Below are 72,089 nucleotides of genomic sequence, written 5' to 3'. Positions count from 1 at the left end.
AGTGGCTGTAACTGCTGATACATGGACCTGTATGTAGACAGACACTGGTCCCTGTGTTAAAGAATACTGATGTAGATGTAGGATAACATTGGGTTTGTCCTTTCAGCCTTGCCACAGGGAATTTAGTTTACCTTAAAGCAATGTCCTTCTGTATGGACAGAGGAAGACAGTATTATGCTTTGTAACTTGGAGTTGATTGACTCCAATAATATTTACTCCTGGGCATCTGCTTTCTCGACTCAGTTGCCCTTAGTTCCTAGCACCTCAAAAAGTAGGGTCCTGATTAATGGACCAAGGGGCAAGTTGTGAGCTACCCTAACATCGAAATGGGCCAGGCCAAAGCGCCACAATACTCAACTATAAGTTGAGAGCATGATCATAGACAAATGCTATCATGATCCAAAAGTAACGACGAGACTAGGACCTGCTGGGGTCAGGAAGACTAATCTGGCCTGAGGACTGTGGTCTGTAATATATAGTGAATGTCCTCAGGAAGAACCAAACTTTAAGTTTAATAAATATCTTACTGATGAAGTCATGAATTTTGCTTATAAATGGATAGACATGGAGAATATCATGCTAAGTGAAATGAGTCAGAAAGAGAGGGACAGACATAGAAGGACTGCACTCATTTGTGGAGTATAGAATAACATCACATGACACTGACACCCAAGAACAGTTTATACAAGGGCCAGGAGGATTGCCCCATACCTGGAAGACTGTTTCATGAGTGGAGGGGAGAAGGAAGATGGAATAAAGAAGGGATCACTAAGAAAATGATGGCTGGAGGAACCAGTTGGCATGGGAGATGCATGCCGAAAATAGATAATAGAACAAACATGATAACTTCTCAGTGTCTGTGTTGCAAGCCATAATGCCCAAAACTAGAGAGAGAGTGTGGGGAATATTGTCTGCCATGAAGGCAGGGGGAGGGTGAGAAAGGGGGTGTATACCTGGGATATCGGTGGTGGGGTATGTGCACTGGTGGAGGGATGGGTGTTTGATCATTGTGAGATTGTAACCCAAACATGAAAGCTTGTAACTATCTCACAGTGATTCAATAAAATAAAATAAAATAAATCTCTTACTGTGCTCATACAGAATGACATTGCTAGAAATATTAGAAGTAGATATACTACAACTATTTAAGTGGATTACTAGCTGAGGAGGGCTGGAGTGATAGCACAGCGGTTGGGTTTTCGCCTTTCACGAGGCCGAACCGTGTTCGATTCCTCCGCCCCTCTCGGAGAGCCTGGCAAGCTACTGAGAGTATGGAGCCCGCACGGCAGAGCCTGGCAAGCTACCCGGGCGTATTGGATATGCCAAAAAAGTAACAATAAGTCTCTCAATGAGAGACGTTATTGGTGCCCGATCGAACAAATCGATGAGCAACGGGATGACAGTGACAGTGACTAGCTGAGGAAAGAAGAAAGAGACACACCCTGAATGGGATCCCGCCCATAAGCAGATCTCCTAGACTAATCTGGAATCTCCTTAGATGAGATTTTGTTAATCTCTTGGAGGACTGGTCTTACCCCTCTTTGTTGATTTGTTAATGTTCAACCCACCTTTGTATCACCACCCTATGTGATTGCTATGTAATTCATGTAATGTAGATAGGTGGTCTTCAATCACTTGTGAAAAGGTTGAAAAGTAGAGGTCTACTGTGGTGGCTGTTACAGTATCATGTAACTGATACATGAACCTGTATGTAGACAGACACTGGTCTATAGGTTAAAGCATACTGATGTAGGTGAATGCAGAGAAAGCAAAAGTTGTGCATTTGGCTCTCATGAGCTAGTGGGAGCTGATTCAGTAAAACACTGCTTTTCTCTACCCTTCAGCTTTACTTTCTGATCAGGAGAAGAGACACAAACAAAAGCCGGGTGAAAACTCCTGCCATGATGACAAAGAGCCAGGAGCTGTTCCAATGACTTCGCATGAAATTTTTATTCCAGGCTGAACAAGAATAGAAAGGCAGAACAAGAACTTCATAGTTGGAAAGTGCCAATTCTCTCTGGAGAATTTGTTTTGTTTTGTTTTTTTCACCTTCGACATTTATTATCCATGGTTTCACTTAATGGCCACTTGAGGATGCAGAGGACATGGAGTAATATTTAAGTTCCTATACTCTACTCTGGATTCCCGACTAAGATTTCCAAGTCGGTGTTAGTGTTGTGGCTGAGCTTATGTGTTTCCTGTGCACACATTGCCCACACCTCACTTCTTGAGATGTGGCCTCTCTCCACCTTGGAGAAGGACATGTTCTCACCTGAGCTAGTTTCTCTTTCTCTCTCCTCTTCCTCAGAACTTCCAAATAAAACCTGTTTTTCACTTTAAAAAAGAAATATTCACAAGCAAGCATTGACTGGCATAATTGAAAGGCCTTTTCTCATAGAAATAGACAAGTTGATAGAATATTTATATGGAAGTTAGATACCAGAAGAATCCCAGAAGAGTAAAATGATTTAAGGAAAGAACAAAATTTGAATTTTGTTCTGTTTCAGTGTAAGTTGTTCAACTTGGAAAATACTTTTTGAGTGATAAAAAATTGCGAGGCCTAATATTAAAACCAGAGGACAATCACTGCAAAATATTTGCCTAATATTTATTATCACCTTATTCTTTATGACTGATTTCAAATTTGGGGAATGTAGCAAGGTGTGCAGTTAAAAAATCAGATGTAACCCTTCGAACTCTGCATTCAGAGTAGTCAGTTGACCAAGTTCCAACCAATGAGACATAATCCAAAGAATCTAGATAAGATTCTAAGACAGCTTTTCTTTTTCTTTTTTTTCCCTAAGGTGTTGGAACATTGTTATGAACATTCTAGGTTTAACATGGTATGTCCATTCTCCTCTGCCACAAAGAGTTTCGGTTTATCTGGCAATACCCATCACAGTGCTCCTGAAGCACCTGCATTCCTCTGTGTTTATTGGAATGTAGCTCTAAACAGTTTAGGTCGAAATTGCAAGAAAGCAGATTAGCAGTTTCGTAGGTCTAGGAAGGAACTATGAGGAAATAGTGAGTGACTGATAATAGAGGCAGCATTTCTCTTTTTTGAAAGGAGTGCGTATGAAACGTTTTGATATTATATTATGATGACAGTAGCACAGTTCTATATTATACAAAATATGCCACTGAAATATCTTAAATAGGTGCATTGTAAGGTGTGTGACTTATTTCTCAAAAAAGCAATTTTTAAAATGTTAACAGGGGCCAGGGAGATATGCTGGTGGTCATGTCAGAACCTGAATTTGACCCCTGGCAACATATGGCCTCACCAAACACTGCCAAGTGTAGCCCTGGAGACCCCAGGCGTCACCCAGTATAATCCTGATAGTCTCTGGCACTGCAGGACTCCAGTGGTTTCACACCTTGACCAACTATCATTTTCCAGGTGCCAAAGACAAACCAGGAGTAGCTCCCAGCACTCCTGAGCACTGCTTGAGAATCTCAGGGAAAAAATGTTAATGATCTAAATGTTAACAATATAATACAATTTAAAGGCATTTTTAAAAAAATTCTAAAAAGGTAAGATTTTTTTAAAGGTAAAATTCAACTGCATGAAGCCTGCATGATGAACTTAACATAGTAATCTATTAATTTTTAATAGTACAGACAAATACATGTCATGTTAACATTAGTCAAAAGAAAGTGATATTGACCATCAGACAAAATAGATTTCAGAGCTAAGACTATTATAAGTTTAAGTGGTCTTATTCCATGATTCAGTTCATGTAGAAAAGTTTACAAATCAGTATTTATTTAACCAATAGATGACATGATACAAAAAAATATATAGAACTGCAGGAAATATTGTTCAAGTGATAGCAAAGGATTTTAGTATCCTTTTCCTCACATCTGTTACTACAAATATAATAGCACAAGAGATAACGCATATTTGGGGAAAAACACATTTTACTATGAAGGGGCTAACCATTTATAAATCTGAAATATTATTTTTGAAATGGGTATGAGACATTTCTCAAATGAAGAGCTGGATCTCTGGGGTCACCACTGTCAGTCCTGCCAACATCCTTCACACTCAATTCAGTCAAGCTTCCTCCCCCCATCTCTCTCTTTTCCTCTACCCCACCCCCACTTCCTCTCTCCCATTATAGGACACTAGCACCTAAACGTGCAGGGCCATAGCTATAGAAAGAAGCTCACCAATGTTTGCTGAACAAGAACATTGCTAGACCAACCGGTTTTTAATTCTTTAGTTGCTCTAATCTCAGAAGTTAATGATTAAGCCTAGCTATAATGTTCTACCTTAGGGCCAACACTGGCAGAGGAGAGGCCCCTATGAATCAGCTCCCCACTAAGCAGATCCACCACACAGCTGCAGAACACTGTGGAGAGGGAACCTGGTCTCCATTATGAGCGCCTCCAATTCGAAGCACATGGAGAATAAATCTGTGAAGCACAGCAGTAAGTACTGGGTTGGACCAAAGGCTGGGGTCACTGCCCCAACAGGCTGGGGATGGCCAGGGTCTCTGTGTTAGATAGGAGAACAGGACAGGAGAGCAGCAAGACCACTGGTCACTCACTTCTGCTGTCACTTGCTTTTGCTCACTCATAGACAAGGCCACCCACAGGCAAATGGAAAGAGCAACAAGCTAAGGTCAGGCCTGAGGTGATTCCAGGGGGGCCCATGGCAATGAACCCCAGGTTCAAAGTGGCAGTTTTTAGAGAGAGAAAGATCACTTCTTAGTGGCTCAGGGGACCATATTGGTGCCGAGGATTGAACTTGGATCAGTTGTATGCAAGGCAAATGCCCTATCCATGTTCTACCACTCTGACCTCAAGTTGTAGATGTCTCCTCAATAGATATCTCCTGTGAGTTCACAAAATAAACTCCCAGGGCCACTGCTTCAACACGACATGCATGTGTCTTCAATGGCCCAGACCTGCCTCCCACCCTTCCCACCTCCCCAGAGCTCCCCAACAGACAGAGAAACCTGTGGGACCACAGTCTGATGGTGAAAATGGCCCATTTAATGCAGAGTTGCCAGCATACTTATAAGACATCTGAAGGGGGGTTGAGGTCAGGACAGGTGTGATTGTTCATTTGCATAGATAAACATTTGGCAGAAGAAATTCTCTTGGGGAGATCAACGCAAGAAGACACTCTGTCTCCAAGGGACATCTATATTGCTTTTATCTTTTCCTCTAGTTGTATAAGTTATTAATACTTGCAGTTGTTTGGATAAACACAGTAAGAGACAAAGATCCCAACACTTAGTTCTCTGGGCTAAGAGCAAAAAGGCTTTTAACACTTAGGTCTCTGGGGTCTGAGAGCAAGCAAGGCGTAAAAGTAAAATCCCAGACTAAGTCCTTGGGCCAGTTCAGCTTGTCCTTCCCCATGAGGGTACTGTCTCTTAAGCTGTAACAGTTTGCATCAAGACAATGCATTTATGCTTTCTAGAATGTCCCATTTTGATGCTGGGTAACTTTGCCACTTGTCCCGTGTCCATGCTAGTCCCACGGCGGAAACTCCCTTTTGGGGTGTTAGAAACTATAGCAACTGAAGCCTGAGGTGAGTAATTATGGCCTAATAATTAATGCCCAAGAACAGATATGTTTCAGAGTCAATCAACTCCCAAATATTAGGAGCATTGCATTAATGATTTTCTGTGTTTAACCAAAGAACATTGCTCTATAGTAAAATATAAAAAGACTATAGGGGAAGTAGAAAAGCAGGTACAAATACACAGCACTTCAAATACAAAGCAGTACAAATACAAGTTCAGAATTACCAGAACATTTTGGCTTACAAGTAATCAAGACTGACTTGGGGAACTGTGACAATGAGAGGTAAAATACAAGGGAAAGGTTAAAGATAACTTTAACTAAGTTAGGGATGCTAACAAGAGCATGTTAAACTCTGGAAGGAAGAAAGAGGACAATTCACTGATGAAGCCTAAAACACTTAGGGCTAATATCCAACACAAAGAAAAGGTTGAAGATAAACTTTAACCATTTTAGGGATGTTAGCAAGGGCATGGTAAGCTTCTCTGGGAGGAGGAAAGGGGCAATTCACTGGTGAAGCCTAAAACTTAGGGTTGCTATCCAACTGTCTCCAATGCTTAGACACAGGGTGCCATGCGCTGTGCTAAACCCTCGACATGAATCCTCACCCCAAGCCTCTGCGTTGGGGCCCATCATCTTCCCATTTGACAGCTGAGAGTGAGGCTAGAGAGGGAAAGCCACACTGACCACGGGCTGGAATAAAGCAGCAGAGCTGGGCTGGGCTGGGCTCCGTGCTCGCCCCGCTCCTCCTCTAGGGGGCACAGAGGGGCGTGCTCGGGGAGAGGCTGCCTGAGCAAGGGCCGGGGCGGGAGTGGGGGAGAGAGAGGCTGGGGACCCTTAGGCACAAGGGCTCAGAGTCTCAGCTGTGCAGCAGGACCCTCCGCTCCCGCTGTCCATGCTTGCGTGACCCTCGTTCACAGAGCACTGGAGTGATGCGCAGAGCTCTGTCCGCGGTAGGACTCCTGACACGTCTTCCTCAGGAGCCCCAGGCAGAGGGGCTGGGGTAATGGACACGGGGTGTCGCACTGCTGGCCACGTGTGGCTCTGGCCACATTCTTTTAAAAATGTTTTTTATTTTAATAAATCATCGTGAGATACATTTATAGACTCACAGACGTTCATGATGTGTTTCAGTCAAACAATGTTCAAGTACCCACCCCCCACAGTGCCCATCCCCCACCCCTAATGTTCTTAGTATCCCTCCCCCCACCCCCACCCCTTCTTCACACCTCCTGCCTCTGTGGCAGGCACTATCCCTCCTACTCTCTGTCCTTTTGGATGTTATGATTTGCAATACAGGTAACAAGCAGCCATCATGTTTGGTCTATAATCTACTTTCAACATTCATCTACTATCCGGAGCAATCCCTCCAACCATTATTTATTTAGTGCTCCTCTCTCCATCCCAGCCACCTTTTCCCCTAGTGCATGAGATCAGCTATCAAGCCGTGGGGCAGTCCTCCTGACCCTTATTTTAACTGTCCTTAGGTGCAAGTCTCCTATTATGTTACTTTATATTCCACAAATGAGTGCAGGCCTTTTATGTCTGTCCCTCTGTGACTCATTTCACTTAATATGATACTCTCCATGTTGATCCACTTGTATGCAAATTTCATGACCTCATTTTTTCTAACAGCTGCATAGTGTTCCATTGTGTAGCTATATTAAAGTTTCTTTAACCAGTCATCTGTTCTCAGGCACTCGTTTTTTTTCCCCCAGATTCTACCTATTACAAATCACTGTATCACTGTCATCCTGTTGTTGATCGATTTGCTTGAGTGGGCACCAGTAACATCTCCATTCGTCCTAGCCCTGGGATTTTAGCAGTCTCTCTTTACTTGTCCTTCCCAATGGTGCCATATTGGAGGCTCTTTCAGGGTCAGGGGAATGAGACCCATCATTGCTACTGTTTTTGGCATATTGAATATGCCATAGGGAGCTTGCCAGGCTCTGCCATGCGGGCAGGATACTCTCGGTAGCTTGCTGAATTCTCCAAGAAGGAGAATAGGACAATAAGAGGCCGTGCGGCAGTGAATGTGGCTGCACGCTTCTGGGAGCTTGTTTTATAGTCTCTGGATCTTGGCCATTGATGGGATTACATAGTGCTGGGGGCAGTTTGTGGGTGTGGCTTCCCAGCTACTGGAAAAAGGGGGATCTGAGTGGAAGAGGCCCAGTACCAATCTGAGCAGGCTTGGAGATCTCAGCCCTGGTTCCTGGGTTCCTCTGCTGGCTTCCTCTGCTGGTTCCTTCATGAGTGAGGCTCATTTGAGTGTGTGGAGAGTGGCCTTGGGCATGGCTGTGGCTGAGTTCCAGAGGTCTCTGGCTGCCAGGGTTCTGTTCAGGGCAGGTAGGGAAACTCAACCTGTCCCCCTCCAAGGGGCGCCTGTAAAGACAGCCAGGCATGGGGGCAAGAGATTCTGACAGCTATTGTAAATAGTGCTGCAATAAACATACAAGTCCATATGTCATTTCTACTGTACTTTTTCGCATCTCCTGGATATATTCCCAAAAGTGGTATTGCTGAGTCAAATGGCGGCTATTTCTGATTTTTTGAGAAACGTCCATATTGTTTTCCAAAAAGGCTGGACCAGTAGGCATTCCCACCAGCAGTGAAGGAGAGTCCCTTTCTCCCCACATCCACACCAACACTGGTTATTTCTGTTCTTCTGGGTGTATTCCAGTCTCTGTGGTGTGAGATGATATCTCGTACTTATTTTAATCTGCATCTCCCTGATGATTAGTGATGAAGAGAATATTTTCATGTGTCTTTTGGCCATTTGGATTTCTTCTTTGAGAAAGTTTCTGTTCATTGCACAACCCCATTTTCTGATAGGTTTGGGTGTTTTCTTCTTGTAAAGTTCAACCAGTGCCTTGTATATCCTTGATATCAACCCCTTATCCAAGGAGTACTAGGTGAATATCCTTTCCCATTCTGTAGATTGCCTCTGTATTCTAGTCACTGTTTCTTTCGAGGTACAGAAACTTCTTAGCTTAAGATAGTCCCATTAGTTTATCTCTGTTTCCACTTGTTTAGTCAATGGTGTTTTGTCTTTGAAGATACCTTTGACTTCAGTGTTGTAGAAGGCTTTGCCGACCTTTTCTTCAATGTACCTTGTGAATTCTGGTCTGATGTTAAGGTCTTTAATCCATTTTGATCTGACTTTCGTGCATGGTGTTAGGCAGAGGTCTGAGCCCATCTGGCCACATTCTTAATCAGCTCCCCTGGCACTGTCAAGATTGATAAAGCTTGTAGGCAATGCCTCATATAGAAGGTGCATTTCTTTTTTCATTTTGTTTTGGTTTTGACTGAGTTTTGGGGTGATACCAAGTTCTCAGGGCTTGCTTCATGTGCTGTGCTCAGGAATCACTCCTGGCAGACTCAGGGGACTGTATGGGGTGCCTGGGATTGAATTTGGGTCATCCGTGTGCAAGAAAATTGCCGTACTCACTGTACTATCTCTCTGGCCCCTAGATATATTTTCTGGAATGTTCTGGAGTGAATATTTTCAAATGAGAAGGGAGAAAGAAGAGCAAGTGGAAGCAGATTCTCACAGCAGGAAAGGTCAGTGTGGCCAGAGAAGCATCTTTTCGGTGAGAGAACGAGCCAGTGGGCCAGGCCAGGCCTCTTCCCTCCCTTCAGGAATCAAAGCCCAGCACCTCCCCACCAGACACAGGTGCTCTTATTTCACCTCTGTCATCTCTCACCCTCTGCTGCTTCCCACTAGACCCAGACCAATTCCAGAACAAGAATGAGAGCCACGGGGTATTGGAAGCTACGCAAGTGGAAGGGGAAAAGACAACCACTAACTGCTACGAGAAGAAAGAGACAAGAACTCAAGTATATTGGTGAGGAACGGGAGCCAGGATTGGTGATTGGGGGAAGGACTGTGTAGGAACCTCCAGCCACTCCCGGGCTTCCAGAATTTCTCCTGCTCCTTGGCTCTCTCCTTTCAAGCTTCACCCATAACCCCACCTTAAATATCTCACCCCTGCTCTGGGAGGAGGAGGAAAAGAAAAGACCAAGGGAAGGATCTGCTCTTCCGCCCCCCACCCCGCAACCCTGCCAGACTCCTGCAGTGTGCCCTGGCCCAGGAATTCAAGCTCTCCATCTGGAGAATTTTAGCAACTGAGGACAGAGAATGGCTGCAAGTCTCAGCAGTTTGCAGGCCCCATTTCTCATATTCTCTGAACAAGACCCAGCTGTGAATGGCAGGGCTCACTGACTATTGAGTCTCGACATTATACCTGAACTGAGATTAGCTGACCTTTGTGAACCCCAATACCAAGGCTACAGCCAGGCACTCCCAACACTGCTCTGAAGCCTCCAGGGTTACATCCAGTGATGCTCAGGAGACCACGTTCTGCAAAGAATAAAACATTATAACGGGCAGATGCAAGAAATAAGTTCTAACTCCTCCACTTTCTCCCCGGTGCTAAATAGCAGTTCTGATTTGGCTTCTACCTCCTTTATCTTTGAGAATCAAGATTTTATAATAGTCCTTATTACTAAATTACTGCATACCACTTAGATGTCACTTCCAAATCACAGATCATAAATCAAAGATTAACAAATGCTATTCTAGCATTTTTTCCTTGACTTTTCAATGTACCTCACTTCTGTTTAGAACCAGAGCACTGCATAGGCATATGGGTGAGTGTATAGCACAAAGGAGTGCAGTTGCTATGAGCAGACACCCAAGCAGGAGCCAACTCATTGGCCAGACCTTTTCCCTCCCTGAACCCTCTTCACCACTTATCTCCTTCTTGTATACTTTCACTCCTAGTTCCAGTGATAAGAGAAGTGTGATAACTTATAAAAAGAAATAAGTCTGTGACTCAATGGCAACATCACCACCCAAGTAAGTTGATGTTCTGAATTGTACCATGTATTGTGGGGAGCAGAGGTGAAGGGCAGGGATCAATCTCTGTGATCTCAGTCTCTGCCTCCTTAGCTGAGCATCCTGAAGCTGGCTGGGGCTTCATGCACAATATCTCTAACTATTCCTCAAACTCAAGTTCTGGAAGAGAGAGCGCTAAGACAACAGATGCTCGGTACCTGGCAGAACTAGGGTTTCTGTGCCTGGGTCTATGAGACACATGGAATAATGTGCAAACTCAGGGTGAGGCTCTTGTAACATTATGAACAGTGTAGGTTTGTGCACTTACAATCTAACAGCAATGCCAGTATGGCTTATTCAAACAAAACAATGCCATGTATTCTGATATTTGGTCCTACAGAGAAAAGTACAGAAATTTTTGTTAAGGATATAATTCAGTGGTGGAATACTGGCTTTACATGTATGAAGCCTTGAGTTCAATCCCAGCCATGAGACAAAGGGGAGGGAAGAGCAGTGAGTAGAGGGAAGTGGAGGGGAGAGGAGGAGAGGGGAGAGGATGGAGATGAGAGGAGAGAGGGGAGAAAATAAGACAGGTGGGGATTAGGAGAGGAAGGGAGGAGAGGGGAGTGAAGGGGAGAAGAAACTTCTCCCTGCAGCTTCAGAGGCTCCAAGAGAATTCCCTCCTCTTCACACTGCACCACACGCAAAGGACGATTCAGCCCAGAGTTTTCCTGTCTTGTGGCTGTTGCTTGCATTAAGTGTGACCATAACTCTCTCTTCTGCTCAGCTCTACCTAGTGAACCCTGGAGACCTCTATCAGACCTTAGTCTAGTGTACTCCAGATTGCCTTTGTCTTTCTGGCCTTTACAAGGAGAATCCAATTCACTGCAACTTTCTGGCACCCTCAGTCTGCCCCTTTTCTTCAGTAGTGTCAGCCTTGACACTACTCTACCCCCTGCAGCCTCACAGCAGAGCAGGGAGGCACCCTCAGGACAGCAGGAAATGAGCCTGTGCCCAGCTCGGTGCTGACCAGTGTCCATCAGGAATAGGGAGTCGGGATGTGGATTTCATAGGCATGTTGACCTGCTCCAGACTACCCAGCCTATGGGGAGTGGAACCTGGATTCAATTGAATCCAGGTTCCATTCCATTCCATTGCTCCAAAACTTAAGGGACACCTTCTAAAACCTGATGACAGTGCCTTGTGTCATTGTCACAATTAGCAGGAAGGGTGAGGAAGACAGAAGCACATCTCAAAACTCAAAAGTGGATCAATTAATAACCCCAGTGAATGCAATGTCCCCTGTGCTCCAGAGGTTTGGAAGAAGACCAGGTACTGCCTGCTAACTCCCAGGCAGGACAGCTTCCACTGTCCAGGAACCTGTGTCACTGTCCACCCACAGAAGGTGCTTGATAAGACTGACAGCTTGATTGGGTTGAACAGGTTTGGATTGTCTTCCTGTGATAACTGTGATTATCAAAAGCAAGAGAGAGGACAACTCTCTTCATATAAAGAAGTGGGGTAACAAAGGGATAGTATGGTGTAGCATTTTAGAAAACATTTTCAACCTTTCTTCTGAGTCTGTCAAAAATATCAGATTCCTTAAGTTGCCTATGTTAGTAATTCAGCATTATGTAATGAACATTGATGATTCTTTTAATGAAGAATGAATTATTTTGTAACTTTTTTCTAACTTTCAGACCAGGACTTGGGGCAACACTGTCTTCAAATGATGCATTAGAGAATCTAGACAACTCTCCACTTCGTATTTCTTTACTTTGAAATTAATGCAATAAAATAAGCTTGTTTTAATGTGTCTTTTCTTCTCAATGACTCTTTTTTTTGTTTTTCATATCTTCTAGTCATTATTCCCCCAGTCTGTTTCTTTATGTCCTGCATAGAATATAGATCATTCTGTCTGTCTCCTTCAGATTAACTTCACTCATGCCTGGCCACACCCAGAATTGCTCAGGACTTACTCCTGGTTCTGGACTTGGCGATCATTTCTGGTTGACTGTAGGAACGATGTAGGGTCCCAGGGATCAAACCCTGGTCAGCCACATGCAAGGCAAGCACCCTACCCACTATCACTAACTTTTAGCTGATGGTGCTATTGGAATGCCTGAACACTGATCACATATCTGTTCCTGAACTTAGATAACCACATTGCCTCTAACAAGTCCCCTCATATCAACCATGCAGGTGATGCCATGAAGAACAAAGACTTGTGACTATATCTGTGGAGCTGGTTGGAGTCATCTTTCTAAACAGCCACAGGGGGAAGCTGGAACTGTAGGGTTTATGGGCTGTACAGGCCCTAAGTGGGATTCCCTATGGTTACAGAACACTATGTGAGTGTGCTCAGGCTGCCCACCTACTGTGGACATGAACATAAAGAACAGACACTACCCACGAAGGGAGCAGTCAGCCTGTCTTTGAAGAGTGGAAAGAGGAAGCTCAGGTAGAAACTCCTTCCACACTATTCATAGAGGCAAAATATGGGAGAAAAGAAGGCATTTCTGAATAGCAATTTGCAGTAGGCCCTGGTAGGTTTTTGTTTGTTTTTAAATAAATATGGTTTTTGAATTTTTATTTTAGGCTCTGTGATTTAAAGACTGTAGGGTTTCATGCATAAAGTGACAAGCTTCCAAGTGACAAGCTTCCAACTGAAGACCAGTTCTCAATTTCTATTGGCTTTGGCATTTGCTGTTCTCTTAGTCGGTTTCTTAATATCATGCATAGGATGTAGTTAGTTCTGTCTGTCCCTGTCCATTAGACTAACCTGACTTAGCATGGTACTCTCCAGAGCCATCCACGTAGCAGCAAATTGCATTATTTCATCTTCTCTTATATCCAACAAGTATTTCATTGTGTATATGTACCAGTTTTTTTTTATCCAGTCATCTGTTCTTGGACATTTGGGTTGTTTACAGATTTTGGCTTGTGACTACTGCTATTAGGAGGATTGCAAATGTCTTTTTTGAATAGTTTTTGGGCCCTTGGGGGTAGATATCAAGAAGGGGGGTTGCTGGATCACATGAAAGATCAATTCCTTGTACAAGAAAAAAAATCCTCCAGCCCCATAAAAAATGGAAAGAGAAATGAACAGAAGCTTCCTCAAAAAAGAAATTTAAATGTCCAAAAGGCACGTGAAAAATGCTCCACATTGCTAATCATAAGGGAGATGCAAATCAAAACACCAATGAGATATCATCTCACACCAGAGACTGGCACACATTCAAAAGAGCAAAAGCAACTAGAGCTGGCGTGGATGTGGGGGAAAAGGGACACTCTTTCCCTACTGGTGGGAATGTGGACTGGTCCAGCCTTTCTGGAAAACAATATGGGTATTCCTTCAAAAACTAGAAATTGAGCTTCCATATGACCCCGCAATACCACTTATGGGAATATATCCCAAGACTGCAAAAAAAGCACAGTAGAAATGACATCTGTACCTATATATTCATTGCAGTACTGTTCACAATAGCCAAAATCTGGAAACAATCCAAGTGCCTGAGAACAGACTACTGGTTAAAGAAATTTTAGTACATCTACACAATGGAATACTATGCAGCTGTTAGGAGAGATGAAGGCATGGAATTTGCTTGTAAGTGGATAGACATGGAGAGTATCATGCTAAGTGAAATGAGTCAGAAAGAGAGGGACAGATATAGAAGGACTGCACTCATTTGTGGAGTATAAAATAACATAACCTGAGACTGACACCCAAGGACAGTAGACTCAAGGGTCAGGAAGATTGCTCCATAGTTGGAAGCCTGCCTCATGAGCTGGGGGGAGAAGGAAGGTGGAATAGAGAATGGATCACGATCAACGGGATGATAGTGATAGATAGTGAAACATAATAACCTAGAAGAAGATCATATTGGATTAAGGTGTCTCCAGTCTAAGATGGCTGGGACCCACATCAAAAGAGGACATTTGGACAAAGAAACACACAAGTAGAACCTAAAGAAACACATTTACAGAAACACAACAATGGTGGAAAACTTCTACTTGTACCCAGACAAAATATCAGTAAAGATACAAGAGCCCTAAATCAGGTGTTAGAAAAATTGCAGAGCCATCCATCCTCAAAAAGCCTAATAAAAATTCTCTTGTGCACATGGAACATTTTCCAGGATAGATTACATGCTATGGCACAAACCAAGCATGCGTAAATTTAAGATTATAGAAATCATATAGGGGCTGGAGCAATAGTACAGCGGATAGGACATTTGCCATGCATGCAGCCAACCTGGGTTTGATTCCCAGCATCCCATATGGTCCCCTGAGCACCGCCAGGAGTAATTCCTGAATACAAAGCCAGGAGTAACCCCGTGTATGTCCAGGTGTGACCCAAAGAGCAAAAAAAAAAAAAGAAGAAAGAAAGAAAAAGAAATCATATCAGGGCTGGAGCGATAGCACAGCGGGTAGGGCGTTTGCCTTGCACGCGGCCGACCCAGGTTCAATTCCCAGCATCCCATATGGTCCCCTGAGCACCGCCAGGGGTAATTCCTGAGTGCAGAGCCAGGAGTAACCCCTGTGCATTGCCGGGTGTGACCCAAAAAGAAAAAAAATCATATCAAACATCCTTTCAGATTACAGTGTCATAAATGTAGAAATCAACCATGAAAAAAAGATGGGAAAAACTGCAACAAGTTAAAGCTGAACAAAACACTGCTAAATAACAACTTTTTCAAAGAGAAAATCAAGGAGAAAATTAAAATATTCCTGGAAACTAATGAGAATGAAGAAATAAAAGCTATCAGAATCAATGGTAAACAGCAAAGGCTATATATATTAAGGGGGTAAATTAATAGGAGTACAGACCTACATTAGAAAAGAAGCAAAAGTTTAAATCAACAACCTAAACACACATGTTAAACATCAGGAGAAAGAGCAAAAAATTAATCCCAAAAGTAGTACAAGGAAGGAAATTTTTTAAAAATTAGACACTATTTGCAGATGACATAATACTATACCTAGAGAACCCTAATGCCTCTGCCAAGAAGCTCCTGGAAGATATGTATTGTAAAGTGGCAGGCTACAAAATCAATACCAAAAGCCGATGGCTTTTCTATATGTAAATAATAAAAGAGAAGAAACTGATATGAAAAAAACAACCCCGTTCACAATTATGCCTCAGAAAATCAAGTACCTCAGAATCAGCTTAACTAAGGAGGTAAAGGACCTGTATCAAGAAAACTACAAAAAGCTACATAAATAAATAAAAGAAGATGTAAGGAAATGGAGACACATCCCCTGCTCATGGATTGGGAGAATTAACATTGTCAAAATGGCAATACTCCCTGAAGCATTATATAGATTCAGTGCAGTTCCTGTAAGGATACCCATAACAGTTTTCAAAGAAATTGATCAAACACTTCTAAAATTCATATGGAACAATAAGCCCCCATGAATAGCTAAAGCAATTCTTGGAAAAAAAGATGGGAGACATCACCTTCCCCAACTTCAAACTGTACTACAAAGCAGTAGTAATTAAAACAGCATGGTATTTTGTATAAAGACAGACCTGCAGACCAATGGAATAGAGTTGAATATCTTGACACACACCCTTAAATATATGATCATTTAATCTTTGATAAGGGAGCAAGAAATATGAAGTGGAGCAAGAAATGCCTCTTTGACACGTTGTGCTGGCAAAACTGGACAGCTTGGTCAGTGGCATTTCATTTTTGAAGATACCTGTAGCTTCAACATTGTGGAGGGTTTTGCTGACCTTTTATTCCATGTACTTTATGGATTCTGGTCTGATGTTGAGGTCTTTAATCCATTTTGATCTGACTTGTGTGAATAGTATTGGATAACAGTCTGGACCCTTTTTTTTTATCATGTAGCTGTCCAAAAGAACAAGAGCAACCAGTGCTGGCACAGATGTGGGAAGAAATGGACTCTGCTTCATTGTTGGTGTGAATACCAGCTGGTCCAGCCCTTTTGGAAAACAATATGGATATTCCTCAAAAAACTAGAAATTGAGCTCCCATTTGATCAGCAATACCACTCCTGGGAATATACCCTGGGGGTCCAAAACACATAGCAGAAACACCATCTGCACTCCTATGTTCATTGCAACACTATTCACCATAGCCAGAATCTGGAAACAATCTGAGTCCCCCAAAACAGATGAATGTATAAAAAAAAACTATGGCACACTTACACAGTGGAACACTACATAGCTGTTAGGAAAAATGAAATCAGGAAATTTGCCTATAAATGGATGGATGTGGAGAATATGCTGAGTGAAATGAGTCAGAAGGAGAGGGATAGATATAGAAGATTGTATTCATTTGTGGTATATATAGACTAAAATAAAGACTTATATATAAATACTTTATTTATACATATATATAAAATAAGACTAATATCCATGGCCAGACCACAAATGTGTATGGGGCGGAGGGTAGGTAAGAAAGAGAAGGGAGCAGTAGACAATAATAGCTGGCTATGATCACGTTGGACAAGAACTTTTACCAACTGCTAAAAGTTGGTAAAGGGATATTTCTGATAACCTTTCAGTATCTGTACTGCAAAGCGCAGTGCCTAAAAGAAATAGAGAGATAGAGAGAGAGGGGAAAAAAGCACTTGTTATAGAGGTAGGCTGAGGGGTGAGGAGTGGAGGGGCTGGTGATGGGAGGGAAACTGAGGACACTGGTGCTGGGAAATGTACACTGGTGGAGGGGTGGGTGTTGGAACACTGTATGACTGAAACCTAGTCATGAACAGCTTTATAACAGTCTATTTCACAGTGGCTCAATAATATATATACATATATATATATTAAAAGTTAGAGAAGAATCAATAATATATAAAGCAATACAAAGAGTTAACGAAACCAGGAGCTGCTTCTTTGGCAGAACCTCCTGCCTTATAACTGCAGAATGTGCATGGAGTGTCCTTGAAATGGTGCTTACCCTGCTTTGCAGGTAATGTGCTCAGGAGTTTCTGCTTTTGTACTCTCCCTCCTGCTGCCTGCAAATGTCCCATGCCCCACCAGGTAGTCTATAAAACTGAGCTCTTACTGTTGTTCTGGGCCCAGTCTCTAGAGCAATAGCTCAATTTGGTCTGCAGTGTGAATAAATTCTGTTTCTAAGGCTTGGTGAGTAAGTTTTTGGTTCTTCCCAGTCAGATCCAACTGCTTCCCACAACAAATCAAGTCATTGCTTCCACTGGGATTCCTGGGAACTTTAGTTGGGTTGGACATTAACAATATTAGCAAAAGCCTGGTTTTACTCAAGAAATTAACCTTTGTGAGCAGGTATGGAGAGGAAAAGAGTTTGCTCAGAACCATCAGCTAATACTTGTGGGACTCAGGTCCTTTCTTTAACTCAACTTAACTGAGGAGAGCAGTGTAACAAGGTTCACAGTACAGTTCCCAGGATCTGACAGTTCCCACTCTCCTGATTGGGCTCTCTATATATCTGGGGTTTGGAGGGAATGTTTTTGATTTTGCCTGAAAAGGTGAATTAATTTCAAATGCTGATTTTGAATTTTGTGCAGATGCCCAGAGAACGTTGCGTCTGAGGTCTGCTTTAAATAAACGCACTGCCCAGCTGTTGATGGCATCAGCTATTTTTACTTTGATTCCTTTTCCCTTCTGACCATATCTGCCTTCTCCTGAGGCAGAGAAGAGAAGGGAAATCATTTTTCAGTCATGAATATCTTTTTCTCTAGTAAGGAGTTTAGACTTCATCCTGAGGAGACTGGGCAGTTATTGCAGGGTTTTCAGCTACCTGTGTTACATGATAGTAAATACATTCTAGTAGATCATTCTTCTGCTTTAATTTTTTATTTTTTACTGATTTTTATACATTTTATTTTCATAAAGTAGTTCTCAGTAGTTCATTACAGATAATATTCAAACACCCACCTAACCAGAGAGCATTTTCCCACCACAATAATAAGGAAGTGTGTGAAGGTTGTTGTATTTCATTCTGGGGCCATTTAAGCTGCTATATACAGGAATACAAGCAAGTATGTTAAAACCAAACACACGTGTACTACTTTAAATACATCAGTGGGCTAGACAATGAGAGGTGCAGTAGAGCGCTCCAAGAAATACTACATTGTGCTCTTCTGGGAGCTTTATTTTATAGTCTCTGGATCTTGGCTGTTGGTGAGATTACATGGGGGGAGGGGGTTTGTGTGACTGCTGAGCTATTGAAGAAATTGGGACTTGGATGGAGGAGGCCCAGTCCTGATCCAAGAAGGCTTGGAGGTCTCAGCCACGGGTCCCGCATACCTGGGTAGCCTGTTGGTTCCTTCATGGGTGAGGCTAGTCTGAGCGTGTGGATAGTGGCCTTGAACATGGCTGTGACTGGATTCTGGAGGTTTCCGGCTGCAGGGGCTCTGCTTGGGGAAGGGAGGGAAACTCAACCCGTCCCCACTCCGGGTGCTCTGGTGAAGACAGCCTAGTGCAAGGTTGGGAGATTCTGTCTGTAGTAGATTATTCTGGTCATGATGTTGAGAATGGATGATAAGGATAAAGACTTGAGCCCCCCCCTGCGCTCCGCGGCCAGGAGAAACTGCCCCCAAGTCGGCGTTCATCTGGCTTGGGCTCTTCTGGACCCTGCCCCCACTTTGCCGCCGCTGCCAGTCAACCCCAGCGCCGCCCCAACTCACACGTCCTGACCAGGCAACCACCGGGCAACGCCCCCCTGCGCTCGCGGACCTGCAAGAAACTGCGACCCTGCCAGGAAGATACTGGGGGCGTGGCCTGTATACCAGTGGGCGTGGTCTCAAAGTGGGCATGGCCTCCCGTCGGAGCTGCAGCCGTTAACGCGGCCGCAGTTATTATTATTTTTTTAAAATTTATTTTATTGAATCACCAAGTGGAAAGTTACAAAGTTCTCAGGCTTATATCTCAGTTACACAATGTTCAAACACCCATCCATTCACCAGTGCCCATATTCCACCACCAATAAAAACAAAAACAAAAGCAAAAACAAAATAAACAAACAAACAAAAAAAACAGTATACATCCCACCCCTCACTCCCCAACCCACCCCATACGTGAGTGATAATTTCACTTCCTTTTCTCTTTACCTTGATTACATTCCAGATTTCAACACATAACTCACTATTGTTGTTAGAGTTTCAAAACAGACTCACTATTTTTGTTGGAATTTATCCCCTAAGAATACAGCTCTATTAACAGGGAAATATTTGATAATAAGTTTTCCCCTGATGAGAATGAAGAGATAAAATGTCTTCATTCGCGGCCGCGCGGTTTACAATTTCTGTATTATAGTAATTAAGTCCGAGAAGATTTAAGTTTGAAAATGAATCATTTCCCTTCCTGGAACAGCATGTAGCCAAAGTTAGTTCACAGTCTCCATACATGGGTGCAAGCACTTGCTGGAACCCCAATTCCTAAAGCTATCTCTGGTTCCCGCTCGTTCCACATCCACCGGCTCTGCAGAGGCATGGGCACCCGGGCCGAAAACCCAGTTATTATTTTTGACCTTAGCACAATACATATTTTCTATTTCTTTGAAAATCACTTTGGTCATCTCAACCACTTATGCAAAATACCCATTACCTTAGTCTAACTTTATAAAACCTATCAGTGAATAAGGGAAGCTTAGCACAAACAGAGACCCTCCTTCCCACAACAAGAGGGAACGGAATAAACAACTACAAAGTTCCAACTCTACACTTCCGTAACAATATGAAGAAGCAGTGAAAATCCCCTCCACAAAGAGAGGGAGAAGAAAAGATTCCAGAAACATCAACAGGGGCTACTCACATCTATGACTTCTCAGATAAACAATTCAGAGAGGAAATCTGGAGGAGAGTTGACCTACTCCAAGCAACCATGGAACAGACATCCAATAAGTTAAGGGAGGAGATGAATGAAGCACTGTAACGGTCTACCAAGAAAATTCAGGAAGAAATGAGAGCAGAAATTTCAAACCTACGAACGGAAGTCACACAAATAAAGGAATCGGTAGATGAATTAAATATCTCAGTAGATGCCCTCAACAGTAGAATGACTACAGCCGAAGGCAGAATCAGCGACCTCGAAGATGAACTGCAGAAAGCTTATAGACAACAACAAATCATGGCCAAAGACCTCAAAATGGCTATAGAGCGAATCAGAGCCCTGGGGGATGACTTCAAGAGGAACAACATAAGAATCATTGGAGTACCAGAACCACAGGGAAGTAACCCCAATGAAAAAAACACAGTCAAAGACATCATTGCTAAGAAATTCCCAGAACTGGAGAAGGCAGGCATCCATATCCAAGGAGTCCGAAGAGTACCAGCAAAAAGAGACCCAAATAAAAAGACTCCAAGGCATATCATAGCCAAAATGACGGATGCTATGGATAGAGACACAATTCTGCAAGCAGCAAGGTCAAAGAGGGAAATCACATGTAAACCCCTTAGATTTACAGCAGACCTATCAGAGGAAACCCTCCGAGCCCGAAGACAATTGTGGGACATAGTGAAAAAACTCAATGAAATGAATGCCTCACCAAGAATACTTTATCCAGCTAAACTCTCACTCAAACTCAAAGGAACCATACACTCTTTCTCAGATAAACAACAGCTCAGGAACTTCATAGACTCAAAACCAAACTTGAAAGAAGGTCTAAAGGGGCTACTGTAAGACAAGGAGGAGCCCAATAAGAACAACAAATCCCACAGAAAGATGACACAAAACCCCATCACAATAATCTCTCTCAATGTCAACGGCCTAAATGCACCTATCAAGAGACACAGAGTGGCAAAATGGATCCGGAAATTAAACCCAACATTCTGCTGCCTGCAAGAAACACACCTGAACAAACAGAGTAAACATAGACTCAAAGTCAAAGGATGGAAAACAATCCTGCAAGCAAACAACTCCCTTAAAAAAGCTGGAGTGGCCATCCTGGTATCCGACAACATAGACTTCAGGTTGAAAAAGATTAAAAGGGACAGAGAAAGTCATTTTCTATTTATCAAGGGATATGTACAACAGAAAGAAATCACACTCTTAAACGTATACGTTCCTAATGAACGACCGGCTAAATATTTAAAACAACTCCTAACAGACTTCAAGGAGGACATCACTAACAGCACAATAGTAGTCGGAGACTTCAATACGGCCTTATCGCCTCTAGATAGATCGACAAGAACAAAACTCAACAAGGAAACACTGATTCTGAAAGAAGAAATTGAAGAGAGAGGCCTAATAGACCTATACAGGGCTTTACACCCCAAAAAGAAAGAATACACATTCTTTTCCAGTGCACACGGAACATTTTCTAAAATAGACCACGTACTGGGCCCCAGAACATACCTCAATAGAATCGGAAAAATAGAAATTGTATCAACCATCTTTTCAGATCACGATGCGCTGAAGATAGAAGCTAACCACTCACCAACACGGAGAATCAAATCAAACACCTGGAAATTAAACAATTCAATGTTGAACAATGAGTGGGTCAGGAAGGAAATCAAGGAAGAAATCAAAAGATACTTAGAAACAAATGAGAAAGGAGACACAAGCTACCAAAACCTATGGGACATAGCTAAAGCCGTGTTAAGGGGAAAATTTATACCTCTCCAAGCATTCCTCAGGAAGGAAGAAAGGGCCCACATAGATAGCTTGACTTCACGACTCAAGACCTTAGAAAAGGACCAGAAAAAGGAACCCAAACCAGACCGAAGGAAAGAAATAATAAAAATTAGAGCAGAAATTAATGACATCGAAACCAAAAAAAAATCCGAAAGATCAATGAAACAAAGAGCTGGTTCTTCGAGAAAATAAACAAGATTGATAAACCACTAGCAAAACTCACAAAGAAAGAAAGAGAGAGAACCCTAATAAATCGAATCAGAAATGAAAAGGGGGACATCATAACAGAAACCAGTGAGATTCAAAAGATCATTAGAGACTACTTTGAAGGTCTATACGCCACAAAACAGGAGAACCTAAAAGAAATGGATGAATTCTTTGATTCCTACAATCTCCCAAGACTGAACAAAGAAGACTTGGAATATCTGAATAGACCCATCAATGTTAAGGAAATTGAAACTGTAATCAAAAATCTCCCCAAAAACAAAAGCCCAGGCCCAGATGGTTTCACTGGTGAATTCTTCCAAACATTTAAAGAAGACCTGTTGCCAGTTCTCCTCAAACTTTTCCAGGAAATTGAAAAAATAGGAACTCTCCTAAATAGTTTCTATGAAGCACACATCTCCCTAATACCAAAAGCAAACAAAGACACCACTAAGAAAGAAAATTACAGACCAATATCCCTGATGAACACCAATGCGAAGATCCTCAACAAAATATTAGCAAATAGAATCCAACAACTCATCAAAAAGATCATACATCATGACCAAGTGGGATTCATCCCAGGGATGCAAGGATGGTTTAACATTCAGAAATCAATCAACATAATCCATCATATCAACAAAAGTAAAGATAAAAACCATATGATCATATCAATAGATGCAGAGAAAGCATTTGACAAGATCCAACATCCTTTCATGATGAAAACCCTCACCAAAATGGGGTTTGGAGGAACTTTCCTCAAGATAGTCGAAGCCATCTACCACAAGCCTACAGCAAGCATTATCCTCAATGGGGAAAAACTAAGGGCCTTTCCTCTAAGATCAGGCACAAGACAAGGATGCCCACTCTCACCACTCCTCTTCAATATAGTACTGGAAGTACTTGCAATAGCTATTAGACAAGAAAAAGAGATTAAGGGCATCCAGATAGGAAAGGAAGAAATCAAACTTTCACAATTTGCAGACAATATGATACTATATCGAGAGAAGCCTAAAGCCTCTACTAAGAAACTCCTAGAAACAATAGACTTATACAGTAAAGTTGCAGGCTACAAAATCAATACCCAAAAGTCCATGGCCTTCCCATACACAAACAATGAGGCAGAGGAAAGGGACATGAAAAAAGCAATCCCATTCACAATCGTGCCCCAGAAAATCAAGTACCTCGGAATCAGCTTAACCAAGGAAGTAAAAGACCTCTACAAAGAAAACAATAAAACGCTACTCCATGAAATAAAAGAGGACATGAGGAAATGGAAACATATACCCTGCTCGTGGATAGGGAGAATCAATGTTGTCAAAATGGCAATACTCCCCAAAGCATTATACAGATTCAACGCGAACCCTATAAGGATACCCATGACATTCTTCAAAGAAACGGATCAAGCAATTCTAAAATTCATATGGAACAACAAACGCCCACGGATAGCTAAAACAATTCTTGGGAAAAAGATGATGGGAGGCATCACCCTCCCCAACCTCAAACTTTACTACAAAGCAGTAACAATTAAAACAGCATGATACTGGAACAAAGGCAGAGCCGTAGACCAATGGAACAGGGTGGAATATCCCTACACACAACCCCAAATGTATAATCATCTAATCTTTGATAAAGGAGCAAGAGATGTGAAGTGGAGCAAGGAAAGCCTCTTTAACAAATGGTGCTGGCACAACTGGACAACCACGTGTAAAAGAGTGGGCTTAGACCTTGACCTGACACCATGCACCAAAGTCAGATCAAAATGGATTAAAGACCTCAACATCAGACCACAAACCATAAGGTACATTGAAGACAAGGTCGGCAAAACCCTCCATGATATTGAAGATAAATGTATCTTCAAAGATGACACGGAACTAAGCAATCTAGTAGAATCAGAGATCAACAAGTGGGACTACATTAAACTAGAAAGCTTCTGCACCGCAAAAGATACAGTGACCAGAATACAAAGACTATCTACAGAATGGGAAAGGATATTTATACAATACCCATCAGATAAGGGGTTGATATCAATGGTATATAAAGCACTGGTTGAACTCTACAAGAAGAAAACATCCAACCCCATCAGAAAATGGGGTGAAGAAATGAACAAAAACTTTCCCAAGGAAGAGATACAATGGCCAAAAGGCACATGCAAAAGTGCTCTACATCACTAATCATGAGGGAGATGCAGATCAAAACAACCATGAGATACACTTCACACCACAGAGACTAGCACACATCCAAAAGAAAAAAAGCAACCACTGTTGGAGAGGATGTGGGGAGAAAGGGACCCTTCTACACTGCTGGTGGGAATGCCAACTGGTTCAGCCCTTTTGGAAAACAATATGGATGATTCTCAAAAAAATTAGACATTGAGCTCCCATTTGACCCAGCAATACCACTGCTAGGAATATATCCCAGAGAAGCAAAAAAGTATAGTCGAAATGACATCTGCACTTATATGTTCATCGCAGCACTGTTTACAATAGCCAGAATCTGGAAAAAACCCGAGTGCCCTAGAACAGATGACTGGTTGAAGAAACTTTGGTACATCTATACAATGGAATACTATGCAGCCGTTAGAAAAAAGGAGATCATGAATTTTGCATATAAGTGGATCGGCATGGAAAGTATCATGCTGAGTGAAATGAGTCAGAAAGAGAGAGACAGACATAGAAAGATTGCACTCATCTGTGGAATATAGAGTAACAGAGTAGGAGACTAACACCCAAGAATAGTAGAAATAAGTATCAGGAGGTTGACTCACAAATAAGTACCAGGAGGCTGGCCTCACATTCTGGGGAGAGGGAAACTCAGAGAAGGGATCACCAAGTATAATGCAGTCGGAGGCCATGCGGGGGAAGGGTGATGCGGGCTGAACGTGGGCTAGAGACTGAACACAGTGGCCACTCAACACCTTTATTGCAAACCACAACAGCTAATTAGAGAGAGAGAACATAAGGAAATACCCTGCCACAGTGGCAGGGTGGGGTGGGGGGAGATGGGATTGGGGAGGGTAGGAGGGATGCTGGGTTTTCTGGTGGTGGAGAAAGGGCACGGTGAAGGGATGGGTTCTCGAACTTTGTATGAGGGAAACATGAGCACAAAATTGTATAAATCTGTAACTGTACCCTCACGGTGATTCACTAATTAAAAATAAATAAATTTTAAAAAAATCTAAGGCCATGTGCTCCCCCCCCAAAAAAAAAGGATAAAGACTTGATACAAAGAAACCATTGAGATATTATGACAATAATACAAGCCAGAGATTTTTTTTAATTTTTAAAATTTTTTTATTTTTTAATGAATCACCGTGGGGTACAGTTACAGACTTACAAATTTTCATGCTTACATTTCATTCATACAATAATCGAGTGTCTATCCCTTCACCAGTGCCCATTCTCCACCACCAATATTCCCAGTATCTCTCCCACCCTTCCCCATTGCCTCCACTTTCCCCCCCTCCACCTCTGTGACAGGCACATTGCCTTTTACTCTCTCTCTCTCCTTTAGGGTTTTGTGGTCTGCAATGCAAATATTGAATGGCCATCATGTTCGGTCTATAGTCTACTTTAGGCACACATCTCCCATTCCAAGCGGGCCCTCTAAACACCCTTTACTTGTTGATCCCTTCCTATCTGAGCTGTCTTTTAGGCACACATCTACTTTAGGCACACATCTCCCATCCCAAGCGGGCCCTCTAAACACCCTTTACCTGTTGATCCCTTCCTATCCGAGCTGTCTTTTCCCCCAGCATGTGAGGCCAGCTTTCAAGTCATGGAGCAAACCTCCTGGTACTCATCTCTACTATCCTTGGGTGTTAAGTCTCCCATTCTGTTACTTTATATTCCAGATGAGTGCAATCTTTCTATGTCTGTCCCTCTCTTTCTGACTCATTTCACTTAACATGATACTTTCCATATTGATCCACTCATGTGAAGATTTCATGACTTAATCTTTTCTAACAGATGCATAGTATTCCATTGTATAGATGTACCAAAGTTTCTTTAAACAGTCATCTGTTCTTGGGCACTCAGGTTTTTTCCAGATTCTACAAGCCAGAGATGTTGAGCGCCTGAACTCGGTAAGAGTGATCCCTGATCACATGCAAAGCTCTATTACTAAAACCACATCCTAGAGTTCAATCTAAGTTGTTTTAAGACACTGCCTTTATGGTGATTTGTTAGCAATAGGCAACAACAATAACAAAAACAACTACAAGTAACTGAGTAACCTGTGTTTTAAGCAAAATTCTCAGACTAAGACATGCAAACTGGGGGTGGAGGGTGGGGGACAAAGATGATATATGAGGTCTGAGTCTTTGTCAGGCTTTACTATAAGGGACTCCTACAGTGGCCTGTAGTTCTGCTGTGTATTGGATTCTGTGTCACTGCCTAGGTGCTGACCCAGGTGAGAGAGGGTGATGGATGTAGACTACTGGGCTTGGAAAAGCAAGGCAGCTTCCAGAAAAGCCACACATGGGGCTGATCAGCCACCTCGTTCCAAAATCTTGCACCTCCCACCACCTCAAAAATGTACATGGATTCTGCCTATACAGCAGCCATATTGATTCCCTCCTGCACTTTTTGTTCAACTAAATCCTGAGACGTTCACCTAGCTAGTGACTATTTCTGGCCCTTTATACATGTCTGTCGATACATTGAAGGTGCTTTGGATGGGTGGTTATGGAAGGATAGTAATGGGAGATTGGAGACTTGTTTGGAAAGATCCATTGGGGGTGCAGAGCTAATCTCCTTTTCACTGAGCCAAAACTTTAAAACGGTCTCCTTTTTTTGCCATTCATTGTACAATCTCATATAACAAACCCCGTTCTTCTAGGGTGATAGACCTACATATTAATGTGCTCTCCCAAATGTAAGCCAATGACTGAGTGAATGATCCTGCCCAGGCCCAAGTCAGTTGTCACTATGAAGTGATGCATGCAGCATTGGGAAGAGATCTCAGGATGTGGTAAGAGTTGTTTCAACAGACCACTGTTTATGTCTACCCTTTCTCTACTCTTTCCAAACAGGGGAAGAGACACCCAACAAACTCAGGATTGAAAACTTATGCAGCTCTGGCAATGGTCAGATATTCATCTAATGACTTTACATTAAAGTTGTTTCATTGTCATATGAATGAAATTTACATCTATGTGATGGAAAGAAATGAGGAGTTTGTGGCATCAGTGAAATGCTGTCTGGGCCATGTAGGAATGGGTGATGTTTGAGTTATAATAGGAATGTTGGGTCATATTATGAATGCTGGTTCATACATATTAGGAATACTGGGATATGAATTTAGTTTGCCTCAATGTCCATAATATTAAGAACTATACTAAAGTTTTTCTCCAAAATTGCACTGATATATATCCTCTATCAACATTGACAAAACTTAAATGATATTAAATAAAATTTAAATTTTGGTTCCTCAAGAATCCTTGTCACCTCTAAGTGCTCTATAGTCACTTGGCACTGGTGGTTGCTACTTACAAAATTCTGCTAGACAATGCAGTTCTTAAAAAAGATTATCGGCAAGAATGAGATTGCACACATATTCTTGAAACTGCGGAGGATTTAATGGCCTTTGCTAACTTCAGTAACAGAAAAACAAGTACACCATTTCATGTTATTTCCACTCTGAGATAAGGAACTTTATTCTCTTATTTATTCCACACACACAACTGAGCACCTACAATGTTCCAGGGCCTGTCTTAGATTTTGAGCATACAAAGATAAATAAGGGAACAGGAATCCTGCCCTCCCGGAGCTCACAGTCCAATAGAGGAGCAAAAGGCAATTATAACTCCATGAAGGGAGGGTTATGATATAGTCTTTAGAAATAATGTGAGTTTGATGGGCCAAAGAGATAGTACAGTGGACAGGGGTTAGCCTTGCCTGCGGTTGACTCAGGTTCAATCCCTAGCGTCCCTATTGTCCCCTGAGCCCCGCCAGAAATTATTTCTGAGTGCAGAGCCAGGAGTAACCCCTGAGAAACACTGAGTGTGACCCAAAAATCCAAAAAAAAAGTGAATTTGACAAACCACTGCTGAATCTTGGGCATTAGGGAAGGCTTCTGGGGTGGATGGTAATTCAAACTTGGTGTAAAAAGATGAACAGGAATTGGGCAACTTTCAAAGCTGAAAGGCAGCATGGAAGAATAAGTTTCTCAGGGACCTGTAGTGAGTGGGTCTGAGAGAAGAATAGGCTATAGTAGAGAGTAGGAATATGATTGTAATAGAATCCAGGTGTTCTGGGGTGCTATGCTGAGGAGTAGTCAATATAGAGGAGGGGAGAAAGGAAAGAGAACATGTCATTTGGGACTGGTATGGTATTCTGTAGACTGACCAAGTGTGAGTTCAAAGTGGATAAGAAGTAGAAGAGTCATCATTTAAACATGCCAACTGTTTCCCTGGAAGAATGCTGGTGATATTTCTAAGCCTGTGGTGTGGGAATATAGAAAAATCATCAGTATTTCTGTAAAACTTCTAGAGGAAGTAATATTCTCAAAGAAAACCCTGTGTTCATGGCACATTTGTAGAATTTTTTGAGCCATTTGATGAGATTTAGAAGTAGATAATGAGGGTCAGTCAGAGTGAAGTACAGTAGGTAGGATGTTTACCTTGTATGTGCCAATTTCAATCCCGAGCATCTCATATGGTCCCCTGAGCACTGCCAGGAGTAATTCCTGAATGCAGATCCAGGAGAAATTTCTGAGCATCACTGGGTATGGTCCAAAAAGAAAAAAAATGAGTTACTCTGAAGATGAAAGGGTGGGGATGAAGGAACTAACATTTTGGGGAGAGGAATAATATGATGGGACCACTTGACTTCCATGTATTACCTAGTGCTTTGGGATGAAGCATTGAACCAGAAGATAAGTACTTGGTGACACCCCAAAATGGAAAGCTCTTCTCTAGGATCTGCTGGAATATTGGAGAGGAGTTTGGAATTCCAGAAGACAGCAAGGCAACAAGATAACTAGCCTAATTGATCACACCAAGGTCCTTACTCTTGGGTGGAAACCTCAGTAATGTACATGGGGGCAAAATGGCCATATCGCCATAGCAGTCCCAACCTAGGGATGTAGTGCTCATCTTAGAGGTTATATTATTAAATTATAGTTGAGAGGAAGAGCAGAGATCCAAGAGCATGGGTAGGGCAAGAAATTAAGCAAAGCACTGGTGGAGGGATGGGTACTCGAGTATTGTATAACTGTAACACAGGCACGAAACTCTGTAACTGCACCCTCACGGTGACTCATTAATAAAAAAATAAAAATTAAAAAAAAAAGAAATTAAGCAAGGGAAGTCCTAGTTATCTATTACTAAGGATATATATATTCACTAATAAAATCCAACTCAGGAAAATAACCAGGCATGTAACATAGACTTTTAAAATCCCAGGTCAATTCAGTTGGACTGTGGCCATCAGATATATGCGTATTAAGTTTCTCTCTCAGCCACACCCCAAAAAGACTTCTTCAATACTACAGGACCAAAAGAATCTCAGATATTGCCTCACAAGCTTTATGAGGGCAGAATGTGAAAGAGAGATTCTCTGTGTGTTCTAGAAGTATTTTCAGAATTGTATTTGAAAGACCAAGCTGATCTGGAGAACTTGGAAATTAGATTTTAAATGAGGCCTCACTCAACACCTTTATTGCAAACCACAACACCTAATCAGAGAGAGAGAACAAAAGGGAATACCCTGCCATAGTGGCAGGGTGGGGTGGGGGGAGACGGGACTGAGGAGGGGGGGAGGGATGTTGGGTTTACTGGTGGTGGAGAATGGGCACTGGTGAAGGGATGGGTTATCGAACTTTGTATGGGGGAAACATGAGCACAAAGATGTATGGATCTGTAACTGTACCCTCACGATGACTCTCTAATTAAAAATAAACTAATAAAAAATAAAATTAAAAAAAATAAATAAAATGAGGCCTCAACTATTTGGGTAAAGCCCGACCTTTCTGGCAAATTAAACTTTGGAAGAATTTCATTATGAGTAGAATCTCCATGACCCAATCTGTAGCTAAACTAGGAGACTGTATAGCCTATTCTAACCAGCCACCCCCCTGAGTATTTCAGACCATTGGAGAGACCAAAACCCCAGTGACATCTGCATCTCACAGAAGGTGAGTGGCCACCTAAGCCTCCAAGCACCTTCCCCTAGCCCAGCTATCCTCTCCTCCATGACACCCCCACCCCTGCACACACACACACACACACACACACACACACACACACACCATGAACATATGCTCATCTCTGTACCCGGCTCTGCCTAGAGTTTAGCAGCACGTTTATTATTCCACTGGGCTTTATTTCTTCACAGTTTGCCATCCCACTTATGTCTGGAGCTTCTTTATCCCTAGGGCTTGTCATCCAATAGATAATTGAAGATATTCTGAGCTGGGCTGGCATAGAGTTCAGTTAAATTGAACGGAGTTGAAATGAAATAAAATGACACAGAGCTGTAGACTCTCAATGCAACAAGATTGAGAGTTCCCTCGAAGTCCTCCAAGAAACCCACCACCTCCACTATCTCTCCCCAGCTTCACAGCCATGCTGCCTCTCCCCCCATCAGGCAGGTCCTTATTGCTTCTTATGGAACAGAGCTGGAGCTGGCTCATTGTTGGGCTCAGCCAAAACCTGCATTGGCTGGTTATTCAGGGCAGCCTCACGCATCTTGTGGTACATGAACTCATTCTGGCGAAACATGCGTAGCTCCATCTCTGTCTGCACCCGCATGGCCTGTGGGATACAAAGGAAAGGTAATGAATGCCAAGCCTCCATGACATGTTGGTGAGATTCTGTCATCCTTTACAATAGGTCCATGGGGGCTAGAGTGATAGTGCAGAGGGTAGAGCACTTGACTTGCACATGGCCAACCAGGCTTGATCCTTGGCATCCTCTGCAGTCCCCTGAGCCCTTCCAAAAGTGATCCCTGAGTGCATAGCCAAAAGTAAGCCCTAAACACAATGGGGTGCGTCCCTCCCTCCAAAATAAAATAGGTCTAAAAGATGATAGTGTGGCAAATATGGGGTAGGGGGAAGTGGGGAGGGAAACCCTCCTCTTCCACAAGAAATATTTATCAAGGGACAGACACATTGAGGGCCTAAGGATACAGCAAACATTCTGTCTTTGATTCTAGCTTAGTCAAGTTCAGTTCTCATTCTCAGAGAGCTCAGATCAAGCAGGGCAGCCCCATCCCAAGATGCTACTTGCCTCTAAGTCCTTGGTGATTGGGTGGGAAGGTCCGTGTGTAACCAAGAGAATAGCATAGGCTTTGCAGATCATCCCGTGCCCTGCCTCAATATTCCCAGCATGCCAGTTGGTCAGTCCTGCCCGCATCACTGCCATGCCTAATTGGGCATTATTAGGGTGGTAGAGTTTCCTGTGGGGCAGAGTAAATAATCTCATTATAATTTGAACTTTCTTCTAACTGTGCAGTACTTGACAACATATAATGTGCCTCGGTGATAAAATTTACCCCTTGCTCCCCCAGACACAGTGACATAGGCAGCTGCATTGGAGGATTGAGGTGCAGGGAAAGTGGGTAGTGTGACTGTGAGGCCTGGGACTTTGACCTATTCAAGAAGTATTTTCAGAATTGTATTTGAAATACCAAGCTAGTTTGGTGAACTCAGAACTTAGACTTTAAACTAAGGCCTCAACTATTGAATGAGTCCTGTCCTCAGAGGACTAAGGTTTTGACTAAAATATGATTGACTAAAATCAGGAAGGTTTTTCTGAATTTGAAGACTGGAAGCTGGGAACTTGCAGGAACATCTTATCCTCTGCCTGGAAAAGAACATGATGTTCATGGAATAAAAATAACATGAATGTCCCAACTGGAATAGAACTGTATTTCACCAGCTATTCGTGTCCGAACAAGACTTCCTTCTAGCACTTTATACAGTTTTCTTCCATTTGGTTTGCAAGTGACATCCTCTCCAAAAACTTAACCTTCTTAAGCCAACTTGCTCCTTTTGTCAGAAGTACAAATTCACGTCTATTGTGAATTGTTTATCCACAGATAAACAAGGTAAGAAAGGATATAGGCAGGAGGAAGGCAAGGGAACTTCATTTTACAATTTTTAAGCAAGAATGACTAATACCGGCCCTGGAAAGATAGTACAGTGGGTAAAGAGTTTGCATTGCACCCAACCAACCTGGATTCAATCTCCAGCATCCCATATAGTCCCCCCAGGCACCACCAGGAGCAATATCTGAGTGCAGAGCCAGAATTAACCCCTGGGCATCATTGGGTGTGGCCCCAAAACCAAGAATGACTAACACCTTTTAAAAAACAAAATGAGAAAATATAGCTTGCAGAATTACCTGGGCCAATTGTTAAAAAGATAAACTTTTCTCAAGCACTTAAAATCAAGATGAAATTAGCCTTAAGGAAATCAAAAACAGAAGATGCTGCCAAGTAATAGATGAGTTCATAGATTTGGAAAAATACAGAAATGACAAATAGCTTTCATCTTGTGCAATTGGCCAAAGGTCATTAATCAACTGATTATTTGGTCAGCGCTCCTTGGAACACCATAGTAAAATGGCTCAGTCAGAGCACCACCAGGGGTGAGGGAGACTTCCTTTGGGTGCCCTAGCAGGGTAGCAGGGTAGCCACCTATTGGCCATCATTGCTAAACACACTTTTCCACTCAACTGAGACCCAGGGTCTCTACCTACATGTAACCATCCACCATCCTTCTGGCGTAGAATGAGGCCTCGTCAAAGGCTTGGAGGTAGGAGAGGACCTCAGAAACAATGCTCAGCATCCGTAGCATGTAGAGGTTGGTATCAGCAAACACTGGCTCCTGCTTCTCCAGGCACTCCCGGCACAGTTTCACAACCTAGAGGAGCCAAATCACCCATTACCATGGCAGCAAGTACCTACTTCACAATGTACACTGGGCACTCATGATCTGACAGGAGGGGAGCTTGCAGACAGAGGTGAGAAAGCAACTGTCATGGTTTGAGAAACAAAATGGTCCTCTCTAGCTAAGATGTGGGGATGGAAAAGGTAACCAACCATGGGAGTTAATAGCTGCCAGAGCAGGACAAGGAGTTTTCATATAGGTAAGTAGGTGGCAGGAAGTTATGAAAGCTATCTACACAAATATATGTGCCATACAAGGAGATATAGGTATGGATAGGGGTATAGGCATACCTACCTTAACCAGTATCCCATTTCTACCCCAGTTGTGTTTTGGAAGAGATACTGATGTCTGGGCCCTGTCCCAGACCAATTGAAATCAAGCAGAGGAAAGATCCTGGCACCTACAGTTTGCATATGCCCCTGGAAAGTCTTTATGCACAGTGAGATTGTAGAGTACAAGCTAGATAAGCAGAGGAGGAGTCTCCCAGGGGGTTGGACACTCTCTCCAACCCCCACTTCATGCATACACACACACACACACACACACACACACACACACACACACACACACACACTGGGATACCACATTGGCCCTGGGGAGGAATATGTGGGCCTGACCTCTATTAGCTTGGAAACAGTTTTTTTCTGACTGTCTCGTGTGTAGACATAGGCTTAGGTGTCTACACATTAGACAAAGTTCTAAGGTCTCTAGATTGTTCAACATTTCTCTCCTTATTGCTCTAATGGAAGAAATATCATGTAATTCTTTTCGTTTCAAATGAACGGAAACAAACAATAGAAATTTTCTCTGAGTCCCTCTCAGAGGCAACTGAATGTGGATGTGCAGAAGGAGTGTCAATAAAGCACCCTAAAGCTGATCCTCTTAAACCCACGGCACAGTGTCTAGTCTGACACCTGACACTGACAAGTTTTAATGTAGAAGAGGATAAATGCAGAAGTGAGAAATCAGAGGGATGATGACTTAAACACATCCTTAAGGGGCCGAAACAATCGTCATTGAGGAGGGCATTTACCTTGCATGCGACCAACCCAGGTTTGATCCCCCAGCATTGATCCCCAACATCCCATATGGTCTCCTGAGCACAGCCAGGAATAATTCCTGAGTGCAGAGCCAGGAGTAACCCATCGGCTTCACCAAGTGTGACTCAAAAAGAAAAATCATAGTTAAAAAAAATAAACACCCTTAGGAAATGCTAAATACTTAAGGGGAAAAAGAGTTATGGTCTTACTCAAAGGACATTTTCCAGAAAGAAAAAAAAGGTTGCTTAGAATCTCCTCACCCTTATCCTTTTATCTCCCTCTCGGTCCACCCTCCTACCCACCAACATACCCCACAACAAAATGAAATCTCACCTCATGGTACAAACCCTCAGAGCGAGCTTTGTCAATTTTTTCCAATGTGTCCTTGGAGAATTGTATCATCTCCTTCACCACATCCTGAGAGGGCTGGGGAAGACAACAGCACTGAGCAGATTTCTCCTGGGGGAGCTTGTTCCATCTTTGAACAACTACCATATTTGACATTCAAAGTTGTGCAAGATTAATGCTTTGCTCACAAATCCTAACTTTCCAGCTCTTTCATGATGCTTCTCACCCAAGTTGTATTTTCCATTGACCAAGCCCCAGAGCCACCTATTCCTTCCCACCCTGTGATTGATCTGACATCGATCCTTGCTGTCTTTTCTCTGTCATTTTGGAGTCCAAATTAGTTATTGTTCTCTCTTCTCACATAAAGTCAACTACATAGTCTACACATGTGTCTGCATTTTTCACTTCACCCAAGGCATTGATTAAAATACTGGCCCAATGGGGGCTGGAGTGATAGCACAGTGGGTAGGGAGTTTGCCTTGCAAGCAGCCGACCCAGGTTCAATTCCCAGCATCCCATATGGTCCCCCTGAGCACCACCAGGGGTAGTTCCTGAGTGCAGAGCCAGGAGTAATCCCTGTGCATTGCCAGGTGTGACCCAAAAAGAAAAAAAATACTGCCCCAAACAGGGCTGAAAACAGAAAACATGCTGAGAACTTGGGAAAAAAATTATACATCTAGATTAGCCAAGGGTTGAAGGCGGGAACAATAGTACAGAGAGTAGAGCACTTGCTTTGCATCACACATTTGATCCCTGGCATCATATATGGCCCCCTGACCCTTGCACAAGTGATTCCTGAGCTGAGGACCAAAAGTAAGACCTGAGCACAGCCAGATATGGCCAAAAAAACCAAAAGACTAGCCAATGGTTGAAAGAGAAAAATGGGTTCAGTGCGAAATCATGTAATCTGAATATTAGCCACTGACACTGAGTAATGAAGTGATTGACAGGGATCCATCACTTAGAAGTCAGTTTTGCTTATGGCATTTGTTCAAACAAGAAACATTTTGCCCACATGCAGGAAGTAGAAGTTAAGGTAATGTGTATATTTGTGTCTTAAATGCACTGGTAAGGAATATAGAGTGCTCAGTAAGTCTCCCCCAAAATGTTCAGGTTGAAAACTCACATGTGATTTTCTAGACTGGCCTTCAGCAATTATAAAGAACAACCTGGCAAGCTGTGTTTGTGCCAGCCAGGGCGTGGTTGTCCTGGGAAGGAGCTGCAGTCACGGATTCTGTGGCCCCTGGCTGGTCATGCACTTTGCAAGGTTTCATTTCTAGCTTACATTTCTTTGTTTCTAGATCTCTTTATTTAAGATTTTGAACTCAAGACTTCTTCAGGAACTTTTGCCAAGGTCATCTTAGTATGGAAGAAGGGAGAAACTGAAAATCTTTTTCTTCACTCTGATCAAGAATCTTTCCCCCATCAAAGTTACCCCTGTAACTTGTTTTAAGGCACCATACGATCAACTTATGTGTTGATGACCTGATCTCCCACCAGTGCACTATTCCATGCTAGGAAACAGAACAGGGAAGTCAACACTTGATACAGTTCTAGCCTCTTGCTTAGACAGTTTTAGACAAAATTAAATGCTTGACTAATTTAGGCTTATGCTTTGATCAGTTCCTTTGACATTGGCAGCTCAGCTTCCCGGCTCAGTGAAACTTCCACTGCTCAGTGGTCTCATCAACAAGGCAACAGCAACTCAGGAGTTGAGCATAGCAACCAGTGTAAATAATGCCCAATCACCACATTACCCATTTTCATGTGCCTTGAAATATATTTGTGATAGCCAGGCAATAAATTTCATTGCACATGTATTCTTGGTATATGCAATTTTAAGAATTACTTAATATGGAAAGAATCAAGTAAAGGACCTAAATTTTACCAAATGATTACCCTATACGCAGTTCCCTTTACTTATATACTCATCTTTAATTCCTAGCAACCCCCTTGTAGTGGATACTATCATATCTATTTTGCAGCTGAGAAATTGTACTAATTTCCTCAAACTCAAACAACTGTGCTCAGTCCACAAACCCCAAATCTTCCAAGGAATTACAGACTGATCCTTTGGGAACCAACTGACCATGGTATGTTGATTCATTGTGACATGACCCTTGATTGGCTCATTGAGAAAAGGAGCCACAAACAACCCCAATAGGATTTCAGGTACCTTGGGGTCATCCTTTACCCCCAGGAAAAGGTCATCCTTCAGTCCTTTCTGGCAGTGGTCACATGTGCAGTCAAAGTAGTATTGCTTCTTTAGCTGCTTCTTGCGTTCCTCGCTGACATTAAGGAAGTCGATATACGACACTGTCAGTTCCTCTCCTTCTGAGATCTTGCCTAAGGCCCGGAGCTCAATTCTGGGGCAGAATAAAAGCAAAAAAGTCAAAATTGCTACCATATTTGCTGTCGGGGGGCGGGGATTTATGCTCTTCAAGGTCTCAAAGAGAAGTTGAGTCTCAATGATAATGATTTCACTAGAACTCTGAAAAAAAGGTCCTATTCTGCTCCCTGAAAGGGGAGCTGTGACCCAAAGAACATCTTTCTGAATACTTTTGCTTTACTTATTATAGTAATCAAATCTGCTTTCTCAGAAAACTACCCTGTAATCAACTCTAATAGTCTCTGGGGGGCTAGTTTTATCAAATCATGCATAACTTCTATACCTACAATTATTCCTATACATTTAGCTGCTGATTTGGAACAAAGGAAGAGAGAAAATTACGCAAAAACTCTAAAGAAGATTCTCTAGCATTTATGGGAGTTCAGGTGTTGTTCAATAGGAAATATACATTCAGTTACCTGCAATCTCAGGTAAATTCTATGTCTAATTTTTAATCTGTCACCTTCACCTTTGGCTCAATAGTTGACATGTTATATGAGGAAATGTGGGCCTGGTGATAACTGAGGAGGAATAAACAAAGGCTGATTTTGTTAGCTCACTTCATTTTTTAAAAATGTATTAGGGTACATAGGTTTTAGATAGAACTTGGTTAGCAAGAACAGATGATATATCAATTTTCCCGTGCAGGTTAGAACCTGAGCCTGTACTAACTGCACCACACCTGTCATAAAATGTATTCAGATTGTGCTGAAGACAAAAATCCACTGCAGAACTGACATTTCACTTATTCAACAAGTGGAGACTAGCCTGTGGGGCTCTCAGCTATGTATCTATCAGCCATGGGGCCAGAAGTGACAGGGAAGTGGTAAGCCCTACAGGCTGGATTGTAAACTGTGCTGCATCGTCCCAGGATGAGTAGGAACCCATCACACGGAGAAGGAGTGGTAGAGGCAGGGGGCAAGCATCTGCAGGAAGCCCTGTAGCCATTTCTTTTACCTCTCAAGAACCTGAATCAGACACTGTGTGAAAGAAGGACACAATTCCAGCATTGCAAAATGGATCCAGTCAAAAGCAATTCCCTCCACTGTTTCAATAATTATGCTAATAGAGGTTGAAAATAACAACTTAAAGGGTATGGTGCCACCAGCAGGTCAACCTGTACATAGGGGGTGAATGCATTAGTAACCTGATGGTGCCTTCAGGCTTCCTGATACCCCAAAATTGTCGCTGTGCTTTTGACCAGATCCCAACAACTTGGAACCAAGTTTACCAAGAAATTAAACAGCCAAAAGTGAGGTATGTTGGAGTCATAACTAACCATCTCTGACTCAGCTATACAAGCTCATTTATTGGCCTTATTTCAGAGACCCATAAATAAATCTAGAAAGAGATCAAAAGCCACAACTTATCTCGGACCTGTGCATGGCTGAACAGACCAGGGTAAATTAGAGGTGGGGGGTCATCCTGGAACCCTCCCAATCAGAACCCCCAGCAGCCACTTGCTTCCACAATCCAAACTCGCCGTCATACCCCTGGCCAAACTCCACTGTCTCAGGATGGACCTCATCAAGATATAATCTGCTGAAAATTTTGGTATGCAGGTTTTGTGACTCAAATCTCCAGGCTTTCTCAGAGTTAGAATGGGCTACCTCCCCTCACTTCCCAATACTCCTGGAAGCACTGGCAGTCACCCCCATGAACCAACTCCAGTACCACCATGTAAGCTCTACTGCCAGCCTTGCTTCAGAGATGATAAATAAATCTCAAAAGAGATCAAAAGCCACAATAAGTCTCAGACCTGCATATGGCTGAACAGACCAGGGTAAACTGGAGGGGGATGGCTTGGCCTGTGCCCCCCCAAGCAAAGCCCCCAGCAGCCTCTTGCTCCCACAATCCAAAATCGCTGCCATACCCCAAGCCTGACTCCACCATCTTAAGATGGACCTCACCAAGATACAATCTGTTGAAAATTCTGGTATGCAGGCTTCATGACTAAAATCTCCAGGCTTTCTCAGGATCGGTATGGACTACCTCCCCACACCTCCGTGTACTTCTGGAAGCCTCGGAGTCACATCCACACCCCCAAGCTGCTACCCACCCAATTGAAAGGCTAATCCAACCTTAACTGTCCTGATAAAAATATCAAATAACCTGAACAAACAGCAGGACCTCTTAGCACATGTATTGCAAACCACAATGCACAAAAGGAAAGGAAAAGGAGAGAGAGAGAGAGAGAGAGAGAGAGAGAGAGAGAGAGCAAGAAGAAAAATGCCTCCCATAGAGGGAGGCTGTGGGTGGGGGTGGGGTGTTGGGGAGTGGTGGTAGAGAAACAGGGGTCATTGGTGGTGGTAAGTATACACTGGTGGAGGGATGGTGCTGGATCATTGTATGACTGAAACCAAATTATGAACAGCTTTGTAATGGTCTATCTCATGAATATTCAATTAAAATATTTTAATAGTAATGTGGAGTTTATGCCGACTTCAATCAGCTTAATAAATGGCTGAATAAATAGTAGTACTCCTACATTTAAAAATAAATAAAAATAAAAACTAAAAATAACTCATATGGAGTCTGGTAAAATTTAATTTCCATCCATGTGTCCATGAGATATCTTAGTCATCCCAATTTTTGAAAGCAGCTGTTTTTGAAGTAAAAAAACACAAGAGAGGGTAGAGGACCTGTGATTAACTCAGTTCTGCTTAGAATCCTAATATGTCCTACTTTCAGTGGATAAACCTCTTTGCTCCATAATGAGGATCCTGCCAACTAGAGAGACAGAGTACTTCCAAGATCCCACTTTGGAGACAAAGTTAAGATTAAGTCTTAACAAGGCATTCCTGCATCACCTATATACTAGTCTCCCCTAATTGTCTTCCAAATCCTCCAAGACTAACAATGTGTAAGAATATCAGTACATTGAAGTTCTTGATTTTAGAACTCAAACATAGTCCTAAATAGCTATGTGAGCAACTCTTGGGCTAGTATTAAATGTGCTCTCTTTTGCTTATTCCTGATGGGATAAGTAAGCAAATTTGACCTCATTAATTCCTTTTCCAAACAGACAACTAGAGTGACTATCATAACTATAGTGGCATATATCTCCTCATTCAATAATAGCCAATTGAGTTTGAATTCCCAGTAACTAAGCTTCCCAACATCAAGGTTTCAGAATGCCTTCAATTATTTAAGAGTGTTAGAAAACTTTTTCCTTATTTTACAATGTTTTCTTTTTTTTGTTTTATGGGCCACACACTGCAATGTGGCCCATGGCTTATTCGTGGCTCTGGGCTCAGGGATCACTCCTAGTGGAATGCGGAAGACCACACAAAATGTCTGGGGTGGAACCCGGGTTGGTGTATTGCAAGGCAAGTGTCCTACTCCCTATACTTTCACTCCAGTTCAGTGTTAAAAACTTTTTAAAACAAAATAATTTAATGTCTCTTTAATATATATATGCATATGTGAATGCCCCATTTTACCTAACTTGGAATGGGGAATCAGGATAAATAGTAACCACCACTCCATTCTGAACTTCGATCTCTTCCATCTCTAACACTGCAATTCTATATGTCAGGTGAGCCCAAATAGACAACTTGATTAAGTATTTCTGGATCAAAAATCAGAGCCACAGAAATCTAGAATGAAGAAGTCCCCTAAGGATATTCTCATCTAGGCCCCCACTCCCACAGGCTTGGAATTAAATGATCAGGCGATGATGTGAACAAAGGCACATGTAATGCACCCAAGATAAACTGTGCCAATGACTTCTACCATTCTGTTTTTAATCCAAAGAGCATTTTAAGGGTTTTCAAACAGCCCCCAAAAAATATTTTTCTTGGGCTGGGTTTGAAAACCCTAAAATTTGATTAATTTGATTGTTATTAATAAAAGCCTAAAGTATACCTAAACCACTAATTCGTAGTTAGTCAGAAGTAATAAATAGGATATTGCAAATTCATATTTATAAAAATAAAGGCAACAATTAAGGATGCTGTTTTCATAACTCGATCTGGATAGACGTCGGAGATAGAAACAGTTCTTTAGTGGGTTAATAATATTAGTGGGTCAGTCTTCATTCCATTCACCTTGACTTGAATGACAACCAAGAGGCATGTTTAAAATATGACTGCTCAAAATTAGTGGGTACAAAGTCAGGTTAAAGAGAGACAATGTAGGTTTTGCTAAAAAAAGAAAAAACTACAGTCAAGAATGTCATGCATGAAAATGGACAAGAGGAAGTAATAGTGAAAGAAAGAAAGCAAATACATGGCATATGGGATGTGGAAGAAACAAAATGATTAATTGAAAAGCATTAAAAACAGTATTCAGCAAAGATAAGTCTTAGAGGCATAGAAGAATTTTATGGACAGACAGCAGCCAAGGATTCTTGGAAAGGGATGACCCCAGCAAACCAGGCAAGTGAGATGGGCCAGAGAAATAGGGATAATTGAAAGGTCTGACCCACCTCATCTGGGTGTGAAACATGGTTTTCACTGCCTCATGACTGAAAGACAAAATAGACACTCAAATAAAAATCATCACCCAGCATCCAGATAACGTAAGCAAAACCTTGGTCATCATAACCACTTTGGCCCCAGCCCTTCTCCTCTGTGTTCAAAGCCAATACAGAAAGTGCACTGGATTTGGAATGAGAAGTTCTAGGTTCAAAAATACTCAAACTGGGAGAAGGTATTTCCCTTTCCTAGGCCTCAGGGTTCTCATCTGTAACTTGGTAATGAGGTGTCATGATATAGCACAGTAAAAAGTAGAATCCCAAAGTCAGAGATGTGGCTCAGTTTTACATGTATAAGACCTTGGGTTTGGCATGGAAAACATACACATACAAACCCCATAAAAGTAGAGCCTTAAAAACAATATGGGTGCCATTTTATCTCACTCACAAGCATCTTGGACGAACAGATATGGTCTGCTTTGATGACAGTTTTCGAGAGACTCTGAGTGGTGTCTGGAGGCTGGTTAGGTCACACAGGTAAGTATATAAATGTCAGGGTTAGAATTGAGCTCTCAACATCATATCCAGTGTTCTTTCCACTATGGGAGAGAGCTGAGTGGTGACTACAAAGTCACCTTGACTTGCATGACATCCAAGAAGCCTGGTTAAAACATGGCTGCTCCACTGTTCACAATAGCCAAAATATGGAAACAACCCGAGTGCCATAAAACAGATGACTGGTTAAAGAAACTTGGTACATCTACACAATGGAATACTATGCAGCTGTTAGGAGAGATGAAGTCATGAAATTTGCTTATAAATGGATAAACATGGAGAGTATCATGCTAAGTGAAATGAGTCAGAGAGGGAGAGACATAGAGGGACTGCACTCATTTGTGGAGTGTAGGGTAACCACATGAGGCTGACACCCAAGGATGGTAGATACGAGGGCCAGGGAGATTGCCCCATAGCTGGAAAACTGCTTCATGAGCAGAGGGGAGAAGGCAGATGGAATAGAGAAGGGATCACTAAGAAAATGATGGCTGGAGAAACCAGTTGGGATGGGAGATGCATGCCGAAAGTAGATAATGGACCAAGCATGATGACCTCTCAGTGTCTGTGTTGCAAGCTATAATGCCCAAAAGTAGAGAGAGAGAGAGAGAGAGAGTATGGGGAATACTGTCTGCCATGGAGGAAGGGGGAGGGTGGGAAAGGGGGGGTATACTCCGTATATTGGTGGTGGGGAATGTGCACTGGTGGAGGGATGGGTGTTTGATCATTGTGAGATTGTAACCCAAACATGAAAGCTTGTAACTATCTCACGGTGATTCAATAAAATTTTAGAAATTTAAAAAAAAAGCATGGCTGCTCAAAATTAGTGGGTACAAAGTAGCCAAAAGAGACACCAGAGATGAGCAGACATGATCTTCCCAGGTTGCTATTAAAAGAAGAGATAAGAGGATTACCACTGCTCAGGAGAGTGTTATCTAGAAAGACCAGCCCCCATACGTGACTGAATTTGATTTCCTCTGTCAACCAAGTTAACTCCATATTATCACCCCTCTGATAAGGGGACAAAAGGCTCAGAACAATGAGTCCCTAGAGGCTTAGGAAGAGAAACACAAATGGTGAGGGAAAACTATTTAAGGCCCCCCAAAATCTCCATCTTGATCGATTCTTTGGTTGTTTAAAAACTTAGTTTCATACAAGCCCTTTCTTCCAAAAATAGAGAGGAAATGTCCTCATTATATTATTCTTGGATGAAAATTATAAGGCAATATGGATAAACGTGGTCATTGTTTTAACTTTTTTAATGCTTGCCCCCTTCTGCTCCTCTCCCAATGATGTTGCAATGACTGGGATTTACACATATACTTGGTGCTCACTGGGGGTTACTGTATTGCCCACACACCTCATCATTGGACATGGGCTCACACTCCTGATTGACTCACCTTTTTGCTTTTAATTGTGATGTTCACTCAGGTCTATCCTTGAGCTGAGATGCTCTTACATACATCTTGTGATGCCAGTTGTCAGAGAGAACAGAGCTGTTTGGGCTTCACTGGGTATATACAGCAGCACCAGGCATAGAATTTGCAGCCTCATGCTTGCAAGCAGGTGCTGTAGCCACTAAGCCATCTCTCGGCTCACTAAACATGCAGACTGCTAATGACTCAGAATTAATTTGCATCTGTCATAAGAGCTCATCTCCAAGAGTAAAAGAAATGGTATTTATACGCCTCGTCTCCCTAAACCTCAGCCACTCAAGATAAGAAACTCAACTTGTTTGCTAACTTTTCTTGATCTATGTACCACCCCCAACATCCATCATTGACCTGATCTGGACCTAGCTAAGGGTAGGGAACTGACATCTCAGATCTTCATCATCCGGTTTCCTTTGCTGTATTACTTTGGGTTGGAGTTTGGTTAATGGGAAAAAATCAGAATTTAGAAGTAGAGAGCTGAGATATTTCATCTAATGGTTCTAGCAGAGGTTTATTTTTGCTCTAGATAGCCAATCTGTTGAATGTGGTGAAGGGAAGGGTCCCCAGCCATGGCACTAGCTCTCTAAGCCTCAAGAATAGTAACTTTTGGAGGCATGGGATGAGGGGGTAGGGATACTGGGGACATTGGTGGTGCAAGATGTACACTGGTGGAGGGACAGGTGTTCAATCATTGTATGACTGAAACTCAAACATGAAATTTTTGTATCTGTAGTTCACAGTGATTCAATTAAAAAAATAGTAACTTTCCACATGCTCCTCTAGGTCTAGAGGTGATTATGGTTTCGTTGCCACTGGAAGTTGTCTTTCTATTAAATTCTGATAAACCCTGAATTTGTCTTCTTATTTCTGCTGCAGTTTTGAATTAGATATACACCTGCCCAGTACCTTCTCAATTCATGATGTTTTATAATGACCTCTAGATTAATAACCCAAGATTTCAGTTGTATACAAGGGTAATTAAAGGTTTATCTACCATATTTGTCAGACTCAATATGCTCAGAAATTATTCATGTGGAATTATTTGCCATCCTCATCATTATGTTTCTCCCATCCATAAGTAATCTAGGATGATTTCTACTTGCCACTCATGAGAAATCCATGTCACTCATGTGAAATCCAGGCCAGTTCAGTTTTGGCAGACAGCCTTTAATTTAGGTCAAGGGTAAAAAGATTGTGTCTCCCCGACACATCACACCACCCCCGGTTAAAGACATACTTACTTGCCGTTGTTAAATATGACAGTGCAGTTGGGCCAACAGTCATGGTTCACCAGACCCAAGTTGGGGAAGATGCCCACACCCACTGCCTGCAGGCCTCTCTGGTCACTGAGTGTGAAACCATTGCAGTTAATCTGCTCACAGGGGGGGAAAGAAAAGAATCATCTAAGAGACTTTATCTAGGGACAAAATACAATACTAGTTATAGTAAGTTCAAAATAATAATATCAATTGAAGATTTACCTCATTCTAGCAATATTTAGAGTTAGGCAACAAAATAATTCATCCCTTATTTCTGACATGATTCCAAATGGCCCTCAACATACCAGGAGAGAGTCTCATATTTGCAAAAACTGCAATTTTACCTTGAAATTTTATATGCATACATTCAAAGGGCTATTTGTTGAGGTGGCAGGAGGGATACTGGGGACATTGGTGTTGGGAAATGTACACTGGTGGAGGGATGGGTGTTCAATCATTGTACGACTGAAATTCAATCATGAAATCTTTGTAACTGTATCTCACAGTTATTCAATAAAAAAAGGGGGGCGCTATTTGTTAAAGATTCTAGAGGGGGTAACATTCTCCATTCAATCTCATCAGCCATTCAGCAAGTTATGCCTTCCCCTATCACTAACATGCTGGGGTGCCTTGGGCAAGTTCTTTCTCTGAGACCTGGTTTTCCTATTTGTAAGTTGTTAACTTGACCTAGATGGTGTTGAAATGGTCCTTTCAACTCAAAGCTTTGCTGAATAAGCCACTGTGTAACTGCAATCCCCAGGTCTCATAAGGGATACCTAAGGATTGGTCTATGACACCCATTCATCCTACATCTGAAACATAACTGTATTTTTTGGGTTTTGTTTTGGGCCCATACTTGGCAATGCTAAAGAGTTACTCCTTGTTCTACACTCTGGAATTGCTCCTGGCGGGGATTGGTAAACCAAATGGGATGCCACGAGTCAATCACAGGTCGATCACATGCAAGGCAAGCACATTACCCACTGTAAAATCCCTCCAGCCCCTGAAACATAACTCTTTAAAAGAGCAGTGTAAGTACCAAACAGAACGCTTCTCATCCTTTCACAGACACCAGCTCACAGTATGTCCTTCAGAAATCACAGAACTTCTCTAACTCTAGACTGCCTTTTTATAAAAGAATGTTTTGATTCTGTCAGTAGAAATGTTAAATATTATAAGCTTCACCTTGTAAAGGAAGTGTCAAATATTCCATGGGAAGTTAATGATGGTCAATTTTATGTATCATTTTGGCAGAGCTGCAGTGCCCAAATATGTGGCAAGTATTATTCTTTATGTTTCTGTGACAGTATTGAGATTAACATTTAATGTTAGAGAGTATGAGATTAACATTTAAATGAGTGGTTTTTAAGTAAATTAGATTTGTTTTCATAATGTCGTGGACCTCTCTGATAGCTGAAGGTCTTAATAGAAACTGACCTCTTCTAAGCAACAAAGAATTTTGCAGATAACCTTTGAACTTAAACTAAAACTACATCAGTCTCTAGTTTCTGGCCTACTGGAAGATTTTGGAATTAACATATCTTCACAATTATAAAAACCAATTTGTTAAATCTGTCAAGTAATAAGACTATCTCCCTGTCTGTCTAGCTAGAGATAGAGATACATATACGTTCTGTTAATATTACAAAATCACTACTTTGTCATTTTTACACTATTACAAAAATCACTGACACATAGTGAGGATTTGAGAGCTGTTAAGCATATTAGTACCAAAATTATCATGACAAGAACCCTCCATACAGACCACCCACAACACCACATTATGTGGTTTAGACTTCTCAACCCAATGCCTGAGCCTGCAGTTCCACTGGGCTCCTACTTCCACCTCCTGAACTCTGCTGGTATTGAGAGGTCTGACTTTGTGGACCCATGGCAGCATCCACCAAAAAGTCTTTAACCTCCTCTCCCTGACCAGCAGGCTCTTTTATCCAGCCTACCAGATCTGGGGAAAGGGAGGGCCTTTTTTCTAAAATAACCAGTGGGGAGATGGGATAGTGATTTCGTTTTTGGTTTCAACATAGAGAAAAGTTTAGAAGTCACAGGTAAACAAGAAGGTATTTACTACTACTGAGGGATAAGAATAGGCTGTGAGGGGTGATAGCCCAGCAAGTAGCATTTTCCTTGTAGACGGCTGACCAGGGTTTGATCCCCGGCATCCCACATGGTCCCCTGAGCCACATAATTCCTGAGTGTGAAATCAGGACTTATCTCTAGAATTGCCACATGTGGGTCAAATACCAAAAAATATCAAAATACAATTTTTTGTTCGAGTGGGCACCAGTACGTCTCTCATTGTGAGAGCTTGAACAAATCGATGAGCAAAACGGGATGACAGTGAAATCTGGAGGGATTTCTGCCAAAAGCTGCTGGGTTCCAAGATTTGTTTCTGAGTCTCTGGGATCATGGCCATTAAGCAGCTTGATCATGGGTGGTGACTCAGGGTCTCATTGGGGTTATGGAGGAAAGGGCCAGCTCCATTCCCATCCCGTGAGGCACTGCATCTCTCACCACTGCTGGCCCATACCTGACTGTTCATTGGTCTCTGGAAAATGGTGACCACTTTATTAAAATTTCAAAAATCCAAAATCGCATGACCGCTACTGCAGTCACACAGCATCATATGCTATTTCTAATCAGCAATAGAAAACAAATTGTCTAATGTTGCCTTTTCAGCAGATCTGAGTGTTGGGGTAAAATCCCAAATAATAATGGTGGGTCTGGCATCAAAATATTGAATGTAATCAAAGTAGAGAAGGAGTAATGTGGAAATCATCTGCCACACAGGTAGGGGGAGGGTGTGGGATGGAGAGTATACTGGGGTTTTTGGTGGTGGGAAATGTGCATTGGTGAAGGGATGGGTGTTCCATCATTGTATGACTGAGACTTAAACCCAAAAGCTTTGTAACTGCTCTCATGGTGATTCAATAAATAAATGTATTTAAAAAAAAAAACAACCAAAAAGCGGTCTGTGGGGATGGCACCCAAAATGGCACCCAAAATGATCTCACAATAAACAGAACGAGCAAGAAAGAGAATGGGATGATGGTTCTTCATTTTGAACTTCTCTACCCTCCTCTAGTCCTCACTCTGGCCTAAAACTTCTCAGTTGGCATACCAGTTATGCAAACCTCCTTCCCCTGCCACTCGAACCCCCACCTCCGCATCCACCCTCACACACACATAGAGTTTAGGAGCTATCCTACCACTCCGAAGATGTGTGAGATATACTGCATGCTGAACTGTTGGCTCTGGGGTGGCCAGTACTGCAAGAAAGCGTCCACGTCTACTCGTAGCTCTTTCTTCTCCTCCTCCCCAAAGTGTTCCACGTGGTTCTGCAGGTCATCCACGGAGACCAGGCAGCCTTCCGTGAGCCCAGTGCCCTCCCTTTCCACGCGCCACATGATGCGTGCAGCCAGCCTGTGGAGAGCAGAGGATGACGGACGCCACATCTTTGGTTCCCATTTCCAATCCCCAGTGCCCTAACCACCTTGCCCTTCTTACTCTCTCTCCTTTGTGTAGCTCATTCATCTTTACAGACTTTGTGCTCCCTGTGCTTTCCTCAACTGACAGATCTGGCTTCTTCTCTTCATTGCACTTCCAGCTTAAATGCTTCTCCCTTGCACCACTGCCCTGATTTCCTTAGTTTCTACTCCCTAGCTACTCAGGTTGCCTAACTTATTTCCTGCATAGCACTTAACCCTACTTTAAATCATCCTTAAATTTACATCTTCCCCTCCATAAGAAGCTTCATAATAGAAGTTCTATCCATTTAATTAAGAACGCTGTCTTGGGCCCAACACTGTGCCTGACACTCACTGTATAGAAATAAAGTAATAAAGTTAGTGGGCAATGGATAAAATATGAAAATTGGTACAAATATTTAGGTATAAGATGAATAAGGCCTGGGGATCTAATGTAAAACATGGTAACTGTAGTTGATAACATATCATTGAAATTCACAAGAGAGTAAAAAGTAATTGTCCTCACACATAAAAGATTAAAAATTGAAATAATGGGTATTCCACTTAACCACTTGGAGAGAATCCTTGCACAAAATATTTTATTATGGAATCACTGTGAATATGCTTTCTTACAATTTGATGTGCTAATTACTGCTCAATGATGCTAAGTTTGTTAATAGAAGTGCATGTCAGATTGTGAAAAAATAAAGGACTTCACTAGATGAACTAGGTGGGATAAGGAAGCTGACTGAACCATTTCATTCTGTATTACCTAAAAATTTTCAGGATATGAACACTTCATTATGCACTTGAATCTCACCCCCATCTGGCCCCCATCCCCAACACTCCATGAGAATGCTCCTGACTTCCCCCATCTTTGCTCTTCACTGCCTGATTCAGAAGCACCTACCTGCAAACTGGTTTCAGGCCGTGCTCTGGCTTCCCAACTATTGACCTTGAGATTTTTTTTGGCGGGGTGGAGGCTTGTGAGAGGACCCACACTCGGCCCGACAATGCTCAGGGGTTGTTCTTGGGTTTGCACTCAGGAATTAGGCCTGGAAGTGCTCAGAGACCTCATGGGATGCTGGGGATTGAACAAGGGTCGACCATGTGCAAGGCAAGAACCCTACCAGTTATACTATTGCTCCAGCTCCAACCTTGAGAATATTTAGCAATGGCTACGCATTGCTGCAAATGACATTGAAGTGGAGCAAGTGCAGAGGGCTGCAGGTATAGGACCACCAGGAAAAATGGGTTTGCAGTGACTTGCAAAGCTCTGTATTTATAAGGGGGGAGCATTGTTATTAATAGAAAGCTCATTTGCTTGTTCTTCAGGTTTGATATATGTTTGTTCTCTCTTAAACATGTCTCTCTCTTTCTCTCTCTCTCTCTCCCTCTCTCTCTCTCTCTCTCTCTCTCTCTCTCTCTCTCTCTCTCTCTCTCTCTCTCTCTCTCTCTCTCTCTCTCTCCATTTTTCCACTCTGGAGAAGCTCATGTTCTCTCACAAACATGTATTCTCCTCTTTGTCTCCCCTACTTCTTTCAAAGTAAATTTTGTTTAAAAAAAAAACAACCCAAAACTACTGTAGAAAATATTTTTAAAAGCTCTCGCATTTTGCCAAATTTTCAGTTGTTTTGTTTTGTAGGGGATCACACCCGACATTACTCAGGCCTAACTCCTGAATCTACTTTCAGGAATAACTTCTGGTGAGTTCCCAGTACAATATCAAGTGCTGGGGATCAAATTCAGGTCAGATAAATGCCAGGCAAACACCCTACTCACTGTACTATCACTCCAGGCCACAAACCCCAATTGCTTTTAAATGTGCAATTTCCCAAATTTTAAATGTTATCAAACTATTTTTTATAAAAGAAAACACAGGGGAACAAATAGAAAAAATGTGCTGTCAGTTGCAGTAAGCAGTTACAGTTTGGAACTATTACTGTAGCCCCTCCCCCCACCCAACCCCAGTTTCTCCTCTGAGACAGGTCCCAGTCCCAAAAGTGTGCATGGAAGAAGTGATTGGATCCATCTTTACCTGCACTCATGAGGACTTCCCCAGGCTGAGGCACTGTCCCTGCTGCCACCCCCCCCCCACTTCTCTGCCTGCCACCTGGGGCCCAGCTCATACCTGATGTTCTCATTGGGCACTTTCCCGGATCTCTTAATGGCTGAACACTCATTCTTGTGATTCAGCCAGGCATCCTTCTGGCAGGTGCGGTCGCAATAATGGGCAAACTTGCACTGCCCGCAGCGATGGAGCTTCTCCTGTCGCTTGAAGCACGTGTGGCATACGACATTAACGAGACTGCAAGTGGAGGGATGAAAGGTGTCAGGGTTACACATGGGAAGGTGTGTGTGGGGGGGGTCAGTGTTCACTAACTCTGTGAACCAGGCTGTCTTTCTCAGGTTCAGGTGAAGTTTGGGCTACCCAAGGTGTCTTTTGGGTCACTGGAAAGCTCCCTCTTGCAGGCTTTTTTAACTGAAGCCAACATAGGAGACACTACTGGACTCTGCATACATATGTATATACGCCTCAATTTAATGTTACTATAGACTTATGAACTGTATGTGTAGAGACTGATGGTTCACACATTTCACACTAGCATCAGAAGGAGCTACTGACTTGAGCCTGTGCAGAAGGAGAGAGTGAACTCCTCCTCACAGAAGGGAGCTCTTCCGGGGCTGAAGTGATAGCACAGCAGGGTAGGGCATTTGCCTTGCATGCAGCCGACCCGGGTTCAATTCCCAGCATCCCACATGGTCCCCCAAGCACCACCAGGGGTAATTCCTGAGTGCAGATCCAGGAGTGACCCCTGTGCATCATCGGGTGTGACCCAAAAAGCAAAAAAAAAAAAAAAAAAAAGAAGGAGAAGAAGAAGGGAGCACTTCCTTCGGGCCTCAAAGACTAAGGAAGGCATCAAACTAGTAAGTAGTATCTGCTCTCTCACACTCATTGTACTATTTACAACAGCTGAAATATGGAAACAACCTAAGTGCTGGGTGGACAAAGAAGATGTGGTTTGGGCACCATTACCCTGGGAGCAGCTGAATTTGCCATCACCATGAAGTGCAGGGAGGCACAGGGTAAACCTGAGACACTTTAGAGAAGACTGCTGAGGAACTCGGGCTGGGGTTCCTCTAGGCCTTTATTTCTCAACCTTTTTCCAGTCTTTGCTCCTTTTTGGTCTTGTTTCCTTTCTGTGGTCCCGTCCTATAGGCTGGTCTCTAGTCTCACATCATAGCCTCATATTTATGCAATTTTCACCTGTGGTCCCCATGGAATATCTTGGGGGATCACAGAAGAGCCATATGGGCCCAGTGTTCTAGGTCTATGTCTCTGTTTGCCAAAGGTCACAGGTCAGGGGTCCCATGATGTGGGAGCGTCATTCTTTACAGCATGTCCTTATCATTATTGAAACATAAAGTTCTCTTCCCCAAAGACCAAAGTACAGTGACTCTCTATGATGAAACATAAAATATGCCACATTTTACACAAAATAAGTCTGCATATTATGGTACGTCTTTTTTCTGTTTTGCAACAGTAAATATTACACAGTGCCTTTTGATGCTGATGCTCTGATCTGTTCTCCTGACTCAGAGAAAAAGTGCAAGTGAATACAGCGAGGGTGGATAGTGAATCCATGTCTATTTGATGGGTGAAGTAGAGACACAGAAAGATGAAATTCCTACCCCTGTTCATCCAGACTCCCTGTAAACCTATGTCTCTCCATGGTAAACCAATCATTCAAACAAAAGTGCAAAGTATAGCATGGAGTATTTCAAGACAGAGTTAACACTCTGGGTGTTAACCCAGAGTGACTGAAGTCAGGCGTGACACAATAGCTCTGCGTCCCAACTGCAGCCTCCCGCAAGGTGAGAAACAGCAAACCTGGCCACAGGATCTGGAAAATGATGAAAAAAAGAGCAATATGCATGTAAGTTCCAAAAGTTCTTCCTTTTCCTGAGATCACATGTCCTTCTCTCCCGGAAGAGAGCATAACATGACACTCACCACAATCATGCCGCTGCCGACCCCGTGCCAGGCTGTTTCACTGGGCTTGCCCCAAAGACCCCTCCCCGCCCCAAGGGACCCAACCCCTGCAGCCAATAACTTCCAGAACTCAACCACTGCCATGCTCATGGCCGCTCTCCACACACTTGGGCTGAGCCTCCCCCCACAAATGAATCCCCCAAAAAACAGGTGTGTGGGACTTTGTAACTGAGAACTCTGGGTTCAATTGGACCAGGGAACGGAGATCCTCTGCCCATATCCCCATGTCTCCAGCAACTCAGCAGTCATGCCCATAAGTCATGTCTGGCTGGTGCCAGATAGTCTCATCATTGGCCACCACCCAGATTGCACGTCCTTCTCTCCCAGAAGGGAACATAACATGACACCCGCCATAACCATAACCATAACCCTCACCAGGCTGTTTCATTGGGGGTGGGTAAGACCCCTCCCAGCCCCAAGGAACCCATCCCTGACAACTGAAAGCCTCCAGAATTCAACTGCTGCCATGCTCACTGCTGCTCTCCACACGCTTGGGCTGAGCCTCACCCACGAGTGAACCTATTCCTGGACCGAATGGCCGCATTCACGAAACACTTCACAGGACACACCCTGCCCATACTCCACACTACATTTGATGGGTTCAAAGCAGGAGGCAATAATCTTAGATCTGGAATATGTATATACAAAATATACACATATATATACAAAAATATGTATATATGTATATATACATATATACATAAGCGTATATATAAGTGTATATATATATAAAAGCACACAAGGCTCAACCTTTAACAATATGGTTTTTTTTTTTTTTTGCTTTTTGGGTCACACCTGGCGATGCACAGGGGTTACTCCTGGCTCTGCACTCAGGAATTACCCCTGGCGGTGCTCAGGGGACCATATGGGATGCTGGGATTCGAACCCGGGTCGACCACGTGCAAGGCAAACACCCTACCCGCTGTGCTATTGCTCCAGCCCCCAACCTTTAACAATATGTTAGTTATCTCTTATAGAAGAGCTTAATGGCCCCTGGGTGAAATACAACAATCTTCACACTCTTTCCTCTAAGGATACATTTTTGTAAGATTTTCAGCGGTTTTTCACAATAAACAACACAAAATATATTATTTCATTTCCATTGTGGGCAGGGATTAGAGATCAGGATGGAAACATTCGAAATGTGGTGATGGGAAGGTGTAATGGTGGTGGGATTGGTGTTTAAATATTAAATGTAATCAAATATTATGGACTACCTTATAAAAATTTTTTTGAAGTTTTTCCTTTTCTTCTGGGGAGAGACAAATATAAAATCTCAAATCTGAGCTTCAAATTTGTTTGTTTGGGAATTTTAGGAGTCACAATCCAAGGTGCTCAGTGGGTATTTCCTGCTGCACTCTCAGAGTTTCATCCAGCAGTGCCTCAGAACTAAGCAGTGCCAAGGGATTGAACCTGGATCTCCTGCGCTCCAGCCTGTTGTGCTTCCCCTCCAGCTCTGGAGCCAACAATCTAAACAGGGACCTCAAAACTATAAAAGAACAGGGGATTTAGGTCAGAATTTGATAATCTTCAGGAAGATTCTTTGATTAAACCATAAGTCCAGAAACCACTGTATCTGCTCCTGACCATGTGCTTTATAGTTCCCATCATCAAAAATGCCCATCACTGGTCAATCCCAGTTGAAGCCCACTCATGCTAAGCTTGACCTTGTCTTTTTTAGAAACATACTCCTATAACCTAATTTGACCCTCTGGATCCTTGTTCAATGAAGCAGGCCTAGCCAGATTAGCTTTTCAAGACTTTGAAGACCACTATCATGCTTCTACTTCAGTTTCCTTCTCCAAGATAAACGGAGCCCCTTCAATGTTTCCTTACACCACATCATTTCTAGAAATCTCACACCATCCTGGTGGCTTCTGATGTCAAAGAAGTTCCAGGCAGTGAAAGGAAGGTCAGTATAAAGAGACAGTCAAGTGAGATCCAGTGACATGGTCAGTGACAAGATCCCCCAGGTTAATCCCTGTGATGTCAGGATGGTGGCTGGAAATGAAAAGGCAATCAAGCTGGGGTTCTACCTGGACTGCTACTGTAAGCTTGATCTTGGTTCCCTGGAATCCAGGCAATTTTCTTTCTTATTCTTCTTTTTTAAATTTTATTGAATCACCGTGAGATAGTTACAAGCTTTCATGTTTGGGTTACTATCACACAATGATCAAACACCCATCCCTCCACCAGTGCACATTCCCAACCACCAATCTCCCCAGTATACCCCCCTTTCCCACACTCCCCCTGCCTCCATGGCAGATAATATTTCCCATACTCTCTAGTCTTGGGCATTATGGTTTGGAATACAGATACTAAGAGATTATCATGTTTGGCCCATTATCTACTTTCAGCACACATCTTCTATTCTGACCAATTCCTCCAGCCGTCATATTCTTAGTGATCCCTTCTCTATTCCAGTTGCCTTCTCCCCTCCGCTCATGTGGCAGACTTCCAGCTATGGAGCAATCTTCCTGGCCCTTGTATCTACTGTCCTTGGGAATCCAGGCAATTTTCTACCTCAAAATTACCTACTCAACACAATTCTCTGTTCCCATTGGCAGAGAAGTGCATGTTGATAATTTGTTAATATCATGAAGGGGCCAGAGAGATAGTATGGGGGTTAAGGCATTTGCCTTGCATGTGGCTCACTTTGGTTCAATTCTTGGCACCATACTGTCCCCTGAGAACTGCCACATTCAGGCTTGGAGGCCCCTGAACACTGCCAGGGTCGCCCAGTAATCCCAGGCAGCACAGGAACCAAGCAGCACTATATACCCAGGTTCTCAATTAAAACCCCTTAATATAATAATTATAAAGCATTCGAGAGAATGAAAAATTAAAACGTGTATAAGTTAGAGCAGATTCAAGGTTATTCTCATAATAATGGCTTCCTCACTTCCTCACTTGAGATTTGCCAATGAGAAAAGTAGGATCGCACCAGCATACACAACATTGCACAGAGCCCCAGCCTGTCATTACTATGCCACAGAGAACACACCCTGCTGAGAAGGTCATGGCTTAGCCGAACAGAATGCACAGGGGATCCTAACCATTTGCGGAACTGCCTACCACCAGAGATGAGGAGCTATAAATCTCTCACATATATCACAAGTGGGGATTGCACTCTCTACCAGGGATTGCGCTGAATGTGATTAAAGAATCCAAATCATGAGGATCCCACTAAGGCTCCAAATCTTTTCTTCTGACCACTCAAAAGTGGTGCTCTTGGTCACTGCACTTTAAAAAGTAGCCAGGCTAGAGTATAATATCTAGGTATACTGCTGTACATGATTCCTGGATCTAAACATCATGAATCTATTAACTTTTTAAACAACAAGAAAAAATATCACATTTATTTAAGGCCAAATTGCAAATTTAGTTGCAATAACTCCAAAACTTTTGCAAAGGTACTGGTATAAGCACGTCAGAGTGTCCCTTCATTTGTCCACATGGCTTTGTATTTTAAAATTAGATTTATTGAGGTGTAATTGGCATGCATTAAAGGCTGCACCTATTTAAAATATTTTATTTAGGGGCCGGAGTGATAGTATAGTGGGTAGGGCATTTGCCTTGCACACAGCTGACCAGGGTTCGATCCCCGGCATCCCATATGGTCCCCTGAGCAACACCAGGAGTAATTCCTAAATGCAGAGCCAAGAGTAACCCCTGAGCATTGCCAGTTGTGAAAAAATTTTTTAAAATAAAATGTTTCATTTAATAAACTCTTACGTATACATATACTTGTGAAAGCACTACCACAATCAAGATACTGTATATATGCATCACTTTCCAAAATGTCTCCTCCCAAAGAAGAAACTTGTTGGTGGGTAAATAAAGATTGCTAGTAGTTTCAGATCAAAGTTGACTATAAGTATGGGGTTTTCTTGGGGGCGGGGGTGGAGCATCCCAGGAAGTGCCCAGTCCTCCTCCCCTGCCGGCCACTCACAATAATTCTTGGACAGCCTGCCTGACAGTTTATTTATTCATTTTTTGCTTTTTTTGGAGAGGTTTGTTTTGTTTTGTTTTGTTTCTTGGGCTATTCCCGGTGGTGTTCAGGGCTTATTCCTGGCTCTGAAATCAGGGATACTCCTAGCAGAGCTTGGGAAACCAGGGATCAAACCCGGGTCAGCCACATACAAGGTAACTTGCCTTGTATGATAGCTCTGGTTTCTACGGTTTTTTTCTTTTCATTTTTTTCCTTCCTTCCCTTCCCTCCCTTAACTTCCCTTCCCTTCCGTTCCCTTCTCATTATTCCCTTCCTTCCTTCCTTCCTTCCTTCCTTCCTTCCTTCCTTCCTTCCTTCCTTCCTTCCTTCCTTCCTTCCTTCCTTCCTTCCTTCCTTTCTTCCTTATTCATTTTTCTTTTGTTTTGTTTTTTGTTTGTTTGAGGGCCACAACCAGCTATGCTTAGGGATAACTCCTGGCTCTGCACTCAGGGATGACTCCTAGAGATGCCTGGGGGACCATATTGGGTACTATGAATTGAACCTGGATCAGTCATGTGCAAGGCAAACACCCTACCTACTGTACCATCACTCCAGTCCCTTGGTTGGCAGTTTAATGTGAGAACCTGAAGATACATGCTATAAGGACCCTTGTGATGCCAGGGACCACCAGGGCCACCCCTCTGATGATGCTCAAGGACCTTCAGAATCACACCCAGCAGTGTAAGGGAGGCCATATGGTACCAGGGAAGGAACCTAGGTCAGGTGCATGCAAGGCATGTGCTCTAACCTGTGTTTTCACTATCTGGTTTTCACTATCATCATGCATCAACAATTCTAAATAATGCCAAGGATAAAAATACTGATAAGATTTTTTTAAAAACACCTAACAAATCATGTTGTTTCATGTTCTATACATTTGCTCTTACATAAATTGCAAATGAGCACATTTTAAACCTTAGTAAACTGTGTTCTATCTGGAAGTTAATCTGAGGGCTTTCTGAGTAGCTTTCAGGTTCAGGATTGTCCTGGCTCACCCTAGCCACAGTCCATGCCTCCAATCCCAGGGGCACCACATTGTCATACATGTGATTATAAAAAAGAAGAGGCAGTACTTGTGCCATTCCAGGAGATAGCTGGAGTTTTTATTGGCATTAAGACCTTGAAACCGAGAAACAGTGTGAGGATATAGAATATGATCTTGTTGTTTGGTAGATGACAATTTCAGTTTGCACATAAAATCTATGCCTGAGTGTGAATATCTGTCTATAAATAAAAATATGAATTATCCTATGAAAAAATACTAGACTACCCTAAAATATCAAATTGGTTATAAAATATTAGTGCAGTCCTATTGTGGGACTGTTCTCTGCTGGATCTGTGGAGCAGATGAATAGGAAGCTCCAAGTAACAGCATGACTGTGCTTCTACCACTCTGTGCTCTCTGAAGCCCATTTCCTGGCTGCTCACTTTAGTTTTTGCTCCTCATCTGGGCCCTGATATTCCAGAAATGAGCATCTGTGCCTCCTTTCCTTTTCCAGCCTCAGAAGTGCACTCTTATTTGTAAGCTCTCAAAGCCTAACATACCAATATACCTGCTGACAATAAAATCGCAAAATGATTTTGATAGTTTGTAATGCTACTCTGGAAGCATTCAGATAGGGATAAGCATGAAGACTCCTCTTTAAGTTAAAAAAAAATTAATAGCAGGATGTGTGGGATACCCTGCATGTGTGAGGCCCCAGGTTCAATCCCTGGTTCCACAAAAGGAAACAAAAAAACCACACTGACATCCCATTCCTCTCTCCTTCCAAACTTTGATGACCAAAAAAGAGAGAAAAGGAAAAAAGTGTGGCCTTAGAAGCTTCCAGCACTCTTGGGATGGCCCAGGCATCCCCAGCACCACAGGACCCAAGTAGAATTGCATCCTTTGGCTCTTGCACTGAACCACCAACCTGGTTGGCAGAAAATAATCAGTAGGGTCTTCAGACCTCTTAAGCACTGGTTGGGAGCAGCCCCCAGCCCAGAAAGAGTGTTCACATGTGCAAAACTCAACGAAAGGAATTTAACAAACACACTTTCACCCAGCATGAGCTATGGCCAAGTATGTGGATCCCACAGTCAAGCATGCATGTGAGCCACAATCATCACAACATTAGCAGAGGGAAAGGAAGAGGGCTAGGGATAATGAAATAACAATATTCAATATTTTCCCAGCCACAACTTCACAGGAAATGACGCTCAAACTCCCCCTCAATCTAACTGAAGCCACACCCCTCATGCCATGCTTGAAACACATCTTGAAATGGAGTGAACACAGCAATTTGGGGGGTGGGAGGGGCCAGCATTTGATCTTATAGGTGTTCAAAAGAATCATTGCCAAACTTCTGAATTTGAGGATTACTTAGTAAAATGTATCCATCAATATAGCTCAAAGCAAGTCAAGGGCCGCACCATCATGTCCTGCTTTCACAGCCAAAGTGTGAAAGGCAAATTCCTAAATCCACTACAATTTTCCTTGCATCAAATGCAGCAAACATTTAACACAGTAACAGGAATGGTTTAACCAACTGTCTCTCATTTTCTGCACTAACCATGTAGGAAGTTCTCCATTCAGTTTATTAAATTATTTCCATTTATAGCATCATACCTCCCAGCCCCTTCTGCTTGCAGCTGTTATGAGATTAAAGGTCACACATGTGAAGGTGCATATGTCCTGGTTAATCCTGGCATTCCCACATGACACCATAAAATTTTACTAGCTAGAAGTCCAACTGTCTTCCTCAGTTATGAGTGGAGGAAGTTCATAACTGGTTTGACTTTCAAAAGGCCCTGACTGGTAATAATTTCTCTCTAGATACTCTACTCACCTCACTTTCTCAACTTTGTTTTTCACTACTCAGATAGAAATATACATAATCTCTTAAAGGATTTCAACTCCTTAAACAGAACCATTTAGAAACTCGTTAAGTTTTTATTTGGAGAACTAAAAAGAAAATCCACTATCCTGTTCCCTCTTAACATCTTTTTAGTTATTGTTTTGATCTTTTGTTTTTGAGTTACACTCAGAAGTGCTCAGGGGTCACACACAGTTGTTCACAGGCTCAAGGCTGCTTCTGGCAGTGTTCTGGGAACCAGACAGTGATGGGAGTTGAACTCAAAGCATGTGCTCCAGCCCACTGTGTTATCACTCTGGCTTTCTCAACATCTTCTGTGATTAAGCATCAAATGAAAGTGTGAAACTTCCAGTGATCACAGTAATGAAAAGAAAGGGAAGGAATAAATTGTTTAAAATTTAAAAGCTCTAAGAAACATAATCACTATGGATCTCATTTTAGATTCTGATCTCCAAAAGTATAAAGTGTGCATCTGTGGTTTTCTGTTTGTTTCTTTCTTTGTTATTGAGCATACCCGGCAATGCTCAGGAATCATTCCTGGCAAGCATATGCAGTGTCAGAGATTGAGCTCAGGTTGGCTGCATGCAATACAAATACCCTACCTGTTATACTATCATTCCAGCCCCAACATTAGTGTTCTTTAAGCCAGCATTCTTTAACCTTCTTACACCTGCTGAGCAGCACCTTTCCTGTATACTGGTCCATAGACCAGCAGTTAAAACCAACATGGTAAACCAGTGGTTTATAGACTTTCTGAATTTGCAGATTGGCACTAATTCAAGCTGGCAGTTGAAGAATGTTGCTTTAAGCCACTAAAATGTGTGACTTGTTGCAACAATGGTAGAAATGAATAAATTCCTTATGACAAGAACTTTTCCCCTGGGTTAGAGAAATTGTACAGGAGTTAAGGTACTGGCCTTGCATGTTTCAGACCCTAGTTTGAATCCCCAGTATCATATATGGTTCCCTGAGCCCTGTCAGGAGTGATCCCTGAGCACAGAGTCAGGAGTAGTCCTTGAGCACCTCTGGGTATAGACAAAACAAAAACAGAAATTGAAATTCCCTGTATTATTCAGGGGTCATTGATTGGAACTGACATTATGAAGAATTTTCTGGTGTTGCCATCCTCTTCTATGCATGCTTTTGGCTTTTTCTCTTTCAATTTACTCTTTCAATACGCTGGGCTATAGTTGAACCAACTCTTCTTAGTCAAGATTACTTTTTGCATTCTGATGAAGTGTTTCTGGGAATTGACTCCCTGTAACCAACATAATGAAAGAGGTATATGAGTTTAATTACCCTATTGCCGAGTGTGGGATTAAGACAGAGGCTTTCTCCAATGAAATGATGTCCCCCACTCCCAGATATCCACTATAATAAAGGAGTCACTGGGAAAATGCCATTGAAGTGTTCTATTTCCGGCTCATTATTTGGGGCCACCACTTTAAGCTACTACCGATAATAAAAAAGTCCAAAAATGATCTTCCTATGGCAATTCTTGTCCTTTCTGGAAGTTAACCAACCTTGGATTGCTTTAGATTCCATACTTCTAAGATTCTCTCAATAAAGTCACCCCATCAGTCACTTTTGCTTAAAATGCCACATTATTTAGTACATAAGAATTCAAATGTGGCTGCATTTTATGTTAGTCTGTGATAGCCTTAATGACCAGGTTGCTATTGAGTTCTGAAATTTAATTTTTAGCCAATTACTACAGATTATGGAGCTTTTACATGTAGCCTCCTGAGAGGTCATTAGAAGTTAGGGTTGGGTTTAGTGCATAATGCTTCACGTGTTTTTTAAAAAATTATCCTTTTAGGGGCTGGACCGATAGTACAACAGATAGGGCATTTGCCTTGCATGCGGCCGACCTGGATTCAATTCCCAGCATCCCATATGATCCCCCAAGCACCACCAGGAGTAATTCCTGAGTGCAGAGCCAGGAGTAACCACTGTGCATCACCAGGTGTGACCCAAAAAGAAAACAAACAAACTAACAAAAAAATGATCCTTTTAAACAAGATTAATTGTGGAACACTTCTATTTGTTATGATATCAATATGTACAGTATATGTAGAGGTGATTTTATATTATTTTAAAAGAATTTTAAATATTTCAAATATTTAAATGTTAAAAAGAAAGCAAAAAGTCAAAAATCAAAAATATATATTTCTAGGCATTTATGTTTAATAAACAACAGATGTGTGGAAAGATCTAGTAGAAAAGAAAGAGTAAGAACTAATCTTGATACCCAAAATATGGTACTTATTAAACTGATATATATCATATGGTTTAGGAATATGAATGTATGTAATAAAACATTCATGTAGAAATGAGTATCTTTTTTTTAGGCAGGTCTGGAGAAATAGTACAGGGGTTAAGACACTTGCTTTGCATGCAGCTGACCCCTATTCAACCCCTGGTATCCATATGGTCCCTTTGAACATGGTCAAGAGTTACTCCTGAGCACAAAGCCAGAAATAGTCTCTGACACCGTTGAGTGTGGCCCAAAAACAAAACAAAAAATTCTGAGCACTAGATCACAAATTTTAGGGACTCAGGAAATAGTTGAGTGGCTTATAGCATAAGGCATTGAATTCAAACTCTAGTGCCTCCACTATGGTAGAGTGCAATCCTGACTGTTCGACCACTAGAGCCTGATGACTCTGCTGTCTGTCATCCCTGGTGCCACAAACCACTGATGGCCCCTATGAGCACCACACCTAAACAATGTCTGAGCATCACAGCCAGGCATGCATGACTATGGTCATCACAGCAAGAATAACAGCAATGAAGAGAATGGGGAAATCCAGAAAAGTGACACCCTTGGGGCAGGCACAGAGGAGGATGGGGAAAACTGGGAAAATAAAATGGAATTTTCTAGTTAAGTTGGATGGTAGCATCACCAGAATGAAATTATAGCTATTCCTGCTCTACTTCTAAATATACATATCCTGGCACCAGAGAGATAGTACAGTGGGTGAGGTTCTTATCTTGTATATGGCCAAACCCAGTTCAAATCCCTGATCCACAGATGGTTCTCTGAAATAATTAACTTCCATTTAATATAATACTAGACTAAAAATAAAATATTTCCTCATGTGTTTAAAGAACAGGACAGAAAGCCTGTTTTGCAATGCAATGACATGGATTAAAATGTTCCTCATTAACAAAGAGGCTTTTGTGGGTGACTCAGTCCTACCTCCCCAGTCAGGTTTTGAACCTATGTGACTCAATCTCACTAGGAGATTAATATGGGAATGAGAGGAGAATAAGCTCTGATGCTTCTCAGACTCAGGTACTCCCTAAGAAAATACAGCCTTTGATCTTGCTATGACAGGCTTGGGCAGATCACCTTTTCAAAATATCTTTTTAAACTTATTATTTGGCTGGGGAGGAAAGCATACCCAGTAGTGCTTGAACCTGGGCCTGCCACAAGCCTCATTTTGTTTTTTGGGTATTTTTGCTTTTTAGCTTTTGTTTTCTTTGGTTTGGGGACCATACCTGGAAATTCTCAGGGGTTACTTCCAACTCTGAAATGGGAGTGGGGTGCTATTCATGGTGGTTCTTGGGAGACCATGAGGTATACTAGAGATCGAAGCTGGGTCTCCTAGAGCTGGAACAATAGTACAGCAGGTAAGATGTTCGCCCTACATGTGGTCGACCCAGGCTTGATCCACAGCACCCCAAATTGTTCCCCTGAGAATCACCAGGAGTGATCCCTGAACTCAGAGTCAGTAGTAAGCCCTGAGCACCACTGGTGTGGCCCCAACAACAAAAACAAGCAAAACAAACAAAACTGGGTCTCCTGTCCATGAAGCCTATGCTCAGCCCTTTGAGCTCTCTCTCCAGTCCTTTTAGATTTTTTAAAAATAACTTTCAACATCACCTCCCCAACAATTCTCATTTTACTGCTATTTTTACAAAAATTCTGATTTTATTGCTATTTTTGATACTATGTGGTTTTATGTAATATTTTGCATGAACATTTCATACCAAGGTTTTTATCAATATTACTTTAAGTGCTTGATGAATTATTTATCATTAAAAAATTACCTTAATGTCTAGTCATAAAGTAGTTTGAGGAGGGCATAATAGTGAATATAAAAAGTTTATAGGAAAACAGATGATACCTAAATTATTAAATGAAACACCATAATATTTTCATGAAGCACAAACAAGTAAAATCTGTCTTACTAGAGGGAACTAGGCAACAATGACCATAGCCTTTGTGTTGGTGTTCAGATATAATTTTTCTTCTTAACTGTTCAAAAATAGGAATGTGTTACTTTTACAAAGATAGGAAAACTCATTGAGCACCAAAGCTCTTGAAGGCAAAGCTGATTGGTCATACTGACTTTGGGCAATTGAAAGCACCAAAAGAGACATTCCTGCCTATACACGGCAAAGCAGCAACTCGGTGGCAGCACCAAGATCATTGTTTGGAGTTTCTATGTCTTTGTTTTTTATTTTCCTTTCTTTTTTTTTTCTTTGTTTTGCTTTGGGGCCATACCTGGTGATGCTCAGGGGTTATTCCTGATTCTGCACTCAAAAATTACTCCTAGCAGTGCTCAGGTGACCATATTGCATGCCGGGGACCAAACCCTGGTTGGCCGCATGCAAGAAAAATGCCTTCCCCACTGTGCTATGGCTCCAGCTCCTGCCTTTTTATTTCTTAATTTTGAACCCAAGTCTCTAAGATTCATCACCATTCCTGATGCAAACAAATAAATTAACGAAAAAAAGGACAAACTCGCCTTTTTTTCTCACCTCAGCACCTTGTCTTCCACATGTGGTAGTTGACTACATATCCCATTTGCTGCCTTTTCCCTGACAATTTCAATAAGAGGGAAGAATAGATAACTAGAATGCTGATCCAATGATGTCTAAGAAGCAGTGTCCTTCTGGGGCTGGAGTGATAGCACAGCGGGTAGGGCGTTTGCCTTGCACGCGGCCGACCCGGGTTCGATTCCCAGCATCCCATATGGTCCCCTGAGCACCGCCAGGGGTGGTTCCTGAGTGCAGAGCCAGGAGTGACCCTTGTGCGTCGCCGGGTGTGACCCAAAAAGCAAAAAAAAAAAAAAAAAAAAAGAAGCAGTGTCCTTCTCACTCAGTGCAGAGAGAGTGTATCTCCAGATTAGCAGAGGCCATTTGGATTCAGACCGTACGAATTTCAGATGGGTCATTCCAACTATGGGCTTAGAGAAAACGGTCATGATTTCATTAGAATGTAGTGTTTCTACTGAAATATAAGATTAAGTGCTATTTAAAAGTTTTAGTGGCCAAGCATGAACAGGGCTATGGAGAAATAGGAACATAAATTGAAAGCACCACTTTGGAGAACCCATGAGGATGGGAAACAGCCTGCCCCCACAATCCATCTTTCTATCTGTCTCCTAGAAAATTGTCACACATGAACGAATAAGCAATGCCAATAGTTTTAATTACAAGAATGTTATTTTTTTATGAAAACCATCAAATTTCTCTTGCTAGGGGGATGGATCGATAAAATTTCACATATATATTGGGTAGAATATTTATAGCTGTTAAACTGGTAATTCCTGTAGCTTATGAATAGACATTAGAAGATAACTATTGTAGATGAAAATAAGCAAACAGACCATTAAGGATTTAAAAGAAGTACATAGATATTTATAGTCTCCATAAGGATAGAGATTAAAATCATATTTAGTTAAAAGAGCAAGTTCTAGAATGATATCAGAATTATGATACCATGTTTATTTTTTAAAAATGGACAAATGGAAGCTATACATTTTTGATAAGTAGAGATATATATCACATACTAAAACAAGAATAATCTATAAGAATATGCTAAAATCACATCAAGAATTACTTGAGAAAAATGGAGGGGAAGGAGTTGTGATTGGAGGTGAGAAAGGTAAAAGATTCTTATCTTAGAGATATTCTAATTTCTTTAAAGTAAATGGGTTCAAATGTTACTTGTGCATTACAATGCTATTTTTAAAAATTGCTGTTTTAAAATTATTTTAAAATAAGCTATTTAAAATAATTGCTTTAGCAATTACTTCAACTTCTAGTGTATGTATTATATCCAAGAAATACAAGAAAAGCAGGGGTCGTTGCATAAGAAAATGTTTCTATAGCACCACACCCACCTTCCACTCACCACACACAGCAGGTCCGCGCATCCAAGTTCATATTAGAAAGTGCTCGAAGTCTTATAACCCTCCTGAGGACCAGTGCCAGTCCTACTGGCAACAATTCTTTGCAGAAAATAATAATAATAACAATAACAACAATAATAATAATAATAATGATGATGATGATGATGTCCCCAAATGACTGTCAGTAGTTTAATGCTATTGTATGGACCCAAGCCCTTTTCCTGATGATTATGAAAGCCAAGTATTTCAGAGTCTGGCAGGAATCAATCCTACAGAAGAAAAGGAAGCCACTCTCCATATTTCATACCTGTCGAAAACCACTGCAGAATAGGCACGCTCAGCAAAGATGACATCCGAAGCCCAGAACTCTTTCGTGGCCTTCAGACCCCTGCCTTTGCCCTCGGAAGTGAAGACCTCCACGTTCTCCATTCTTCCTACTGTAATCTCAGGCTTGCAGACAGCAGAGCTATTTAACATATCCAGCCAAGTCCCTTGCTGCTATTTCAGCACCTTCGGTATCCCAAAGAGCAAGCCTATAAATGGACAAGCCACCTCCCCTTCCCTACCCCCACTCCCCAAAGGGCCCTCACCTCCCCTCCCCCCACTTTAACTGGGATTGGAGATGGGTCAGGCAAAAGGACAGTTCATCTGTCAACTGCAAAACTGACAGAGAAGAAAACGTCCACGGGCTGGTGTGCTTCTGGTACTGGGCCTGAAAATGTTTGAAACGTTCCTCTGCAAAAAGTTAAGTCGCAAAAAGTTAAAAGTTGAGTCGCTGCGATCCTGTTCAGCTTTAGCTGGAATGGGCAGCATTTGGTCAGTGGTGTATTTTTAGCAGCCAGATGCCTTTGTCAATCCAAAGCAGACAGCTGAAAGGGACTGAGAGAAGAGAGAAGACACTTTCTGTTCTGGGACCCCTCAATGGCAGGTCTGCCCTTTGTCAAATGAACTACACCCCCAACACTGCCCCCACAGGCCGACTGTTTCCAGAAAGTAGCTGCTGTTAAACTGATCCATTGGGCATAGACATGGCCTTACTATTTAGGTTCCCGGCCTAAGGCCATCTTCTCTGATTACCTGCCCACCAATCTCCACTCCCCACCCCCACCCCCACCAAAGTCTGGGAGTTCTCTGCCCCGTGCATAGCTGAACATGTAGGAAAGCTGGATGCAGGCTGGATAGAGAGGGAAGGCTGACCTTGCAAATGTCAGTTCCAGGGGCTGGATATATACAGCGGGTAGGGCATTTGCCTTGCAAGCGGCAGACCCGGGTTTGATTCCCAGGGTCCCATATGGTTCCCCCCCACCCCCCCAAGCACCGCCAGGAGTAACTCCTGAGTACAGAGCCAGGAGTAACTCTGAGCATTGCCGGGTGTGACCATTTTGAAAAAAAAAAAAAAAAAAAAAGTCAGTTCCAATCAATGACCCCCCCTGAAAAATGCAGGAAATTTCCATTTTTGTTTTTGTTTTTGTCCATGTTCAGAGGTGCTCAGGGCTTACTCCTGACCCTATGTTCAGGGATCACTACTGACAGGGTTCAGGGGACCTTATGTTGTTTCTGTGAATGAATACAACAAAAACAAACTTTTAGACTGTAAACACAAACTACTTATTACCAGAAGAGAAGGAAGTAGGTAAATCAAGTATGCAATTTTTAAAAAGTGGACTCAAACTTGTCAGTTGTGTGATGAAGGAAAATACCGTGCTTAAAGAGGGGATTCTAAAGGTATAATATACATTGTTGATTTATTATATATCCCAGAAGCATGCCTAATATTATAATTCAATAAAAAAAATGGGTCTTTGGGGGGTCTTTGTTTGAGGGGAGGCACCCCCATCAGTATTCAGAACTTACTCCTAGCTTTGTGCTCAGGAACTATTCTTGGAGGTTCTCAGGGGCGTATATGTTGCTGGGGATGAAAACAGGGTCAGCTGAACTTAGTCCTATACTAAGTTCCTCCCCACTTGGGGAGCCCTTTTCTTTCCTGCTTTCCAACAAAATTTTCTACTTTAAAAAAAAAAAAAACACAGGGTCAGCCGAGTGCAAGGCAAGGATCTTAATCCCTGAATTTACTCATTGACCCCTCAATAAACAATTTTAACTGAAGGGAAAAAAAGAAAACATAAATAAATAAAGCAAAAAATAAAGCAAAAATTGACAGCAAAAAATAAATAAAATCATTAAAGAAAAATATTCTAAACCCATGAAAGAGAATATAAAATCCTTTATTTCTGTTTTTCTATTCAAACTCACATCTGCTGTCTAGAAAATACCAAGATATAGGGCTAGAGAAATAGTACAGCAGGTAGTACACTTGCTCTGCACATGGCTGACTCAGGTTCGGTGCCCGACACCTCACTGGGCTCTTGGAGCCCACCAGGAGTGATCACTGAGTGCAGAGCCAGGAATAATCCCTGAGCACCACTGGATGGCCTCCAAATAACCTTTTTTTTTTTTTAAAGAAGAAAATGATCTGTCCTTGTCACATGAGAGTGAGGCCCTGGAGGATAAATGTTAAGAGGAAAAATCTTAACATCCCCTCTGAACCATATACCTCTGTTCTTCACAGCCACCCAGTGCTCACTGAAGTTGGGGGAAAAGCACTCGCAGAGCCATGGTCGTGCCTTCCCTCCCACTTTGTTTTCAGTTTCCAAGCTGCGTATAGTTATAAGATCCCTGGCTCTACATCTCTGTGAGTACTGTAGTTTGCAACCGCTGGCTTCAGAGTCCCATAGACCTGTATTTGAATTCTGAGTCTACCACTGTGACTTTAAGAGAGAGTGTCAATAAAACTGAGGGATCATTTCTACCTCACTGAATTGTTGTGAGTGTTAAAAGAGATCATAACTTTGTCTAATGGTCATAGCACAGGGCTTGGTACCTTGGAAATATCTAGTTAAGTAACACCTATATTATTTATTCTTTTGCTTTTTGTTTGGGGGCCACACCAAGTGGTACTCAGGGCTTATTCTGGCTCTGCACTCAGGAATCACTCCTGGTGATTCTTGGGGGACCATATGGGATGCCAGGACTTGAACCTGGGTCGGTCACATGCAAGGCAAGCCTTCTGCCTGCTGTACTATCTCTTCAGCTCTAATTTTATTTATTCTTGCATCCACTTCCCTGAATAATCAAGATGTGCTAGAAATTCTGTCTTCAACCAAAGAGCATCTCCTAAAACTACTTTGACTTTTGTAAGCAGATCAAATTTCCTTTGTCAGACTATACATCATGATTCTTTTAAATCAGAAAACATGAAACCTGAAGCTAAGGAATATCTCAGTAACTTCTGGTACATGCCAGGAGCAAAATAAGTTAACATATTCAAAGTTGGAAGCACCAAAAGCTCTTAGATTCATTAACATAATAAGCAAAAGAGTAATTGCACAGAGTTGGTTGTATTTCAGTACTGCATATAGTTCCCTCACTAGAACCCCGCTGTGTGTGACTCCAGAGTATAGAACTAGGCATAAGACCTGAGCACTACTGGGTGGGGCAAAAAAACATTTAATTAAATTTGCAATTTATTTGAAGGATTGAAAAAGAGTTCTTGGGATTCTTGGTGGTGGAATATGAGCACTGGTGAAGGGATGGGTATTCGAGCATTGTATAACTGAGATTTAAACCTGAAAACTTTGTAACTTTCCACATGGTGACTCAATAAAAAATTAAAAAAAAAAAAAACTAAAAAAAAAAAAAGAAAAAGAGTTGTTGGGGCTGGAGTGATAGCACAGCGGGTAGGGCGTTTGCCTTGCACGCAGCTGACCTGGGTTCAATTCCCAGCATCCCATATGGTCCCCTGAGCACCACCAGGAGAAATTCCTGAGTGCAAAGCCAGGAGTAACCCCTGTGCATTGCTGGGTGTGACAAAAAGCAAAAAAATAAAAATAAAAATAAAAAAGAGTTCTCCAGCATAGCTTCAAATGAATGCTTATACCCATGTTGCCTGGAAACTCGGGGCCTGGCAACAACCAGGGCCTTCCCCCGGGGGCTCGTGGCTCAAGCAGGCAAGGATTAGGATGACCTTCTCTGACACTGAACCCTTAAAATAGATTTAGCCCAAGTCAAGGTCAAGGATGAAGTCGACCTGCCCTAAGAACAGAAAGAGGGAACAGTCTTCCTGGCTGTGTTGTAAATGTGGGTCTCACCTTGATATTGCACTTTTAAAGTGTGATCGACAGAATATTAGGCCCCCAGAGATATACTAATACTATAAATATGTTACCTTACATGGCAAAAGGGATTTAGTAAATATGATTAGGTTAAAGGGCTGGAGTGATAGCCTAGAGGCAAGGGCGTTTGCCTTGCAAGTGGCCAACCTAGGTTCAATTCCTTCACCCCTCTCGGAGAGCCCAGCAAGCAACCAAGAGTATCTCACCTGCACTGCAGAGTCTGGCAAGCTCCCCGTGGCGTATTCGATATGCCAAAAACAGTAACAAGTCTCACAATGGAGACATTACTGGTGCCCGCTCAAGCAAACTGATGAGCAACGAGGTGACAGTGACAGAGTAGGTTAAACATTTTGAGAATGGAAAACTAACTTGGATTATAAGCAAACAGAATCATTGAAATTCTTTTAAGGAGATGGTGTTGATGTTTGAGAAGTAAATTGACAACACAAGGAAGAGGGTAGGAGTTAGAGAGTGATAGGAAGATTTCAGCCCAGTAAACTCTATTTATGGCTTCTGACTGTCAAACTGTAGGATTATAAAATTGGCATATTTTAAGCTACTGTATTTGGAGTACTAGGGCTGGATTATTAGCTGAGGAAAGGAGAAAGCAATACACCTTAAATGGAATCCTGCCCTTGAGCGGATCTGTAATAATCTAGAGTGGTGAACCCTCAGATGAGATTTTGTCCTTGAGCTAATCCCCTAGAATTTCCCCTGAAGGACTGGTTTTTACCTCTGTTTGTTGTTATGACAAAAACATAACATTTAATGTTTGTTAAAAGCAAGCTCCCAGAAGAGAGCGACACAGAGCGTCTCTTGCCCACACACCTGGCTGTCTTCCACGGGGCCCCTCGGAGGGGATGGGCTCCAGCTTCCCTCCCCGCCTCCAGCATAGTTCCCAGTGCTGAAGACCACCAGAACCTAGCCACAGCCATGCTCAAGGCCCCTCTCCACACGGTCGGACAAGCCTCACGCATGAAGGTACCGGCAGAGGAACCCAGGTGTGTGTAATTCCATCAACAGCCAACATCCAGAGACTTAAAAGCAAGTTCCCAGAAGTGCGAGGCCACTTCGCAATATCTTATAACTTACTTCTCCCTCTGGGAGAAACTCCAAGCTACTGAGAGTTTCCTGCCCACATGGGAGAGCCTCACAAGCTTCCCATGGTGTATTCATATGCTAAAGCCAGTAACAAGCTGGGTCTCTCCCCTGATCCCGAAAGAGCCTCCAATGCGGCACTGTTGGGAAGGCTGAGTAGAGAGAGGCTTCTAAAATCTCAGGGATAGGATGAATGGAGAGGTTACTGAGACCGCTCGAGAAATTCGACTATCAACGGGATTTCATGTTGTTATGACAATGTTCAAACCCACCTATATGTACCCCCGCTTAATTATTTCTATATAACTATGCTGTAAGGGGTAAAAGGAGACTAGATGATGACTTGAAGTAGAGGATTTTGATGACTGGACTACAACCAAAACTATGACTACAATTGTGCTGTAAGGGAGAGGTCGGACTATGCCGGAGAGGAGAAAGAAATAAACTGTCTACTAACCAACCTGGAACCCTGTTTCTCTGTTCCCTAGGTCCTTCATCCATCTGTCAACATGGGCCAGCCAGGGGAATGGTTCTCGGTCACCGGACACTTATATCCCATGTGTGCCCACACTTTTCCTTTGAAACTCACAGTGAATGATTATTAGTCAAGTTCTGAATGAAAGAAGTATGATCTTTCTGGCACACTGCTAGAGTGATAGCACAGTGAATAAGGACTTACCTTGCATGCAGCCAAGCAGGGTTTGATCCATGGTATTCCATATGGTACACTGAGGCTGCCAGGAGCAATTTCTGAGCACAGAATTAAGTCCTGAGCACCTCTGGGTGTATACCAAAAACCAAAATAAGAAAAGAAAGTATGATCTTCCTTCAGTTAGCAAGAAGCTCCATTGCAGCTAAGACTGTACAAAAACTATGGTTCTGTATGAAGCACAACCCTAATTTAAAATCATTATCAACACAGTTTTATGTACCTGAAATGCATTATCTGATGTCTTAGATTGTACAGACTGGGCAGAAATTCTTCGGATATAAGGCTGCCCCTTGTTTCCCAAAACAGCTAGTATCCCTGGCCAAGATCAATGAGCATCAGCACCAGTTATCAGGTTAGTGACGGGGGAGGGATTACAAGACTTAACTACATTGCATACCAACACAGTCCTATTTAAAGCTTTTATCCATCTGCCCCTCCACCAGTTTCCCCCTCTCCCCACTGGGATACAAACCTTTTATGCTAATCCTGGCCCCACTACAATATGCCAGCAGTACTACATAATCATTGTGACAACCAAAAGTTTCCCACATTCCTAAAATGCTTCCTAAGCAGTATAGCTGTCTCCATTGAGAATTGCTGATAATCAGGAAATGCATGTTGAGCTTTTTTGTTTGTTTATTTGTTTGTTTTTGTCTTTTTTGGGTATTACCCAGCAACACTCTCCTGAGCATTACTCCTGGTGGTGCTCAAGGCACCATATGGGATGCCGGGCCAGCCATGTACAAGGCAAACACCCTACTCACTATACTATGACTCTGGCCCACATGCAGAGGTTTGAAAGAATCTTTTACTAGCCCTAATGAAGACATTTGATCAGAGAACAAAAGATGCAGAAAGAACACAAAAAGTTTTATCGATGTTATATATAAGAAAATAGAAGTAGAGCCAGAGTGATAGCACAATGGGAAGGGTGTTTGCCTTGCACACAACCGACCCTGGTTCGATCCTGGCATCCCATATGGCCCCTGAGCACTGCCAGGAGTGATTCCTGAGTGCAGAGCCAGGAATAACCCCTGAGCATCAGCGGGTGTGACCCAAAAAGCAAAAAACAAAAAACAAGAAAACAG

General features: G+C 42.3%; 1 protein-coding gene across 1 annotated transcript; it reads right to left on the bottom strand.

Moving 5' to 3' along the window:
- Positions 1–30,756: 30,756 nt before the first annotated feature.
- SMYD1 (SET and MYND domain containing 1) lies at positions 30,757–65,457 on the bottom strand. Its single transcript, XM_004612042.2, has 10 exons — positions 65,327–65,457; positions 50,105–50,281; positions 47,716–47,929; positions 44,474–44,604; positions 41,260–41,298; positions 36,618–36,807; positions 34,427–34,519; positions 32,863–33,026; positions 31,390–31,558; positions 30,757–30,915 (listed from the first exon to the last, which is right to left on the bottom strand). Exons 1-10 carry the CDS (start codon positions 65,446–65,448, stop codon positions 30,757–30,759), a joined length of 1,458 nt encoding a protein of 485 aa, XP_004612099.2. The 5' UTR covers positions 65,449–65,457.
- Positions 65,458–72,089: the final 6,632 nt, after the last annotated feature.

This window comes from Sorex araneus, chromosome X, assembly GCF_027595985.1.
Source record: "Sorex araneus isolate mSorAra2 chromosome X, mSorAra2.pri, whole genome shotgun sequence".
NCBI lineage: Eukaryota > Metazoa > Chordata > Mammalia > Eulipotyphla > Soricidae > Sorex > Sorex araneus.
Note: the sequence above shows the minus strand (reverse complement) of the source record. Positions and strands in the feature narration are given on the sequence as shown.

Bases quoted from the DNA above. Each gene is read 5' to 3' on its own strand.
- SMYD1 (XM_004612042.2), bottom strand. From the start codon at position 65,448: ATGGAGAACGTGGAGGTCTTCACTTCCGAGGGCAAAGGCAGGGGTCTG. The intron at 41,299-44,473 runs GTAAGTATGTCT...TTTGTCTTTCAG, and splicing joins GTCATATTTAACAACGGCAA to TCATGAGGCAGTGAAAACCA. The intron at 36,808-41,259 runs GTGGGTCAGACC...ATTCTGCCCCAG, and splicing joins ATGTTTCACACCCAGATGAG to AATTGAGCTCCGGGCCTTAG.